At 36.4% G+C, this 72,089-nt stretch overlaps 4 protein-coding genes and 1 pseudogene across 9 annotated transcripts; 3 read left to right on the top strand and 2 right to left on the bottom strand.

Annotated features, from left to right (window-relative positions):
- Positions 1 to 25,364: 25,364 nt before the first annotated feature.
- Positions 25,365 to 26,069, top strand: LOC112184190. The gene has a single exon (XM_024322460.1). It carries the CDS (start codon positions 25,365 to 25,367, stop codon positions 26,067 to 26,069), a length of 705 nt encoding a protein of 234 aa, XP_024178228.1.
- Positions 26,070 to 40,178: 14,109 nt separating this feature from the next.
- LOC112185507 lies at positions 40,179 to 43,507 on the top strand. Of its 6 annotated transcripts, none has more exons than XR_005807189.1 (4): positions 40,179 to 40,323; positions 40,427 to 40,625; positions 42,837 to 42,940; positions 43,343 to 43,507. XR_005807189.1 is itself a non-coding variant. In XM_040515324.1 (4 exons), coding segments are annotated over exons 1-4 (381 nt in total). In that variant the 5' UTR covers positions 40,179 to 40,411; the 3' UTR covers positions 43,344 to 43,507. The 6 variants fall into 6 exon arrangements, 2 of the variants coding, with proteins under 2 accessions (XP_040371258.1, XP_040371259.1); XR_005807188.1 differs by having other exon boundaries at positions 42,241 to 42,940; XM_040515324.1 differs by adding an exon at positions 43,133 to 43,194 and having other exon boundaries at positions 40,179 to 40,625.
- A 10,777-nt stretch (positions 43,508 to 54,284) lies between these two features.
- LOC112188032 (U-box domain-containing protein 25) lies at positions 54,285 to 56,318 on the top strand. Its single transcript, XM_024327048.2, has one exon. It carries the CDS (start codon positions 54,821 to 54,823, stop codon positions 56,123 to 56,125), a length of 1,305 nt encoding a protein of 434 aa, XP_024182816.1. The 5' UTR covers positions 54,285 to 54,820; the 3' UTR covers positions 56,126 to 56,318.
- Positions 56,319 to 58,057: 1,739 nt separating this feature from the next.
- LOC112190028 lies at positions 58,058 to 62,704 on the bottom strand. Its single transcript, XM_024329443.2, has 3 exons — positions 62,322 to 62,704; positions 58,595 to 58,733; positions 58,058 to 58,506 (listed from the first exon to the last, which is right to left on the bottom strand). Exons 1-3 carry the CDS (start codon positions 62,673 to 62,675, stop codon positions 58,322 to 58,324), a joined length of 678 nt encoding a protein of 225 aa, XP_024185211.1. The 5' UTR covers positions 62,676 to 62,704; the 3' UTR covers positions 58,058 to 58,321.
- Positions 62,705 to 66,352: 3,648 nt separating this feature from the next.
- Positions 66,353 to 71,386, bottom strand: LOC112184189 (annotated as a pseudogene).
- Positions 71,387 to 72,089: the final 703 nt, after the last annotated feature.

Raw genomic sequence — 72,089 nt, 5'->3', positions numbered from 1 at the left:
ATGTGTGGGAAGCTATTGAGAAGACTTTTTATGATGATTCTGATGAAACTAGGATTTTTGAATTAAACAAGAAGTGCTTTGGAGAAAAACAGAATGGCCGGACTCTTCCTACATACTACAATGAATTGGTGGGAATGTTTCAGGAAATTGATCAGCGTATGGCCTCTCAAAATAACATAGTGGCTGCAGTTGTTCAAGAGACCACTGTCATGGCACGAATGCGAGTTCACATGTTTCTTAGTGGACTTGATTCAGAATATGATCAAGTCCGTGGTGAGATTCTACGCAAAGACCCAAAATTCGACTTGGAGCAAAGTTATGCATATGTTCGGAAGGTGCATTCTGAGAGGCAGGCAATGGGACACGCCTCTGAATCCTCTGCCATGGCTGTCCAACGCAAACAGGGTCCTCCCCCAGGCTTCTCAATTCCTCCACAACGCCACCCTTAGAGTAAAACAAATCCATATGCAAATACAAAGTGTCCAGTGTGTGGAGATTTGGGTCATAGCAAGCAACGTACGATGTTATGAAGTGATTAGCTACCCTGATTGGTGGGATTTCACCAAGAAACCGAGAAAAAAACTTTGGAAAATCTGTCGTGGCTACTACAGAGGAAACGCAGCCATCTAATGCCTCCGCTAATATAGCACGGTCAGGCATGAAGGGTAAGATATCTATGAATAGTTCTTGGATAATTGATACAGGTGCATCTGTCCATATGATTAATTATCCTAGTCTGTTACAAAAGATGAAACCCTCCTCTCAAAATATTGTTTCTACTGCTGATGGTACTCCAACTCCGGTTATCAGAGAAGGTTCTGTTGTTCTCTCTAATACATTAACTCTTGATTATGTGTTAGTTGTTCCTTCATTGGCATATAATCTCCTCTCTGTTGGCCAAATTATTCTAGCACTAGCATGTATTGTGACCTTTTATCCCTCTTTCTGTGTGTTTCAGGACATTCTGACTCGGCGGATTCTTGGTTATGGTGTTAGAAGGGGGAAACTCTACTACTTGGATCTGACAGAGAGTGGCGAACAACAGTTGTTAGGACAAGTAAATCAGGTCAATGGAGTAGAGAGCGCTAGGGAAACAGTGTGGCTATGGCTTCGTCGTTTGGGTCATCTATCTTTTAGTTATCTCAGGAAACTACAACCTCATTTGTTCTCGGTTGTCAGTGATTCAGATTTTTGTTGTGATGTATGTGAATTGGCTAAGAGCCATAGAATTTTTTATTCACCTAGTCTTAATAAAAGTCCCATTCCATTTTTGAAGATTCATTCTGATGTCTAGGGTCTTGCCAAGATCCCTTCTCTTTCTGGAGCTAGGTATTCTGTGACTTTTATTGATGATTGCAATCGTATGACTTAGGTATCTCTGTTAAAGAACAAGAGTGATGTATGTCCCATGTTCCAAGATTTTCATAAGATGGTGTCCACACAATACCAACTGTCTATTCGTATTTTCCAGTCTGACAATGGTGGTGAATATGTTAATGGCCTTATGCAGGAGTTTATGCAATCTCATGGAATTCGACATCAAACTTCAAACTCATATACTCCTCAACAGAATGGATTGGCAGAAAGGAAGAATCGACAGTTACTTGAAGTTGTCCGTGCTTCTTTGTTTGGCATGCATGTACCTCGTGAATATTGGGGAGAAGCTGTGAAGTCTGTCGCCTACCTCATTAATCGTACTCCTTCTCGGGTAATTGAATTTCAAAATCCTCAGCAGAAACTTCAGAAACTTCCGTCACTTCTGTCGCTACCCAATCTTGAACCTCGCGTGTTTGGATGCATAGTCTATGTTCATATTCCCAAGCCTCAACGTAGCAAGCTTGATCCCCGTGCCCGTAAGTGTATCTTTGTTGGTTATGCCGAATTCCAAAAGGGTTATTGTTGTTATGATCCTCTTACTAGCACTCTGTATGTTTCTCTTGATGTTGTGTTTCGCGAATCTGAGCCATATTATTCAGGGGGAGTTTCAAAGTCTTCCCTTCAGGGGGAGAGCAACTATGAAGGAAATGCTCGAGATTTATTTGCATTTGAAGAATTCGAAGATTTAGAGGCTTTGGAGTTAAAATTTGGAGTCGGAAACTCTCCAATATCAGTGTAAAATGACATAGATGTTGAGATGGCAACCGAAAAAGAATTGGGAGAATTGGGCACTGAACCAATCGGTGGACCCGTGGAGGTGGAGTACTCAGATGGAGGTGTTGACCAGACCGTGGGGTCCACAGGTGAGGATGGTGGTCTGATGGGATGTAGACATGTCAGTGGACCAGTGGGTCCCTCGGATGGGCAGTTTTTTGAGTCTCCAAGCAGATGTCTTTGCTCCAGTCTTTCAGTGGGCTCCAGTCAACCATGCAACACACTAAAAACTCCCAATGCTGCAAGTCAATTTCATGATTTGTCAGAAAGGGCAGGTCCAACACACCAACCTGTTACTGTGCAGCCCCAAAGTGGGCTTGACTTGTCAAACAGGGACCATGTGCACCAGAAAACCGACACGCAACTTGAAGGTCATGATGATGCATTAATGCATTCTGGGAAATATGGAACATCACAAACTAACGACCTGTTCATTCATCAGCCCGACTATAATGCACCCACTGAACATAATATTCAGAGTCCTCATCTATCAGAGTTCTTCCCCCTCTCTACATCGTCAACTGAAGAATCTGCTGCAAATGTTCCTTCTCAGGTACCTTTAATTTCAAACGAGTCATCTGGGGTAGGTAATATTGAGTCTAGGAGATCACAGAGGGCTACCAAGGGTATTCCTAAGAAACAATATGAACCAGACATCAAAACCAAAGCTAAGTATCCTATAGCTAATTACTTGTCTAACCATAGGTTGTCCGGGTCACATGCACTTGTTGTTGATCAATTATCCACTGTATCTATTCCTAGTAGTGTACAGGATGCTTTGGCAAATCCGAAGTGGACTCAAGCAATGAATGAAGAACTAGAGGCTTTGTAAAAAAACTCGACCTGGGATATTGTGACTATGCCTGCTGGAAAGAAGACTGTTGGATGTCGATGGGTGTTTACAATCTCGTTTTTCTCATTACGCTTCCTTACAAATACCCATTTAAATTCTATGGGTTTAACATGGAGAGGTGTAGGAACAACAGGTCCAAACACCTTTCTCTTTGTCAAAGAATCCAATTTGACCTGGGTTGCTTATTTCCTTGTTAGCCAGTCGTCTTTTCGTTGATATTGATCAACAAAGCAAGGTTCGTGGTCATCGCATATTATAGATTCGGTGGCCACCGCAAATACTAATATATCATCGATGACAATCTCAACTCGATTCCAAATCTCACTAAATTTACCAAGATTTCTCTATTCTCGGGAGTGGGTTCAAATGTTAGAGCGTCTCCCAACGTCGTCTCTTCTAGGACAGACCCATAATCCGGATTTGTCTCATGAGATGGATCGGTTTGAGATTGCGATGTTAAGAGGATTCGTTTGTGCCAAGTTTACCCTCTTCTGGGGATAAGAATCCTTCAAACCTGATGGTCTACCTCGCTTCTGGGCAGGGACATATGACTGGTTAGCCGCCATGGTCGTACCTCATCCATCTGGGACGACACATCCTACAGGGACGTCTATCCTTGCACATTTACAGCAGGTATATATGATCTCGTCACTTTAGCTAGATAAGAGAAACTGTCTGGCATATTGTATTCTATACTCTATAGATCTAGAATTGTCTGCACTTCAGTACTTTCTTGCGGTTCGGGGATCATGATGAAACATAGTGGGGAAATTTCATGTTAGTTCACGCGATTCATCAGGAATGGTGACGTTCTTATCTCCCCCTAACGGCGGGAAGACTGTCTCATCAAAGTGACAATCTGAAAATCTAGCGGTAAAGAGATCGCATGTCAAGGGCTCTAAAGAGCACATAATGGATGGGATTCATAATCGACATACACGCCCATCCTTTGTTTAGGACCCAATTTTGTACGTTGTGACTGCACAATTGGCACGTGGACTGCATACCCAAATGCGCGTAAGTGCGAAACATCAGGTTGGTACCTAGTCACCAGCTGTAATGCGGAGTGAGCTTGGGTAGCAGTGAGCCTCAACGGGACCAATATAGCTACATGAAAGATTGCATAGCCCTATGCAGAAATTAGAAGCTTGGTGCGCATTACCAAGATTCTATTTCCGAGATCATCTTGGGTGTGACCATAGGGAACTATATGTTCAGCATCAATCCCAAGGGATATGCAATAATCATCGAAAGACTTCGATGTAAACTCTCCTGTATTATCAAGTCTTATAGACTTTATGGGATAATCCGAGTGGTGAACCCTCAATTTCATGCTCTGGGTGAGAGTTTAGCAAAAGCAACGTTTTCTTGTGGACAATAGTGTAACATGTGATCACTTTGTCGATACATCAACCAAAACCATTAATATTTAACTGGTCCACATAGTGGTTGGATATATCCACAAATTTCCCTCGCATTCTGTGCGGAAAAATGGTGGTGTATGTACTAGTCTTTGCATATGATGGTCTAGCATTAAATATTCTTAACGAGTATGGCATAGTGTATCATTATATACAAGACCCTTATTCTTAAGGGGATACACCTGCGATGAATTGATGATACGGTGCATCATACTTTCACCTGGGTGTCCCAAACGGTCATGCCATTGCAAGTAGTTGCTTAAATTAGTTAGCTTCTAGCTAACAGATTCCAATTTCTCCAATGTACACTTCTGGCTACACATTTTGGAGGTTATGCAAAGATATTACACTAATTTTTCTCACTGGTTTCAGCATGATAACTGATGGTTTAAATATCCTTAATACTCAATAAAGTTCTTCTCGAACATGGAGATTATAAGGCCTCATTAATGGTAGGTTCAATACCATTGGACAACATATAGTGGGTTTTGCCATAACCCTCTATCAAGTTGGATTGGCCTGATACGGTTGTCACAGAGGTATGAATAGACAGTAAGTTTGAAAAATATCTCCGATCTGGGAGTATGGTATGCGTAATAGCACTTTTAATCAGACAACAAACTTCTCCACAGAATATGTTTATTCATTAATTTAATTCAATGGATCACATGTATGAATAAGTTTATTGAATTAAATATATTCGAAGATAACCACATTTCTATAATCCAAAATAATTGAAAACATAAATCACCAAAATCCAAAGATGTTTCATTCATTAAGATGAAATAGATATGGCACAAGGGGCCAATTATACTCATGTCTTTGAGTTCTAATCCTCGGTATGTTCAGTAATTGCCTGAAAATCCGTGATCTCTAGTGTGGAATCGATAGAAAATGACCCTTTAATAAAGTTGGTATTTCGAGTTTCGCGACCGGCGTAATACTCATCTACTGCTTAGGCTATCGCACAACAGGTGCGGGACCAGCAGTCAATTCCTCCACATCGATAACAAAGATCATGCTGATTCTGGTGGCAGCGGGCCGGACCAGTGTTCCTTTCAACTCGGGCTTGCTAAGTTATGGCATCATGGTTCCTACCACGTGGAGCCTGATTACATGTCCTCTTGGGCTTTGGCCAAGTGGCAGATGGTCATATAGGCTAATTTCATTCTGTCAATCATGTCTTGCTTCAAGCAAGAAAATGGTCATTTGATGGTGAAAGTGCTCTTCTAGGGCGACCGAAAGAGTCTGTGTATCCTCTTCATCGGATACTCAACTTGGAGTGTTTTCTCCATATGTTTTCTTTGAAAATTATGGCACTCATATTAAAAGCCTAAATGATGACATTGTTAGCATTGATTGTTGATCTCATCTTCTTTGCAGTCAGATGAATTTTCACATCTTGAGTTCACTTTAGATAGTTTATTCTGGAAACCTCCAAAGCAACAAAGTCAAACATGTTGAGATTTGACATTTCTTACAGGAGAGGAACAAATAATATTAGTGCTTTGAGTAATATCATCCATAAGCAAGTAATGAGAACTTCAGGTTCTATAACATGATATGAAAAATCGGATTAGACATGTAAAATCTACTGGTTTTATCATGTGTGGTGAATTTATGAAAGAAACTTCAAGTTTCTTAAATGGCATTATCGAAACTACAAGTTCGATTTATGTATGAACTACTGGTTCATTTAGAACTTCTAGTTCATTAGGTACCTGCATTTTCTACATATATATTCTAGTGCGAAAATTTAGACAAGTAACATAAAAATATTGAATAAAGTAAATTGTAATAATATCTCAAAAATTGGATAAATGGAAATCATATATCAATTGAGATATTAATTGCATGCTAGTAATATAACAGATTAATTATCACACAATTATGCAAATAAATGCTTCTGGCAATTAATTACACATATTAGGTATGGTGAATCTATTTACAATATGAAATCATTTTTCCTTTTATTTTGATTCTACTGGACCAAAGAAGGAGTGGGCTTGATAGTGAAGCCTATCGGGCTTAGTCTGCGGGCTCGTGCTGGTCAAAGAGTATGTGAGGCCTGCTGGGCTGCTAGGTCATGTACAGGGAGAGTGGGCCTGCTGGGCTCAAACTGGTCTGTCAAGGAATGAAAAGTTATTACTCAACCCTTTTGGTAGCTCTAATTGAATACGACCAGGTAAGGAAACATGAGGTTTAGGTGGAGCGAGGCTCACTTAAGTACACGACCTCATCTGAACCTTGCCTAGACATCTCATCCAACTGGATAAGCCTAGTTTGAGAAGATTCATAACTTTTGTCATGGCAACATGTGATGAGCTTCTGTTCTAGCCTTGCAACTTGGGCTTGAGCTTCTGGCTTGAATTTTTTGTTGTTGTGACTATGGGCTTGATTTGAGCTTCTGATTTAGCCTCTATTAATATTCACAATTATAACATAAATAAATTAATGCAGCGGTTATGTACCTAAGGAAATGGGTTCAAATCCCATTAATGCTTCTGGCATTACGTACAAGTAATAAATTGGGCAAATGCTTCTGACATAATGTTTATGTAATAATCGCGCAATAATGTTAGCCCATAATGCTTCTAGCATAAGGAATTATAATGGCAAATTCAAATTTGTGTAACTAAAAATTAAGCCCATAATTCGCGTAATATACAATATTAAAACGATTACATTGTGAAATTATTATGGTAACTGTTTTGGATAAATGTCAATCAAAACCAAAACATGAATTGAATCAATTGATCAATCGCCAATTATATGGAGTTGAATATGCTTTTGGCAGTATTAATATTAAATGGTGGTTATAATTACCAATTGGCTATAATGGCACAGTGGACAACATGCTGGGCTAGTACACACTGTGGCTGGGTTCGAATCCCAGAAATAGCAGGCTTTATTTTTGCATGATTGATTGATGCTCTCCAGTTGTGAATTGGTGCTACTGGACCAAGTGCTAGAAATAGCTACAGCCAAAGAATCCTAATTTTTTTTTTCTTTCCAATCAAACAATCTAAAAGACATGAACAAATATATACAGATACGTATACCAAGTAAACAAATCATGTAGGATTTACTAGGGTTCATGCATTATGGTGATTTTTCATATAATCAAGGCTTGAAAAACATGATCTAAAATTAGAATTTAGAAAACATTACTAGATGCAGAATGGATGAATCTTTAGTTTATTTGTGCAGAACTGAGAAAGTTGTCTTCTCAGCCAATCTAAGAGCTTGTTTGTGATTTAGATCCTAAACCAGATTGAACGATGATCCTTGATAGGCGCATTTTAATGTGATATTTTAAATGTTAATTTCTCACATTTTGCTTAGTTATTCCTTAACGAATCGATTTTTAACTTAATTTCTATTTTTAGGTACATTGGAGTAGATGAAGAAGAAATGAGTGTTACGTCCATAATTACCTTGAAATGATGGAGAAGAATGAAAATGCACTAAAAAGTCAACCTTGAATATTTTCTTACTCCGGCTAGGAGAATCAGAGCCAAGCAAGGAAGAAGGAGCGGCCACCTGACCAAATGAACTCGAAATGAGCTGAAACTCTCCAGATCCATTCTAGACACCCAAAGGATCATTTCTTATGAAGAGTGCCAGAGAAAAATATGAGTGGAAGGCCTTCAAACAATCAGCCCAATTTTCTACAGAAGCAAAACCGGAAAACTGGACCTGTAAGAGATCCAGCAGCATTTCCGGCCCAACCACATGGAATAAAGCTCTGAAAATTTGTGAGGATGATATACACTCATAGTGGAACATTTTTTATGAAGAAGTCGAAGGCTCATTCTGAAGTTTTGATGGAGAAATAATTGAAGGAATAAAGGGGAAGAAACTGACCTGAAAACAACTCAACACCACATATTCATGTTTCCCACCCATATGAAGAAAGCATTTCTTTTTCCTTGGATACAATTTTTCTACCCTAAAAGATCATCATCACTTCCACATTTCTTCACCTTCATGCTTTGCTTTCATCATTACCTCATCTTTTACATATTTTACAAACCACTCTCATACTCCACTTTCATTATTTTTCTTCATCTCATCATTTCACTCTTCTTTTTCTTCCCTATTTAAACACCTTCTCCTCTCACTCTCAATCACCAATTCCTTCATCCATCTCATCTTCTTTGTCTCTCCATTTCCTTTCCATTTTCTCTCCATCCTCTAGTGCATTCAACATTTCAAGCAAGGCCAAGGGAGAAGAAGAATTGCCGTGAGCATCATCCTCCATCACCATCCTTGAAGCTTGCTTTCGAGATTCAAGAGACCACATCCTCAATTCGTTCATCTCATCTCCATCTCACGGTGTAATCCGATTCTCCTTTGTAACCTTTGCTTTGATTTCGTTGGTTTTGTTCTAGTTGACATATGTGTTTGAATGAATATTAATTTCTGGAATTTTATGATTAATTGAGAATTTTCAGATTCATATATTGTGATTCGAGAGTTGCTTATGTGAGTTTGTTTAATTAAATTTGCGTTATAGATAACTTTTGTATTTTAATCTTATGTGGTTGCAAACACGTAAGGTTTTGATATGAATGGTGCTAGGTTTAAGAACATGAAATCGACTTTTCGTTTTGTGTAAACTTGAATCAAAATAGTAAAGGTTTTGTGCAAAGACCGAATTTAATTAAAGAGGATTGCAATTAGGTGGACTTTTCCATACTAAGTTGTACACTTGAGTTGATAGCCTTTCTCTATGTGTAATGCGTTAAACATGACATGATTGACTAGCTTTCTAGGGTTTGATTGCATGTTTAATAGGATTAATCTAGGTGCTTTCGCTTAGGTTAATTAGCATTGAAAAGTAAAAAATGGGAATTCATTTGCTTTCGAATGTTTCACATGATCAACTCCTCTCTCATGACTTAGATGAACAATATTAGGGTTTGAATCAATTTTAAATCATATGTTTCGGTTTTTTATCTTTGTTCTCTCACTCCATTTTATTTTTATGTTTTTGCATTTTAATTATTTTGTTAACTTAGTTTTATTTTCGGAAAAACCAAAAACAAAATCCCCCCTTTTTCGTAAATAATGTTTATACTTGTGAATATCTTTGTGAATATTATACTTTGTTTTAATTTTAATTGTTTAATTGTTTGACAATGACAGGTGTACCCTCAATCCCCGGAATAGAACGATCCCTATTTGCTTATACTACTAACGATATTTCAGGGTTAAATTGCGCGCTTGCCACGAGCGACGTCAATCCTCCTTTGGTTGATAAGCAATTTCAGAGCTTTTCGTGCTGATAACATGTTGTAAAACAAACATAAAAGAATTTGAGGGAGAGAGAGATTAGATGCAGAGTTTAGACGTAGAGAGTAGAATGTGTGTCTTATTCATCTCACCATGAGGAGCCTTATATAGGACTACATGGTGTACACAAAAGGGTAATACTTAATTACAATTCAATCACTCCTACAATTACAACCTTCAATCACCAATCTATAGGGATAGGCACCTATTACTCAACATCTATTTACTACATTTCTTTATTTTTATGTGTTTTTAGGGCTAAATGTGGTCACTATAGGCCAAATTCAGTTGCTTAATGGATGGAATTATAAGAAGTGGAGAAATCAAGTTGAATTTTATCTGTCTATGCATCAAAACATGGATCTTTGCTTGATTGATGAACATCCATTAGAGCTAGACACTGAGAGCACAAAAGAAGATAGAAAATATTATAAGGAGTGGTATAGCTGTAACAGGAAGGCTAAGAATGTGATAAGAACCTCTATGTTTGACACTGTCAGGGACTCAATTATTGAGCCAGAGCTTGCCATGGATTTCCTAGAGGCCATAGGAGATAAGTATCAGGAGAGTGACAAAGCTAAGGCTACTAGGCTATCCAAAAGATTTAATGAGCTGGAGTTTTCAGGAAAAGGAAGTGTGAGGGATCACATTATGGAGCTGATTGACCTTAACTCGAGGCTGAGGGATTTAGACATGGGAGTTAAAGACTCTCAGGTTGTGCATGTGGCACTTCAGTCACTGCCTAACACCTACAGTAACTTGAGAACCTCATACCATGCCCAAGAGTCTAACTGGGACCTGAACAAGTTGATTTCTATATGTGTAGTAGAGGAAGAGAGAATCAGAAAAGAAGGCAAACCAGCTACTGCAGTCAACCTAGTTGAAAAGCCTAAGTGGAAGAAACAAAAAAAACTTAAGGCCAAGAAGACTGCCACCACTAAAGTACCTGGCAAACCTGCAGAACATAAAGCTAAGAAACCTTTTAAGTTTAAGTGCTATTTTTACAAGAAAATAGGGCACATGAAGAGAGATTGCAGTGGTTTCAAGGCTTGGATGATAAAGATATGGGTGAGTCTTTTCCCTAGAAGTTAATTTTGTTAATATAGCATCTCACTCTTACTGGTTAATTAGACTCAAGCTCACCTATACAAATTACAAATTCCTTGCAGGGTTTAACAAACAAGAGGACACCAAAGAAAAGTGAGATCCATGTCTGTGTGGGAAAAGGTTCGAGAGTAGCAGTTAAGGCCATTGGGACCCTGAAGATTGATTTAGGCTTAGAATTTTTTTTTTTCTAGATAGTGTTTATTATATTCCTTCCTTGAAAAGGAATTTGATTTCAGTAGGTCTTTTAGTTAAGATTGGTTGCAAACTCATTATTGATTTCAGTGGAATAAAGTTGTTTCAGGATTCAAATTATCTTGGTTGTGGTGTGTTCATGCATGATTATTTTGAATTTAAATTGTTCTGTTGCTCAACAGGAGATTATGTTGATTGAAAATAATCAAAACACCATAAAGAATAACATTGTCACAAGTACAAAAAGAACATTGTTCAATAATAAGTCTGCAAATATATGGCATAGAAGATTAGGCCATATATCCAAAGAAAGACTGAAAACACTCGAGAAAAATAATATTTTACCTGCATTGGATTATACAGATTTGAATGACTGCATTGAGTGTTTTAAAGGGAAATTGACAAACTTCAGAAAGAAAAAGGCCTTCAGAAGTCAAAACCTATTAGAACTAATACATACAGACATATGTGGTCCATTTAAACACAAAACTATATGTGGAAATTTTTACTTCATCACATTTATAGACGATTTTTCTAGGTACTGTTATATCTATTTACTGTTAGAAAAATCACAAGCTCTAGATGTATTCAAAATTTATAAAACTGAAGTTGAATTGCAACTAGAAAAGAAAATAAAGTTAGTGAGATCTTATAGGGGAGGAGAGTTCTATGGTAAACACACTCAAGCATGCCAGCAAAAGGGTCATTTTGCACTTTATTTACGAGAAAATGGCATTAAAGCCGAGTACACAACTCCCTATAATCCTACCCAAAATGGAGTAGCAGAAAGGAAAAATAGGACTTTGTTAAACATGGTGAGAAGTATGACGTGCACGACATGTCTACCTATATTTTATGGGGTAAAGCTCTTAAGACTACAAATTATATTTGCAATAGATCACCTACTAAATCAGTAGAGACACCATTTGAGTTGTGGTGTGGAAGGCAACCTAGCTTGCATCACTGCCATATGTGGGAATGCAAGGCTGAGGCAAAGTTGCCAAATGCACTGACACAGAAGCTTGAATCCAAAATAGTCAGTTGCCATTTTATTGGCTACTGTGAGAAATCTAAAGGCTGCAGGTTCTATGTAGCTCAAAATTTTACCAGAACTTTTGAAACTCATCAAGCAAAATTTTTGGAAGAAGGTTACAGTAATACAAATTTTGAAGACTTGTCTTTAGAGTTAGAAGAAATTACTGAAAACAAAAATTTACAGAATATCTTGCCTTTAATTCAGTCAAATAATGCAGATACAGAAACTCAAAGCCAAAATCAAGTTTTAGAAGAACCAGTAGCCCTAGAACCTCATATAGATGAACCTATGAATGATGTCCATTTAGAGAATAACCCTGCAAAAGAACAAATTCCACCTCAGCCTAGGAGATCACAAAGGGAAAGAAGACCAGTATATGGGGAAGAGAGTGATTTTATAGTATACCTGCAAGAAACTGATATCCTAGGTGAAGATAATGATCCTTCAAGCTTCAAGCAAGCTGTTGAGAGCCATGAAGTTGAAGAGTACGTGGTAGGAGGATATGAAGGCTGAAATCGAGTCACTGAAGCAAAACTCTGTATGGGAATTGGTTAAACCAAACCCAAACCAAAAACCAATAGGCTGCAAGTGGGTGTTTAAGACAAAGAGAGATGCAAATGGTAATATAGAAAGGCATAAAGCAGGCTAGTAGCTAAGGGTTTCACACAAAGAGAAGGCATAGACTATACAGAAACTTTCTCTCCAGTTTCAACTAAAGACTCGTTTAGGATTATAATGGCTCTAGTAGCTCATTATAGTATGGAGCTACATCAAATGGATGTGAAAACAGCTTTTTTGAATGGAGAGTTAGATGAGGTCATATATATGAAACAACCACTACTACAAAAAGGTCATCAGACGACGGTGGATTTGTGTTGTGTGATGACCAAGCTCACCGTCGTCTAAGTGAGTGTTGTGTGATTGAAACATCAGACAACGGTGATTTCACCGTTGTGTGATAGTAGTTTGCTAAATAAAATACTAGTTTTTGTTGTGTGAATTATGCGCAGGCATGTGCCTTGCATGGCATGCGCGGGGATGCGGCGGCACAGTTGACGCGCTCAAAGCAAGCGCATAATTTAACCCTGAAATATCGTTAGTAGTAAAAGCAAATAGGGATCGTTCTATCCGGGGATTGAGGGTACACTTGTAATTGTGAAACAAATAAAGAAAATTATTATTTACAAAAATAAAATAAAGAATAAAAATATATACAATTGTATAAACAAATAAAGAATTAAAATAATAAAGTATTATTTACAAAAATAAAATAAAGAATAAATATATACAAGTGAACAAAAATAAGGGGGGATTTTGTTTTTGGATTTTCGAAAATAAAACTAAGTTAACAAAATAATTAAAATGCAAAAACATAAAAATAAAATAGAGTGAGAGAACAAAGATCAAAAACCGAAACATATGATTAAAATTGATTCAAACCCTAATATTGTTCATCTAAGTCATGAGAGAGGAGTTGATCATGTGAAACATTCGAAAGCAAATGATTTCCCATATTTTACTTTTCAATGCTAATTAACCTAAGCGAAAGCACCTAGATTAATCCTATCAAACATGCAATCAAGCCCTAGAAAGCTAGTCAATCATGACATGTTTAATGCATTAGACATAGAGAAAGGCTATCAACTCAAGTGTACAACTTAGTTATGGAAAAGTCCACCTAATTGCAATCCTCTTCAATTAAATTCGATTCTTGTCCAGAACCTTTACTACTTTTGATTCAAGTTACACAAAACGAAAAGTCGATTTCATGTTCTTAAACCTAGCACCAATTACATGCAAATCTTATAAGTGTCGACCCAAATAAGATAAACATATAAAAGTTTTCTGTAAAGCAAATTTAATCGAACAAACTCACATAAGCAACTTAGAATCACAATTATATGAATCTAAAAATTCTCAATTAATCATAAAATTCCAGAAATTAATATTCATTCAAACACATATGTCAACTAGAACAAAACCAACGAAATCAAAGCAAAGGTTACAAAGGAGAATCGGATTACACCGTGAGATGGAGATGAGATGAACGAATTGAGGATGTGGTCTCTTGAATCTCGAAAGCAAGCTTCAAGGATGGTGATGGAGGATGATGCTCACGGCAATTCTTCTTCTCCCTTGGCCTTGCTTGAAATGTTGAATGCACTAGAGGATGGAGAGAAAATGGAAAGGAAATGGAGAGACAAAGAAGATGGAATGGATGAAGGAATTTGTGGGAAAATGGAGAGGAAATGGAGAGATAAAGAAGATGGAATGGATGAAGGAATTCATGGGAAAATGAAAACTAAGGAAAATGGAGAGGAAATGGTGAGACAAGGAGATGAAATGGATGAAGGAATGTAGAGAGAAAATGGAAAGGAAATGGAGAGACAAAGAAGATGGAATGGATGAAGGAATTGGTGACTAAGGAAAATGGAGAGAAAATGGTGAGACAAGAAGATGAAATGGATGAAGGAATGTGTTTTGAGAGTGAGAGGAGAAGTGTATTTATAGCCCAAAAAATGATGAATGGAGGGTGGAGATGAACATAAATGAAGGGCTAGATATGTTAGACAAATTTGTAAAAAATATCTTCCCACATGTTTATCACTTGTTCAACTTGAATTGATTTTCCTCCTCAAGTTTTTCCACTTGGTTGCAACTTTGATTTTCCTCCTCAAGATTTTCCACTTCCTTGCAACTTTGATTTTCCTCCTCAAGATTTTCCACTTGGTTGCAACTTTGATTTTCCTCCTCAAGATTTTCCACTTGGTTGCAACTTTGATTTTCCTCCTCAAGATTTTCCACTTGCTTGGAGGTCCTAAAAAAATAGAAACAAATAAGAAAAATAGAAACTTTCCTAAAATGAAAAATGGCAACTTACTAAAAATGATAAATAGAAACTACAAAAATATAAACTTTCTACAAATAGGAACTTTCCCAATCAAAGAATGGAAACTTTCCTAAACAGGATTTTAATAAGGAAATAACGTAAGAAATGTAGGGAAATGCAGTTAAAACGTCGCATTAAAATGCTCCTATCAACAGTCAAACAACAGAAAAGAAAATTTTCCGTTGTTTGAGATTCATAACACACAACGGATATAGCTCATTATTTGTTGTATGAGATTCATAACACATAACGGATATAACTCATTCTTTGTTGTCTGATATTCATAACAGACAACGGATATAACTCATTCTTTGTTGTCTGAGACTAATAACAGACAACAGATATAGCTTAATATTTGTTGTCTGAGGTAAGTAACACACAACTGAAGTAAAATTATCTCTTTTGTCTGTTGATTACTCAGACAACAGTGATCATTTTATTTCTGTTGTGTGTTATGAATCTCACACAACAGAATTTTGTTTTCTTTTGTTGTTGGTTGTTAGTTCACACAACAACTATATTTGGTTATCCGTTGTGTGAATATTGTAATCAAATTAGGTACCAACCAGTGACTGTTGTAGGGGAAGCCTTAATTTTGAACTCTTTTATCATCATACAACAGATGGTTTTGTCTTGTGTTGTATGACTTAACCTTGGACAACTTGGATTGCCTTAACAAATTGTGTGAGAAGAACTCAGACAACATATTATTTTGGGCTAAATACTGATTACTACCCTATAGTTTGGGTCCAAAATCAATTCAGTCCCTGAACTTCTAATTTCATCAAAAACACCCCTGCACTTTCAATTTTGATATAATAGGTCCAATTTGTTAGTTTTCCAATAATTGAAATTATTTAACTTGTTAACGTGGCTCATATATGGCCTATGTTTTATGATGTGGTGTCGGGGTGGCCTGCATAGTCAATTTAGGAGTGAGTCCTACTATAAAATAAATAGTTTTTTAACAAATAATCCAACGATAACTTGAACTCATAACAAAATATTAATGAATTGGACCTATTAGATCAAAATTGAAAGTGCAGGGGTGTTTTTGATGAAATTAGAAGTCTAGGGACTGAATTGATTTTGGACTTAAACCATAGGGTAGTAACCAATATTTAGCCCTATTATTTTTATTAACCATTGTGTGAGCATTATAAACCATTCAGAAAACATAGAAAATTGAGTATGTACTTGTAAAATGTTCTAGATAGGAAGACCTAAAATACATAGATTACTAGCGCTTTCCTTTAATGCACCTTCATTTGTTCTTGCCGAAGCTCTCTTGTAGGCAAAGATGATAAGTACCCTCTCGATCTCTTACGTCATCGATCCTACACATGATGGAGAAGGACCTTGCAGAAGCTCTAGTATTGACTCCAGTTCTGCTCACCCAAAGACCTTACCCTTTGAACACATTGAAGACTTTCTAGCTGATTGAAACATTCTTCAACAAGTCCTAAATGCTCTGCCCATAGTGCCACTCTACCTATATATCTGCATGTCTGGAACCATGCAGGTTATAATAATTTTTTACATTAGTTTCTTGTGGCCATGCATTTAAACTGCCATTAATTGCTTGCTGCTATTGAACACAAGTTCTGAGTGAGTACCTAGCAGGTTACCAAAGAAATTAACAACTGAAATATATTGGAAAACATAGCTACTGAAAAAGAGACCAACTAAATATGCTCAAAAGAAATGTAAGGGAACTTACTTCAGGAGTGTTCGCTGCATTTGATAATATACAAGCACATATTCCGAGTAGATTGACGAGTTTATTGAAGAAAAAGAAATTATTGAAGCCTAATATAATTAACAAACATGAGAAAGAAAGTAAAGCATTGAGTGGGAGTTCAGAAAACACCCCTCAGCAATTTTCAATTAGCTCACCTGCACAGTGGTTCTCCCAAATGTGTGTCTTCAGAAAAATCATCAACTCACAATCACAGAATTATTCACCCGCACCAGTTCACTGCATGAAAGGAAACACACAAGAAAATGCCTCAGCCTTAGGAGTCTGTCATATGTGCGTTGTGTTTGCATTTCATAGATTTTAAGCACAAAACAATAAAATAAAGGCTCACAATCATCAGATCACTTCACTACATTGTTTCTTTACCGTCACTTTAGACCACATACAATCCGACAGTAATGAAATGAAGGAAACTAAATGATTCAATTGGAGAGGTAATGCTGCCATTTCACTGCATAAATTCAGTAACTATTTCACTGCCTTAACTACACTACTTCAATCAAAATTTTAGTTTCATTCTGCGCAAGAAGAAAGAGAACTATATAAAGCACTTGCAGAGTAAACAATCAAATGAAGAGGAGTGGCAACTGCATCCATTGGGAAAAAAAATTAAAAATAAAGGGTTGATATTCAAATTCAGTTAGAATTACCTCACATGCCACACAATAATAGGCCATAAACATCCGATTGACTGATTCCCACAATATGCTTTAAAAAGCCAATTAATACATACTGTCTTTCACATCTTTGTGACTAGACTTGCCCGCCTAATAGGAAAGTAGTCAAAGAAACATATTAAAGCAACATAATATAATTTGTTGAGAATTCAATAACCAAAATCATCCACTCAATTAAAGGAAGAGAATAATGGAAATTAACTTGTACATTGCATCCAGTGGCTGCCAATATCTAACGCAAGCAATGAGAGGAAAATTTAGCCAAGCCTACAGTGAAAGTTCACTAGAAACTAAAATAAAGATGCATATATAGTCATAGCAACTTATAAATAAAAAGTCTTACCGAGAGAGAGAGAGAGAGAGAGAGAGAGAGAGAGATCACCTCTGTTACCATGTCCTAGACCGCTCCAACGGTTGAAACTGCACAAGGAAAGGGAAACATGTCAACAAAATATAACTTTTAAGTGGGAAAAGAGAAATCCTACCAATCAAAGAGGAAACTAGCTTTAGAAATCTTAAACTTTCCATCATGAACAAGCAGACACAATAAGTGGGAACATGGAACTCACCATCCTTTTAATGATGTAAGGCTATATCTTGATTGACATCTCAGATTGACTTTCAACCTTAACTAAATTATGTTTCTCCAACTCGAATTCTTTTCTAGTCTCTTTCCCACTAATTTTGGGTTTAATTTATTGGACTTCCCTGACTTGTTTGACAGATGAAGGGTACTAGAAACTGGTTGTAGTGGAATACTAAGCTGACTTTCTTCATCTGCTGCAAACCGAGGAGGAAGTGTTCTAGTATGCACATTTTCACCAGTCTCTTGCACACCCTTGGATGGAATTTGAGGAGATTCTGAACGCTTGGAAAGGGAAAAAAAAAACTTAAATGAGCATGCTTTACCTATATCAGATCAAATACAACTCTACCTATATCAGACCATTGGAGTTGGTTCATTGTTCAAAGATGTACACAACTGGGCATTAACTTACTTAGAGTTCTGTGGATACAAGTTATTCAATATTACTAGCAGCATTGATATTCAAGATGGGGCCATCTGATATCCTGTTTTTACTATAAAACTACCATACATAAAGTTCATGGATTGAAACTATATATAGTAAAGGGAGAAGAAAAAGGAAAAGAAAGTTACCTCACATAAGCATAAAACGCCCAAGAGTTTAGCAATTTTTACAATCCAGCAGTCCTAACAGCTTTGTATCGCAACTTCCTATTGTGATCTTCCTACAGAGCATTCAAAACAAAAAATAGAATTGACACATTCAAACCCAGCACTGCATAAATTCAAATTCAGTAACTATTTCACTGCCTTAACTAAACCCCATCCAATTTTACACACATCTTCCAAAAAATAACTACACTCTCATGATCATCATCTTCTTTTAGTAATGCTTATATGCGCAAATCCAATAACTTAACGAATCATGGCATACAAATCCGACATTGAACAAATTCAGTAACTATTTGACTAGCTCAACTAAACCCCATATTCATTTTACACACTATCCTATCCTCCAAAAAAAGTTGCTAAATTCACAATCATGATCATTCAAGTTTAAACTTTACCTCCTCTCAAATCTTCGCAGCGCTGTTCTCAACTTGGTTGGCCATTGGCCAAGCTCTTAATCTTCACAAGCATCTTCTCATACAACTCCTCCACTCCACACAAGTGTAATTCACAGCCTTCGAACCCATCAGTCTACTCAGGCTATTCATCTCTAACCCCTCGGCGCACATATCCAACTCACTCTGGGCCTTCAACCCCTGATTTTTTCATTGATCTGTTAATTAGGAAACATGTTGCAGATTATATGTATCCATAGAATGAAGTGCATAACCAAACTTACCCTTTCATTATTGAAATATCTGTCAGCTGAGCCTTTTCTACGATTAGAAATAACAGAACCCTGGCTACTAACTGAGGTCACAAAAGTAAGCATACAGCAGATAACAAAACATAAGCATAGTTCATTGTACGAGAGGAACCTCTGAGACAATTGCTTCAATTAAGATCACACAAAAACATAGGGAAAACATCAAAAACAGCACCCAAACTCATTTCATCAAAATCATGGTATTAAACCCAAACCCAAATTTCTCATCAGCATTTCAAACTAGAATCAGAAACAACCAATCCAATACCCCAATTCATACCAATTACCCTAATTTCCCAAAAATCCAAGTCACCAACGAAACCAAAATCATCAGAAAGAAAAGCAACTCAGTGGAGGACAAAATGGGAAACTGACGAGATGTTCATTTGGCGGAAGAGGAGGCCGAGGATGATGAGAGAGCGGAGGAGGACGATGAAGACATCGGAGACGAGAGAAGAGGTCGTCGAGAGCTTGGCCATCGCTGATCTCAACTCAGACGGAACGATGGCCATGGAGATAGATTCAACTATAGGAGATTTTGTGGATTCTTGCTTGATGGCTGAAACGATGAAGGCCATGGTTTTATGCGATGGATTGAGATGAAGGCCATGGTTGCAGATCGAGATTGAGAGAGCTTTCACGAGAGATAGGGGTTTCACGCAGAGATAGAGAGAGAGGATAGTGAGAGAGATCCAAATAGGCCGCTTTAGGGTTTGTGAGAGAGGATAGAGAGGAGACTGAGATTTAGGGTGTGTGTAAGAGGATTGACTGGGAGTTTCATTTCGTTTTATCGAGAGAGTGTCAAGAGTGTGGGAGGCATAATTAAACTTCAAATAAATTCTAAAGTGACTCACACAACACAAACCTAACAAACTATTGTAAGAGTGCACTACCAAAATCAAAATGCCAAAACATGGAGGGAAATATACCGCGCCCATGGCATTTTGGCTCAAAATGTTGCTGCCTATATTCCAACTATTCATACAACAGAAAAGTATAACTTCTGTTGTCTAATTTCTACAACTTGCACTAGGTTTACCTTGTGGAAGACATTCAAGAAAGCTTCCTCAAAATTTGGCATCCAGTTTTCAATCACACAACGGAAACCTCAAGCACCGTTGTATCAAGTAGTCCAAATTTTTCAGATTTCAAGAGGCAACCAAGACTCGAGAGTGGAGGGAAATCTGCCGCTCAATTTTTAAGGCTCAGACGACGGACCATGCTTAATTCCGTTGTGCAATGTAGTTCCGATAAAAAAGTTATCACTTTGTTGGCATTCACACACATAATATAACCAGCACCGTTGTATAATAAAACTGACATCAACACACAACAGATGATTTGTGTTCCGTTGTGTGATTAGTGTTGTGTGATTAACTTTTTGTACAAGTGAACCTGAAGGTTTTGTGACAACAGGAAAAGAAGATCATGTATGCAAACTAAAAAGATCAATTTATGGGCTTAAGCAAACTTCTAGACAATGGTATAAGAAGTTTGATTCAATGATTTCATCTTTTGGCTTTTCAGAAAATGTTGTAGATGGATGTGTATACATTAAGACAGTTGGGAATAATTTTATTTTTCTTATACTGTATGTGGATGATATTCTTTTAGCTAGCACTGACATTAAATTGCTTAAAGATACTAAATCTTTTCTATCTAAAAATTTTGACATGAAAGATTTGGGTGAGGCATCCTATGTTTTAGGAATTGAAATTAAGAGAGACAGGTTACAAGGCTTATTAGGATTATCTCAACACAATTACATCACAAAAGTGTTGAAGAGATTTGGTATAGAGTCTTGTGCATCAGGTGATGCACCCATGTCAAAGGGTGACAAACTGTCCAAAAACAAAAATTTTAAAAATGGGGGGAAGATGTCTGATATGGAAAGCAAGCCTTATGCTAGGTTGATTGGTAGCCTAATGTATGCACAGGTCTGCACTAAACCTGATTTATCATTTGCAGTTGGAATTTTATCTAGGTTTTAGTCTAATCCTAGTCATGAACACTGGGTTGGAGGAAAGAAAGTACTTAGATATTTGCAGAAAACTAAATCTCACATGTTGGTTTACAAACAAGTTAAGAAGCTTGAACTAGTTGGCTATACTAATTCAGATTTTGTAGGTCATTATCCATATTCTAAAAAGTCTACATCTGGTTATGTCTTCATGCTTGCAGGAAGGGCTGTTGCATGGAAAACCATGAAACATCATTGATTTCAACCTCTACCATGCAGGCTGAATTCATAGCTATTTATGAACGAGTTTGTGAAGGCTTGTGGATCAAAAAAAATTAATTCATACTAAAGTGTTAAGTTCAATTGTTTCAGATCCATTGAAAATATATTGTGATAATGAGGCTACAGTATTTTTTGGTAAAAACAATAAAAGGTCCAACAGCTCTAAACACAGACTTAAAATTCTATAGTATTAGACAAAGAGTGAAGCATGGTGAGATAAATGTTTTGAACATCAATACCGAGTCACAGCTTGCAGAGCCTTTCACTAAAGCATTGTCAATTACAAGTTTTCAGAAGCATACCAAGAACATGGGAATTCTATCTAATTTGGAGGCTTGAGTTCAGTGGGAGCCAATTTTAATTTTTAGAATTTATTTTGTATAATAGGATTCTTGTTTAAGTCATTATCGTTTTTGTTTTTTGCTTGTAATTTTTGATACTGTATTTTCGAATAAAATGAGGTATTTCATATATGTATTCTTATGGTTTTAGCATTATTCTAATTTCCGCAGTCTTGAAAATTGCAGTTTTTGAATTTTAAAATATAAGTGTGTGTTATCAAGTGAAATTTTCTGCATTGTAGAATGTTACAGATACAATTTCAGTTTTTCAGTTAAGCAAATACCAGTTCACTTGTGTTTCAGTTTTTGCTGTCAAGATTTTCAATTGTCAAAATCATTATGTTGGACTGTGAGCATTGGATTTTGCAGGTAGATATACTTATCCAAATTTTTGCTCATATTATCATTTTGAGCTTATGTGATTGCAGTGTTTGATGTTAGTGATCTTTAATCAATCTGGTTATTTAATCAAAATTGGTTTGAGGTTTTGCATTATTTTCTGAAAATTGACCAAGCTGAATGAGCTATGAGTTTTTGTGTATTTCAGTGCACACTTTGGTTTGTTGTCTATGTGGGGTTATTAGTTTAGTTGTGTTGTGTGCAAACAATGTTAGTCCAAGTGGGAGAATGTTAGAATATGTGGACTTAACATTATTTAAATCACATTGAGATAAAACCAATTGATATAATCCTATGTAAATAACAAGAAGTACATGAATATAACTCTAATTCTAGTTATCTATTGAGGAGTATGTCTCTTAATAGAAGTAGGAAGCTCATTAGTAATTAACCTGAATTACATCGAGTATTTGTGATAAACAACAAGTCTCCTATTAAGATAAACATGAAGCGAGTATTGGAATCCTTATGGGATGAGTCCGTCTTGGGTTTATTAGCCAATATAAATAGGGAGCAAAGTCCCTGTATTCACCACAGGTTTATAGCATATAGTTCAGCCCCATTTTGAAGCTTTTGGTGTTGACATACAGAAGGCACTTGCTCCAGTTTGCTGCTATTCAATCCTCGATCCAGTTGCTCAAGATGTCCAACCTAGGCCAAGCTATTTCTGCAGGGATCCAGAGCATCATTGATCCAGGTTGAGTCCTAGTACTACTACGAAAACTATTATGAAGTTTGGTGTGGATGTTGTGTAACTGGTTTTAATTGTTATTGATATGTTGTTGTGTGAATTGATCTTGTGGTTGATGCGAATTGTTATTGCATCATGTAGATTAACACTATCAAGTCCTCCATTTCATGAACATGATGCTTAAAGAAATACCCTGAGCTCCAACCAAGCCATTCACACCATCCTTGAGGCTCACGTTTTGCTCCGCCCTATTGGCCCTTTGCTCCATTCTCACGGCCCTCTGCTCCGCCATCTCCGTCTTATGCTCTGCCTTCTCAGCCCTCTGCTCACACTGGAGTAGAAGCTTGTCAATGCGAACAGAGTCTACACGGAACTTCAATGCAGAGCCCGGTTAAACTCGCAGCACTTACTCTGCAAATCCCTCATATGTGTTGCCAGCCTTAGTAATCGCCGCCTTTGAGTACCTTACTCAGGGCCGTCCCAATGGTAAGTGAGGCCTAAGGCAAAAATCATAACCTGTTTTTTATTTTTCTGTATTTTTAGCATATTCTTGCTACTTTACAAACAAAGTATTTGGTACAAGAATTTTGGGTCTCTACTATGAATATAAGAATAACATAACCGATAAATGGAGCCTAATTTCAATTAGTTAACTACTTAAGTTCAAACAAACCGAGTATATATGCATTAGTTAAAGATAGACAAGTACAAAATATACAAGAAAGTTTGTAGTAGAAAGAGAGAAAAAAATTGACGCAAAGGTACGAGGCCTAATTCTACAAGATCTAGATAAGTTCAAATGACTTGGTAATATGTTGGGTAATTTAGAAGTTGTATTCAATTTTTGTTGGGCTTTAGATAGTATAAAGTACAAAAAATTGTTTCAAGGTGAGGCCTTCACCCAAGTGAGGCCTAAGGCAGTTGGCTTGTCTGCCTTGGGCTAGGACCAGCCCTGACCTCACTCGTGGCACAATAGAAAGAGTAGTGTTATTAAAAATGATACTCAACTTCGACGTTCTTAATAATAAAACACTGACTCGTTAGGGATGCAATCAATCCAAGAACTATACTAAGTTATTAACATTTATCCGAATAAATGTAATTGATTCAATGGGCATTTTGATTCATGCTCTGGGAACATAACGGGGAAAAAAGACGACTATATATGCATTCAAAATAATTTCACCTAAATAATTTTGCATTAGGAAGACCTTGAATTGGGTTTGCAATCAACTAATAGTTTTGCAAATGAAATCAAAACTCATGGAGGTTAAACTAAAATGGAGGAACGACAAAAAAAAAAAAACGACGAAGGAATGTTTGTAAAGAAAAATAGTTATAGTGAGTAATTCACCTTAAAATTCTTTATTTTTTTATATATCTTATATGAATAAGTTTACTTTAGTAATTTAAGAGAGGTATTTTCTTGCTTTTAGTACCGCTTTAGTAATTATTAAGAATGTTTGAAAGTAATTTTTAAATTTTCAAGGAAGTGAAATCTGGAATTTGAGAACTCGATATTAAAATACGCATCATGACAGTATCATGGTAATTTTAGTGGAATTTTTAGGACGTCAGAGCTAATTATTCTGAATTTTGAAAGTTTGGAAATTCATTTTTAAATAGAAAGGAAAAGAATTTGGTAAGGAGATCTGAGCCCTAGATTTTAATACATCATTAAATCGTTACCGTTGGAGCAGTGCCGGCCCTGAGGCTAGGCGAAGCAGGCCCAAGCCTAGGGCCTCATATTTTAGGGGCCTCAAAAAAATTTATTATGTAGGCCTGCAGATAAAAAAAAAAAAGAATCAATCTAAACCACTTTGTGTCTTCTTACACGCAACATGGCCCTCTGTTTTCAATACTTCCATTGTTCCATCAGATTGAGACGCAAAGCAGCAGAGAGGAGATGATTTTCCTCTTTCTAAGTTCAAGTTTTTGAAGCTCTTTCTCAATCCAAGACAAAAATCCAATTGTGATTGAACATCTCAGAAGATTTCCTCGGCGGCTATCGAAAATCCAATTGTGATTGAGAGGATCAAATGAAAAAGTAAATTCAAGAGATTGAAGAGTTGATTTTATCTTCCAAAAACGCAAAAAGGTAAGATCTTTGAAGGTTTTTATTTTCAATTTTGAAGAAATTTTGGTTTTTTTGTTCTCTATTTGTGTTTTTGATGCTCTTGGCCTCTTGTATTCCATTCCTTTTCAATTTTGGTTTGAAACATGTAATTATGAAATCATGATTTATAACATTTATTGAAAATTTAAGACTTGTGAACATTTAATATATTGCAAAACAATGAACAATGATTTTGTTTCATCTTTGTTTTTAGGGATTTTAGAGTTATCAGTTATGCATGTTTCAACTTTCGTCTCTGTTTCATTCATTCTCTGTTGAAAATTTGCTATATGCCTGAGGCTTTCTATATGATATTCTTTAGGGGTTCAAATCATTCAATTGTTGAATTTGTTGGATTGTTGGTTGGATTTGAAGTTGTTATCATGGCTCCTACTAGAAAGTGGCAGGTTTTTACAGAGCATGTGACAGGTCTTACCATTAAGCCATTATCAGAAACTCGTTGGGAAAGTCGTGTGGAGAGTGTTAAAGCAATAAGGTATCAAGCTCCAGAAATAAGAAAAGCTTGGATTCACTTGGTGAATGGTAAAGAAGATGTCAAGACAAAAAGTGATGCTGAGACTTTAGCAACATATAATCTTCGGAATTTTGAGTTCTTGTTCGGTATGATTATATGGTATGAATTGTTACATGCTGTTAACAATGTCAGCAAAGTTATGCAAACTGAAGATATGCATGTTGATACTGCGATCAAAGAATTGGAAAGTCTTCTTTCCTTTCTTCAAAAGTTTAGAGAAACTGGATTTGAGGAGTCCTTGATTGAAGCTAAAGAGATTGCAAGTGAGATGGGGATTGAATCGGTATTCATGGAAAAACGGACAATTCAAAAAAAGAGACAATTTGGTGAAAGCTCTAGCAAAGCAGTGACACAATCAGCTGCAGAATCCTTTAAAGTCAACTATTTTCTCTACATAGTTGATCAAGCTATTTCTTCATTCAAAACCAGGTTAGCACAATTTCATTCAAATTTAATATAATCAGTTAATGAGCATGATGTTTTGAGCAAGCTGATGATCATGTAACTGGTCACGTAACTGACCATGTAACTGACCATGTCACTGTAACTGGTCACGTAACTGACCAAGTAACTGTGAGCACACTCTTGTATTACAAGATCATAGCTGTGAGTTTCTTCAAATTGAACAACTCTGTACCTACCACTTGATTTATCCAACTTAATGATATCTAAGCAGATTATAGCAAAAAGAATCCAAGCAGAGAAGCCGTTGTTTTGGGTGTGACATGTTTATATAGTTTATTGAACTTCATCTTCTTCTTTTTTTCTAAACCAGGTTTGAGCAATTTAAGACTTTTGAAGAGATTTTGGGCTTTTGTTTGATTTGGACAAGTTAAGGTCTGCAGATAGAGATAGTTTGAAGAGTTTTTGTGCTAACCTTACAAATTTATTGAAGCATGGTGAGATTTCTGATCTTAATGAAGATTATCTATATCATGACTTACGAATGTTGAGTGAAGATTTACCCAATGAAACAAAAAGAGCTATTGATGTGTTGAATTATATAAAAGAAGTTGATGACTGTTATCCAAATTCTTGGATTGCTTATAGGATTTTGCTAACTATACCAATCACAGTTGCCTCTGCAGAAAGAAGTTTTTCAAAGTTGAAATTGATCAAATCTTACCTTCGGTCTACTATGTCACAAGAGAGATTGAGTGGTTTGGCTATGATATCTATTGAAAAAGATATTGTTGGAAAACTTGATTATGTAAATTTGATTAATACCTTTGCATCTAAAAATGCAAGACGAGTCATATTTGAGTGATACTTTGAAATTGAGATATTGTTTTCCTTTGTAATGTTTGAGCATTTATTTTGGGGCCTCAAATTTTTTCCCGCCTTGAGCCTCTAAACTCACAGGGCCGGCCCTGCGTTGGAGATGTGTATATATATATGCCCAAGTTTGATTGGAGAACCTAGAACACTCCAGTCCCTCGACCCATTTTCTCCACCCGTCAACCCGCGCAGGCGAGCCAACCCTACCACCACACTCTACTCGATTCACAGCATCTTACCGACAGTGTTCTCTTCATCTCGATGGCGCGAAGCAGACCATGGACTTGGATTGTTCAACCAAATTTCTTAATAGCAAATTGAAGCCCGAAAGCTACAACAGTTTCGATCCAGCAACTTTGGTCACCGACGATTGCAACTGAGGCCACGTCGGAGCTACAATCCACAGCAGCTGTTTTTGGGTCCTTGGCTCTATTTTTGATATCGATTTTTATTCCAGAAGAATACTTGGTGCTGGTCATGCTTGATTCCATAACTTGGGAAGTGGGACACAAACCTGGGTGTGATCAAAGAGTAGTAAAGTTAGTGACTTCGAGAATAGAGTGTTCTTGCTTAGAAATTTAGTCGAACTGAGACAAAACTCAAATTGGGTTCATAGGATTGTCAAGCAACTTGGGATTAAAAGATGGAAAATAACTAGTTGTTGAAGGAAACTTACTGTAAAACTAGAAATGGAGAAAGAGTCTGTTTCTTCTAGTCGAACACAGCAGCAGGAAGAATAATAATCACTCACTTGATAGAAAGTGTTACAAAAGGAGAATTGGCTTCAATTAAGGATTCTTGGGACTCTAGTTACCCGAAATGTGGAAGGTGCTGATGTTGGCCTAAGAAACAAAAGGAGAATTGGCTTTAATTAAGAATTCTTGGGACTCCAGTTACCCGGATTGTGAAAGGTGGTGATGTTGGCCTAAGAAAACGAGTGGAGTCAAAGCTGCTATATTCCAATTTTGGATGCAGATATTGTGCATGTAAACAGGACAATACTGGAGTGAGCTGGGTGTACTGATGAAATGATTTTATGTATCACTGATTTTTTTATTTCAGGTCTCGGTTCCTTACTCTTTTAAATGTATTTCTAACAGTCTACTTCAGTTTGCTTGAAATTGTCTTTGATACAATTTTGTTGAAAGGTTTTGATCAGCCAAAAATGGCAGTCAACTTAAAACCCTGCAAAAGATTGCAGAATAGAGTAAGTAGAGCATCGTTACAAGCCGGCGATTGAGGGTATTCCAAACAATGCACACAACAAAACAAACTAAAACAAAGAAAGAAAGAGATAAGAAAGGTGGCGAGAAGACTAGGGATGGTAGTGGATTGTAGACGCAAAACAAAGTACAATAAAAGGGGGGGGTTTAGTGTTACGTCCCATACCTTAGTTTACCGTTTACTGGTCATTTGGATAGTAAACAAATAAAATCTTTACTTTCACCTGCATTTTGATCATTTAGTGGCTCTAAAAGTAAACTTTTTGTTCGGCTTAGTTTTTGAGGAAATTTCCTGCATGAAAATTGTAGAGAACGTTAAACCGAGTTTGTGACACGTGGCACGCTAAAATCGGAGTTGTAATGAAGAAGTTATAAGGGTTTCAAGTCAGTGGCAGTTTTGTAATTATATTGAATTTGTGTCTATAAATAGCGAGTTGACTTTCTATTTCGGGAAAGTCCCGAAAATTTCCAGATTTTTTTTCCTCTCTCGCCAGCGTCGCTTCTTGGCCTCACCGCCGCTTCGTTCAGCCACCTACAGCCATGAAATTGGTATCAATCTCTTCGTCTTGAAACAAGGTTTCCATCCACACATGCCTTGGATCCAATCATTCACCATAGACAACAAATTGTAACCAATAAGGTTACTGTAGCAGATTGGGTTTTCTGGCTATTTTTTTTATTTCCGGCCACGCCACCACCCATATCATGGAGCCCTCTTTTTCATGGTTCGATTCATACTTGCGGGTAGCTTCAATTTTGTCGGAGTACCATGAATCGACGGCGGGAACAACCTTACGTTTTTGAGGTAATTAAATTTGATACTTAGACTCGAAACTGAGCTTGGTCACAGTTATAAAAGTTGTTTGGTGACCGGAATCGAAGTTGGCCGGCGGCACGTATGGCTACTTTTGAAGTCCTATTTTTGGCTAGATAATTTAATTGTGAGTTGTATAACATGTAGATATGATTTTTGGTGTAAATTGGAGAAGTTTAATATTGATTTTGAATTTTTGATGTTCGATATTTTGATTGTCGATTTACGAGAATCCCACCGTCGGATTTCTCTCAGTTCTGCCATAGAACCTTGAAATTAATGAATTGGTGTTAATGGTGAAGTTTGGGTGGAAGCCGTGAAAAAATGGAGATGTTATTTTACGAGGATTGATTTTAGAATCGTATTTATTTTGTGAATAATTGTGTACAGGGTGATGTACTAAACTACTGCTCAACAAAGAGAACCGTATGCGTGGTCGCCTAAATAGGACAGTGAGTGGATATTTGTTTTAAGTTAATTGTGCATGCAGTATATTATTAATTTCTGATTTGGATTTAATTTATGATTTGAATTATTGAGTTTTATGATTTTATGATTTTATGAGCTTTGATTTCTTGAGATTTACTTATGCTCTATGAATTACGAGATTCTTAGTGGATTTCCTTCCCGAGGCTTTTAGTAGATTTTCGAGCTATTTATTAAGAAGTTAATGAGTTCAGAAGTGATTTTCGGGAAGTGATTGATTAAGAAAATATTATGAGAATTATTGATTTCGAATGTCGATTTATATGATAATATACGAGTACGAATGATTTATCAAGTATTTGAGCATGATTGTATTATTGAGATTTCTTTCCAAAAGCATTTATTGATTTATCGAGTATTTGATTTATGCTTTCAAGGATTTATTGAGATATTGAGTTTTATGAGTTTTGAGTTATCGAGATGTTTTTAAGTTATGATTTTGGTGATTTATTGAATTAATATCGGGTTTCTTTCCGAAAGCAATTATTTTAAAGAGATTGGTTCCAGTTTATTGAGGAGGTAAATTAGTCAACGCATGCATGCTTTACCTGGTTGGCAGTTCCCTCTAGGTAATAGTTTGGTCGGCAGTCCTCTCCAGACAATATTCTGGTTGACAGTCCCCACCAGAATATTCCGGTCGGGAGTCCCCTCTGATGCGTCATCTGGTCGACAGTCCCCTCCAGGTGGCATGAGATAGTTAGTTGGCAGTCTCCTCTAACCATCACCTCCTCGTTTGGTCGGCTGTCCCTCCGATGTGTCCTTGGTCGGTAGTCCTCTCCAGGTGGCATGGGATGACTAATTGGTAGTTCCCTCTAGTCAACGCCTATTTTTGAGATATGAGGTTTTAAAGAGATTTTGAGATGGCTTTTGAAAGGTTTAACAATACGTGTTTAAGATTTCAGTAAAGAGAGGGATTAAGAGTGTTTTTAAGATTTTACTGCATGCGACGTTTTTAAGAGAATAAATTGGGAAAGCGTCAAGTTTCACTTGTTTATTTGAAATTACTTATTTTTTTTGTCCACTCACTCTAACGTTTTTTCAAATGCTTTTCCCCTTAGCCCTTCAGTTTCAAATGTTCATTTTGCAGACTAGATTAGCTTGAGGTCGGACGTACAGGGAGTTGAGGCATAGCTGTCATAGCTTCCGCATTGTAAAATAAATCGATCCTTTATCATTATTTTCCATCTTCTGGTACACCTTGTGCATTAGAGTGCTCTGATAATCCATGTGATTAATATTCTTAAGTTTGAGAATTGTTTTGCGAAATGGGAGATGTTGTGATGTAGGGAGCAGGGTGGCTATAGAAGAATATGGGTGGATTGTTCGGAAGTGTATTGTCTTTCTACAGGTTTTGGATAGTCCATTTTTAGGGGAAGTTCCACTAAATTTTAATGAATTTCTTCTAAAATGGGCCCCACAGGGCCACTTCAGATTTCAGGGTGAAATCCGGGGCGAGTCCTGTCATTTAGGGTTGAAAACGCAATACATAAAATAGAAGAAAATCGATGGAATAAGATAGTCAAGGCCATGTAAATCCACCACCAATCATATGCAATTCCGATTATTAACTCCTAATTCCTTTACTATGCTTGTGAAAGACAACAATCAAGAACAAACCATGAACGCATGCGTAAGTTCTTTATTAGTTTCCTTAGATAATCTAACTTAGTGAATGCACTCAAGTTGAAAACATTCTAAGCGTGCAATCTCAAAACACTTACTGAATGCACATAAGCAAGTCTATTTGATGGATGCATAAATCATTAAGAATAATGGAAGTTTGATTATGGATTAAGCTCATCCTAGTACAAAAAGCATGTCTAGTCAATAACTTAAACGCATATTGATTTACTATTGTCCTATAGTAGTCGGTACTTGTGAAATAAGATGCAGAAAGATTCTCTAGCTCTTATGTCTAGCTATAGATACATGCAAACATTCTAAGCATGCACTCAAAGAACATAAAGCATGTAAGAGTTTTCTATAAAACAAATCAATAAGGTCAATCACATAGCATAACATCGAATAAAGGAGAAAAATATTTATATATTGCACATAATTGGGGCTTCAAAACAGCCCCCAACTATAAAGAAAGTTAGTTACTCATGTTTATGAAATCCATAATAAAAAACATAAAGAATTCAATTATAAAGGATAAAAAAAACCAAAAGTTTAATAAAGTGTGGATGAAAAACAGCCACGACAGCAGGTCTTCAAAGCTCCAAGGATGCAAGGAGGATTCTAGGGAAGCTTATGGTGGTGGAAGGAGGATGGCACGGTTATTCTTCCCTTGCTCTGATTTGAAAATGTAGACACAAGTATCTAGGGATTTTTGGACGAATTTTGATGTGTAGAGGGATGAAGACTTGGTTGAGCAAATGTATTATTGCAGAGGGCTTTATGTATAGTAGACGTTCAACCCTTGTTTCCTTCTCAAACTATGCTAGCAAACCTTCCCTAGTTGCTTGAGGTTTCCTTTGATTGGTGCACAAATTAATTACTTTCAAGCCTTTGTAATGTAACACCATGTACCCGGAAATCCTATCATTTAACCTATTTGCATTGCATATAGATATTTCAAGTCATCATATCATTAAATTAGCCTTCCTAACAGGAAATTATTTTTATGGAGTTTCGAAAATTATTTTCTTAGCATGGAATAATAGAGTACGACAATACGAGAGCGTAGGGGCAAACGGTTTGTTAAACAGAGTTGTAACAAGAAAGTTATGAGTATTTTCGTGTGAGGGGCATTTTGGTCATTTTGTCTTTCCCTTAATTAGATCAGATTCTCCCCTCCCCCGCCCAAAATCCATTTTTCACATGAAAAACAGATCAAGGAGAGAGAGAGAGAGAAACGGGTAGCCTTACCACCCACCTTTTTCCGTCGCCCACGCCGAATCCGGCCACAATTCTTACACCATTCTCTTCCTCTCTTCATGGGCTTTCTATTGATATATGTTTCAAGACCTATTATCAAGTGTGCATGATGAATCGAAGGAGAGAAGATTGAGTGATTTTTCGACTATTTTTCAAATACCGGCCAAACCATCGAGAATTTGGAGAAACCCCAAGGTATAAAGTTGTTCCTTACCTCATGGGCTTTCTTTTGAGTATAGTATTGCATATATATTTGAGGATTTTGGAAATTGAAATTCCGGCCACCATGAGCCACCACGGCCTCCGGCAGTCTTTCATGGCCATTTTGAGTGTTTTTGGGCATTATTATGTTTCCTAGGATGTGTTAGTACTAGCCCAAGTATAATTGTTGAATTTTGGATGAGGAATTAGAATTTGTTGCTGGGAATAAATTGGGAATAATTTGGTGCTGGGAATAAATTTGGGCTAAGCCTTGCAGGCTTTATTTACAAATAAATCTTTAAAGATAATATTTTTTATAAACTTATATTTATATATCATACACTCCAAAGAGAAACCTCTATCAACTTAAACAAAATGGAAAAACCGACAGTTGGATGAGATTATTATAATAAATTATGAGTGTGGTAAAAAATTTAGCCAATTTCACCATATTTTCGAATCCGATCGAATTGGTCAACCATCGTTACATGTATGTTTTCTTGGTTGACCGATGGCATGACGACTGCGAAATGTGCTTATTTTTTCACATCATGTCTGTAAATATTCCATCGATGGATGTGCGTGGACATAAGATAAAAATTTCAATTTTAATTGCAAAGATGTTGGCCTATATCAATTTGCCTCCTAAAGTCGTATGACTTGTACATTGTATTTAAATTGTTGAGGTTCATTCTAAAGTAACCATGAAGTGGAAAATGAATTTAGAGAAATCAACCACTCGATTGAGAGATTGTAATGTTTTATGGTGATTGTAAAAAATTCAGCTAATTTGATTCTCGTTTCGAATTCGATCAATTAGGTCAAATTTAGTTACTCTTATAAACCTATATCTATATATCATACACTCCAAAGAGCAACCCCTATCAATTCAAAGAAAATGAAGAAATGGACCGTTGAATGAGATTATTACAATAAATTATGAGTGTGGTAAAAATTTTAGGCAATTTCACCATATTTTCGAATCCGATCGAATTGGTCAACCGTTGTCACTGGTATGTTTTCTTGGTTGACCGATGGCATGACGACCGCGAAACGTGCTTATTTTTTCACATCACGTCTGTAAATATTTCATCGCTGGATGTGCGTGGACATAAGATAAAAATTTCAATTTTAATTACAAAGATGTTGGCCTATATTAATTTGCCTCCTAAAGTTGTATGACTTGTATATATATTGCATTTAAATTGTTGAGGTTCATTCTAAAGCAACCATGAAGTGGAAAATGAATTTAGAGAAATCAACCGCTCGATTGAGAGATTGTAATGTTTTATGGTGATTGTAAAAAATTCAGCTAATTTGATTCTCGTTTCGAATTCGATCAACTAGGTCAAAAATTGTTACTCTTATAAACCTATATCTATATATCATACACTCCAAAGAGCAACCCCTATCAATTTAAAGAAAATGGGAAAATGGACCTTTGGATGACATTATTACAATAAATTATGAGTGTGGTAAAAAATTTAGCCAATTTCACCATATTTTCGAATCCGATCGAAACGTGCTTATTTTTTCACATCACGTTTGTAAATATTCCATCGATGGATGTGTGTGGACATGAGATAAAAAAAATTAATTTTAATTAAAACACATTGGCCTATACCAATTTTCCTCCTAAAGTTGTATGACTTATACATTACATTTAAATTGTTGAGGTTCATTCTAAAGCAACTATGAAGTGGAAAATGAATTCAGAGAAACCAACCACTCGATGGAGAGATTGTAATGTTTTATGGTGGTTGTAGAAAATTCAGCCAATTTGGTTCTCGTTTCGAATTCGATCCACTAGGTCAAACTTAGTTACTCTTATAAACTTATATTTATATATCATACACTCTAAAGAGAAACCCCTATCAATTCAAAGAAAATGGAAAAACCGACCGTTTGATGAGTTTATTACAATAAATTATGAGTGTGGTAAAAAATTTAGCCAATTTCACCATATTTTCGAATCCGATCGAATTGGTTGACCGATATGTAGAATATATATATATATGCACTAATGCACATATTCTATATAGAAGTATAAGAACTTCCTCACACACACACACACACACACACACACACACACACACACATATATATATATATATAAACACACACACAAATATCTACATATATATATATGGACAAAATACTATTTACTCCCTATACTTATAGGGAGTCTATGTTTCAGTCCCTGACGTTTCAATTTCACCTAAAAAGTTCCTAAACTCTTCAATTTCACCCAATTAGTCCTTACCGTCAATTATCCGTCAAAATCTCTGTTAAATCAGTGACGTGGCATTTTTAGACTGTGAAATGTCTATTATACCCTCACTCTTTTTTTCTTTTATATTTATTTTTTCCTATCTTTCTTTTTTCTTTTTCCTCCTCTTCTCATTCTGAATCGATTAGCAGAGCTCTCAATCTCATCTCCTATAATCTTCTCGGCCATTTTCTTGACACCATCTTGCGGTTTGCATTATGGTAGACTATAGTAGCTGAAGGGAAGCTCAGTCTCAATAGAAGTCGAGGAATTAACTTTGGTAAAGATTGGTTCCCCTTGGGAATACGTGTGCATGTAGCTTCCAGGAAGATAAAACCCATCACAAGCAAACACAAACAGAACCAAAACCAGCATTGCCCATTGGATCGCGGGCATTCTCAATTTCGATACAGCCATCTGAATCGAAACAAGAAGAACACCTACCACTGTATCTAACCTACTCTTGAAGACGCATCCAACAATATATCTACATCAAAATTCAAACAAACTGACATCAGCCAAATGAAAAAGAATAACAAATTAAGCTGGAATACACCAAGACAACCACTTTCTTGAAACAAATTACAACACAAGAGTATTAACTCCTAAGCGGTAATAACAAGGACGTAAAGGATTGAGAAAACGAACCGTGATAATATGAGAAGGTGAAGCGGAGATTGAATCAGAGGTGGATGGTTTCGGCGTCGAGGTCGCCATGAGCTCGTATGGGTTAATGACTTTCGGGTTGGACAGGAGTGGCTTCGGGTCGGACAAGATCGATCTGGGCTAGGACAGGGAGCTGGGAAAAATGGAAGACTACCTCGCCTTCAATTACTCCAAGCGGAAAGCCCAGAACCTTGAAACATCTAAACCCTCAAGCAGCTCCGCTCCGACTTGGAGCGCCACCCAGATCGTCCCTCCGGGCCCGCCGTGACCTCCTCCAAACTTAGTACAAAGCCCTCTGCCTCGTAGAGACGCGCTTCCCAGTCTAGCTGGACAAGGACCACATCAACACCGTCACCTTCTTCTGGCATAACACCCTCAAGAACAAGCAGAAGGCCTCGCAGCAGAACATCCATCTTCAGAAGACCGCCGTTCTCTTCAATTTGGGCACAGTCTACAGTAAGATTGGGCTTTCCTACGATCGTCGGTAGTCGTCAGGCCTCTTACACGTTCATCGCCGTCGCCGGAGATCCATGATGGTGGGGCAGAAGTGATGGTGGTGGTAGGTGGTTGTTCACAATGATTAAAGGAAAGAGGGAGGGAGAGCTGGAAGAAAAGGTTAAAAAAAAAATGCTCTGCTTACCGATTCAGAATGAGAAGAGGAGGAAAAAGAAAAAACAAAGATAGGAAAAAATAAATATAAAAGAAAAAAAGAGTGAGGGTATAATAGACATTTCACAGTGCAAAAAATGCCACGTCACCGATTTAACAGAGATTTTGACGGATAATTGACGGCAAGGACTAATTGGGTGAAATTGGAGAGTTTAGGGACTTTTTAGGTGAAATTGAAATGTCAGGGACTGAAACGTCGACTCCTTATGGCCGTGTTTGTTAGGGGGGATTGTGTTACCCCGGCTTAATTTCTTTTAGAGTCCTCCACTCTTCAAGCCAGGTTATACTATGGAGTGCCTTGACCCATGTTTGGTGCCAGCGGGATTAAATATAGAACCAACCTGCAAAACCACCAACTTGCAAAACCTTCAACACCAGCAAAGCTCCAAAACCAGTAAAGCTTCAACACCACCAACCTGCAAAACCTTCAACACCCAAACACAAACCCCATTGCATTGTATTCTATACACTCTCTCTTCTGTCTCTGTCAATGCAAACAACAAAAATAATTGCCAGAAGAAAACACACAACGCAGTTGAGCACACACCTTCCAACCCCCAACATATATTCTCTCAAAGAAAAACCAAACAACCCTCACAGCATTTAATGAGAGAGAGAGAGAGAGAGAGTGAGAGATCTCAGGGCAACTCAAGAACCCACCTTTTGCTTTTAATTGCTCTCTTTTCTTTTTTTTTCTTTTCTTTTTTTCCTTCCCTGAAAATCGCGCTCTCTTTTTCTTCTCCTTACACCCCACACTGCACCAGAGTGAGTGGTATTATGGGTCTGAGATGGCTGTACTCAAAATGGCTCTGCCCAGAAACAATGCCAGTACCCAAAAGCAGCAGAAGCCGAAGCAGGAAGAAGAATACCAATTAGTGAAGCCAATGTTTCATGACTTTCTGGGTATGAAGCCTTCAACACCAACAAAGCTTCAACACCACCAACCTGCAAAACCAGCATAGCTCCGAACGGTGACCTGATCAGAAGGGAAGAGTAGATCGAGTGCGAGTGGCTTCCACAATCCCATAGTTTTTGGTGGGTTTGTGGTAGACGGTGTGGGGGTGGTTTTTGGGACTGTGGAGTCTCATTAAAAATAGTCCCCTTGCTGCCAAACATGGGATAACTGGAATTGGACTATATAAGAATGTCCAATCCAGTCCAATCCCGTGTAACAAACATCACCTATAAGTATAGGGAGTAAACAGTATTTTGTCCTATATATATATATATATATATATATATAAACACACTCACACACACACACACACACACAGATATATATATATAATATTTTACGGGCTTTTATGGGCCGGGCCGGGTTTTTGCTGGCTTTTGGCAGGCCGGCCCACTACCTACCGAGGCGGGCTTTTTAACGGGCCGGGCCTGGCTTTTAGCCCTCAGGGCCGGCGGGCCTCCATCGGCCCACTTGATCCGCGGGCTTTTTGATGAGGCATAATGGGGGGTAGCGGGGAGCTATCTGATGCTCATGAGTACGTGTTTTTAAAAGGGAGTTTCGGGGATTCTTTCTTTTAAATGTCCTAGGAGGACTTGTGCATCATATTTAATTGTCAGAGTTTCAATTATTATGATTTTGTCACGGGGTGACTTGTGTTGATTTGTTAATGTGTTTTAAAAGGGAGTTTCGGGGATGCTTTCTTTTAAATTTCCAGGGAGGACTTGTGTATTATAATTAATTGTCAGAGTTTCAATTATTATGATTTTGTCACGGGGTGACTTGTGTTGATTTGTTAATGTGTTTTAAAAGGGAGTTTCGGGGATTCTTTCTTTTAAATTTCCAGGGAGGACTTGTGTATTATAATTAATTGTCAGAGTTTCAATTATTATGATTTTGTCACGGGGTGATTTGTGTTGATTTGAGAATGTGTTTTTAAAAGGGAGTTTTGGGGATTCTTTCTTTTAAATGTCTTGGGAGGACTTGTGTATCATATTTAATTGTCAGAGTTTCAATTAATATGACTTTGTCACGGGGTGACTTGTATTTGTTTCTTTTGGGAAAAGAATGTGTTGTTTTGGAAAAACATGGTGTGTGTCCCTTTTCACGAGTTGATGGGTTTCCTCGTTGGGCGAGTTGTGCATGTGTGGTTTTGAGTTACTCATACGGGCTTGCAAAAGCTTACCGGGTTTGTTGTGTGGCAAACCAATGCACCATTCAAACGGTGTAGGGGTTAATCCTGCAGGTTAGGATAATCGTGGCTGATGCTGAGGTAGCGCCTTTGCAGCTTAACTGTAGGAAGCCAGTTTTGTGACTTTACCATTATTTGGACTTCCGTTGTAGCAAGCTCTGAGGAGCATTTACGTTTTATTTTGTTGTTGGCAATTTAATTTGTAAGCTTATGTAATATATGACCCTGTGGGCGGGTCAATTGACATAGTGGGTTCAGGGCATCAATATGTATGTTGTATAAAAGGAAAAAGATTTCAGGTATATATTTTGTATTGATGACTGAACGTTCACGCATATATAATTATGGGGTTATATATATCGATTTTTATTTATGTTTAAAAATCAGGGGCGTGACAGTTTGGTGCCTTAGAGTAGCATTTTTATTTGTTTTGTTTTTCTTTTTCTTTTGTTTGATAAGTGTCTTTATTTCCGATTACCCAAGGATTGTGGGTTAGCCACTAATTCCCGTGGGACGATAACTTTGGGCATAATACTTCCCTATCTTTATAATGATACTTACGCTTACGTAAATGTGTATCAAGTCAACTCCGGTCAGCTATACCCTCCAGAATATTCTTGTCGGCAGTACCCTCCAGAATATTCTAGTCAGGCAGTACCCTCTAACTATCTATGGTTAGGCGGCAATACCCTCTAACCATCACCTCCTCGTTCGGTCGGCAATACCCTCCGATGCGTCGTCCCTTGTCGGCAGTACCCTTCATGTGGAATGAGATGACTAGTCGGCAGTTCCCTCTAGTCATTGCCTATTTTACGATATGAGTATTTTTAATAAGAGTATTTTAAATGAGATTTTTGAAATGATTTCAAGATGATTTATAGTATGTTTGGAGATATCTTTATCAGAGGTTTTAAACGGATTTTAAGATGATTTACAGAGAATTTGACCTTATGTTGAGATTTCAGTATCAGAGATTAGTTAAGAGTATTCCTACAAGATCTTAATATCATGCATAGTTTTTAAGAGAATAAATTTAGGAAAGCATTAAATATTCATTTTATTTTGTTTATAATTATTTATTTTCAGTCCACTCAATCTAACGGTTTCGAAAATGCTTTTCCCTGGGCTTTTCGGTTTCTCGTGTCCAATCTGCAGAGTAGTTGAGGTCGAGCTTCCGTAGAAGTTGAGGCATAGTGACCACCGATTTCATCTTCCTTGTATGTTACATGTTAATCTACGTGTATTTAATTTTCAGTTCATTTGTCTAGATTGCTCTGATGATCAGCTTTCAGTTGTATTAGTAGAAAGTTTATTCATATTGGAGATTTGAGTTTCAGTGTTGTATTACATTATCTGTTGGAGAGTTGGTTATGAATTGCGGGGAGCAGGTAAGCTCCAGGAGTTGAGGATGGATATGTTCATTTGAGGAGTGTTAGAATGTTTTTACAAGTTTTGGGTAGTCCACTTTCAGAGGAAGTTCCGCCAAAATTTTAGTAGAATTTCTTCTAAAATGGGCCTAGCAGGGCCTATTTCGGGTTTCAGAGTGAAATCTAGTTCAGGTCCTGTTACACTGCCACCGCAGCCCAAGAGAACAACATAAATTGAGAGACCTCCCGAGCAATCACTATGCCAATAATGCCTTCAGACGACACATTTCAGACGACAGAATTGTTGTTTTCTGTTGTCTGAATTTTTTAAACTTCTTCAGACAACATATAAATTAATTATGTTGTCTGAATAGCATGAGAATCCATACTATTTTGGTTTTTTCATCTTTTTTGTAAGTTAGAAAATTAAGACGACAGTTATCTGTCGTCTTAAAAGACTGAGGATTTCTCATTAAAATGTTGAAAATTAGGACGACATTTATATGTTGTCTGACTAATAAATAGAAAAAAAAGTACATACCCGTGTTGCCCGCTCAATATTTGTTGCCAAACTTAAACTTCCCACCTTTTTTTTCCTTTTGTTTTCTGAAAGGAAATAAAGGTGCTCATTGAAAACTGAACCTCTCTCTCCTCTCACATGGCCAAAAACACCAGTTGATGTCGAACCAATAGCCTATCCTCCAGCATTTGCAGTGGGTAAATTTCTCTATCATGTCTCCCTCATCTGCATACCAAATTGCTATTCCAATTCTGTTTTTGGGCTTTTGATTTTCATAACTTTCTGATGGTTTTTGAGCAGCTCAGGTCTAAGTTTTCAAATACTCTCGAACATCCCCACATGTCCAACCAGTTCAAAAAAATGCACAAGAACAAGGGAGGCGACAGAGGGAGACAAATGGGTAGGAAGAACCAGAAGCCGGAAACCAAGGACCAAGAATTGGACTCCAACGACCTAAGAATGGACATGAGGGAGATTTCCAAGCGTATTGAGCTCTTGGGTATGTCTAATTCACTCTTTCTTTTCACATTCCATGAAATTCTTTTGTTTCTACCATAGAAAGAAGAAAAAAGAGTGGTAGAATCTGTTACCCTGATGCTGATTCCTTGTGATAAGTTAATAAAAGCGCTCTACATATATCAGTTGTGTTACAATTGGGATTAATTTCGGGCATGGGTGTCAAGAGTACTTTGCTCAAGTTTTAGAATCTCAGTAGTATCTTAAGATGAACTACTTAAACTTTTCGAATAACTTATGGCCTCCATAGTGGAGTCATAGTCCTGTGCTTATTTTAGGTCATTAGCACTAACACCTAACAGATTGGGTATATGTTGGTACATGAGCCAATTCACACATAAGTTTGTGAATATTTGTAAGCTACCAGGCTTAAACTAGTCGTGTGGCATGACCAAGGTTGGATTTCTGTTTTCAGGTTATATCCTGGCATTTGGTGAACTTATGAGGTTCAATTGAATAGCTATGAATCCAAGTCACTAACAACTAGAGTGGAGACAATCTAGTTGGATTTTAGCTAAGATGTTTAATAATGACTTTGTCTCTCAAGAAGTTGAGACTTCAACCATGGTTTGATGCAGTTGAATTCACAACTATAGAGGAATCTTCATGAATTGAACCATCATTTGTCTAGTTAGGGTCATGAACAGCTCAATTTTTGTCTTTTTTCCCCCTTTATGTCCAGAGGTCTAAGATATAAAAATACCAAAGAAAATTAAAATTGGGGTCTCATTGGTATCCAGGGTTGTGGAGGATATTAAATTGGGTCATGCTTCTCTTGTTGTGAATGGTTAATTGAGAAAACAAAATTTCTGTAATTTTTGGGTCAAGTATCCAATAATATGGATGCAATGTTCTTATCGTTGAAATATTTACAAAGATGCTTCTCTGTGCAGAGTCCTTTTTACTCGTTCATCTGTTACTATGTCCATTTCTCAATTTCTTATATGCTACTTGCTGCTATATATTCACAATCAGGAATGCAAATATTGTTTTGTAATCTTTGTGCAACCTTATCTTTGTATGGTAGGAAATGGTATTACAATAACAGATCCATGATGGGATGACAATTGTATGTCCTAAACCTATGACCTGATCCACTTCGCTTAATTATCTCTTACTGTTGTAGTTGTGCCTCAGTCATTTTCTGAGCCAAGAAATAACAATCAGATTGAATGACCCATATATTCTTAATTGTAAAATACTACATGGATAAGAGATTATATATGTTACCACTATTGGGAAACTAATGCTCGCCTGCATTGGCACATAACCTAGTAACTGAGCCTCACAATCTTAATTATCAATATTAAAATTGAGTTTCTTTGAACAATTTCAAAGTAAGGTTTCCATATTACACTTTCAAAGTATATCTCAAGGAATAATAAAATGAAAAATCAGTAGCTTGTAGGAGAATATGATTAATGTGATTGTTCAGTTGCAATTTTTTAGGACTGAGGAGGATAATAGCCAACTAGGTGGGATCTGATATCATCATTTGTGCTCATGTAATATTTTGTTTATATTGTTCTTACAGAACTATGTATGCTTCCATAATGCCTTTTAGTTGTGTATAATAAGCTATTATGTTTGGTATGCAGGGAGGAGCTCATATTGAGTGTAATTCTAAAATGAAACACTTAAAGTGAATGAAGGAAGCCCATATAAATTCTTTATCAGTAATCTCTTATTTAGATTCCATGCCTTTGTTGTTTAAGTTTACAACTTTGCCATTAATGTTGTGGATTTTAGTTTCCAAACGAAATCCCAGATCCATGTTAGTCAAAGTTCTAGGGTATTTGAGTTTGAGTGATGGAAACCTGGTGGTACTTTGCATTTCATTCTGAATTTGAGTGATTAAAAGCTAGTACTTTGAATTTCATTGCTGGCTTGAAGCTTACATGACGATGGCATGCTATATGTAGCCAAATATACCTCAAAATAAATTCTCTTTAAATGGAAATTTCTGATCAAAATTTCAGAAGAACTTTTCCCAGAATTTGGGTGCTGACTTGTAAGTGATTATGTTTCTTTTAATCTCTTATAAAATTGTAGTCTAAGCAGTCATGGATAGGTGCTAACTTTTTTTGGACTTCTGCAGAAACTGCCCTGCAACACAGCTCTCTTTGGTATTTGTTTTACCCTACTTACTGATCTTCAAATATACTGAAATTTTGACATGTTTCTGTTTTGTTAGTTAACAAAGGATCTGGAAAGTTTCATCTTATTCCGAAGCAAAGTGAATTTTCAGTGATTCGTCCAAATTCGGTCTGCATTTGGGAAAGTTCCAGCATTTTTAATGTATCCTCTGATTTTCTGTTGAGATTTGAACTCCTATTTGAATCATTTAACTTATGGTTTTTATGTATATTGAGTTATGCATTTCAAATAGTTGTTTCAAAACTGATTTCATGTCAATTGGACTTACAATGAATTTTTGGTGAATTTTCTAAGTTGACCATGCTGTTGAGATTTTTTTTTATACTCCTGCAGTTCAGTCAGATTGTGTTCATCTTTTTCCTTGCTGTCCTAAATCCGAATTCCATGAAAATTTAGTATGTTCTACCTTAACATGTTTACTATGAGTCTGCAAAAGTTCAAGTCCATGGCTGTACAAATGGACTTTAATAAATTCCCAAAGCTAAGTTGTTCATGCCTTAACATTCCCGTTCACTTATGTCTCCCTTTTGATGTGTGATGCAGATTGTTTTGACTCTTTCGTGTCGATTTTACTGGGAGAGGAGAGCTTACAGATCGCCATGTCATATATATATATATATATATATATATATATATATATATGGTAGATTGCTTTGGAGTAATATTACTCTAATTATTTGTTTTTGGGTTAGAATTAGTCTAGTTTTGCTTGGTGTTCTCTTAAATTATGTTCTGAATTGGCTTCAAGCCTTTTGAATTTGATGATATAACAAGCCTTTTGTATTGTTCCAAAATGAATGATGTCCATATGGTTAACAATCAACACAAGATTACAACATATGTTGTCTCAACATGAAAATGAACAACTAAATCGTACCAAAATCTGTTGTTTCTTGTTATATCAAACAACAGAAGCAACAATTTATTTATATTTCAAATGTCCTTCAAACAACAGAAGAGTAAGTTTCTGACCTCAATCAAACTACACATGATTACATATAGTTATATTGTCTATCAGACAACATAAATACTTAAAACTGTGGTTGGAATACAAAACAAACGACATGAAAATAAATTCTTAAAACTATTTAGACGACAAATGAGTTATAATTTACCCAATTTTAAGTGAATTTCAAACAACAATCAAATGTCTTTGAAAATGCATTCAGACAACAGATTGTTAAACAAGCCTTTATTTTGGTAACTTCAGACAACATATAAATGTGTTCTTATTACATGTCAGACAACAACAGTTTTATTAAAACTGTAGTTTGTAGTTCATTTGAACAACATTAATCTGTCGTTGTATGTGATTATTAACGACAGAAAGTCCCAAATCCTTCAGTGTTGGGTTGTTCAGACGACAAAGCCTTGTGAAATTTCTGTTGTCTGAGTGAGAAGAGACGACGGAGGATATCTGTCGTCTGATGCCTTAAGAGACGGCAGCTGGATAGACAACATATAATTTACATATCAGACGACAGATCTCTCTTAAGGCAGCTGGATAGACAACATATAATTTACATATCAGACGACAGATGAGATCTGTCGTCTGAAGGCTTTATTGGCATAGTGAATCTCGTCGTCATCTTTGATGTTTAGACGAGAAAGAGATGAAGCAACATCCTTCTTGGTCACAGTTATAGTGCCACCGCTCGTCGAGACTAGCCACCGTCGCAACACCTCTCTTAAGAGAGTCGGAGAAAACATCACTTTTCAGTTTTCTATTGTAAAGGAGAAATTCATATACTTAAAGAGAGTTTCTATTGGAACCTCCAAGTCTGCTCACTTGACCTCACTCTATTATGAATTATTAAATGACATATATAACCTACTATAAAATGACTATTAAGGACAATAATTATACCAAAAAAAAAATTATATTTATTTTATGTAGACTTTTCAATTCAATAATATTATATTGTATTCCTTATTATTTTCCTTATCTATTTTCATTTTCCAATTTCACTACATACTCATTAAAGCATTCATATATATTTAATAAGAATTAAAAATATGATTAAGATCATGTGACATAAAAATATATGATATATATGTTGAACACATATTGGTGAGGGAAAACAAAATAAATCCTTTTATGATTTATGACCAAAATCTAAAACAATCCATTATATTTGCAAAAAAAAAAAAAAGATTTAAACAATTAATCATGTGGTACAAAAAATACAGGAAAAAAAAAACATTAAAAAACGAATGAATTTTTTTTTAAAGAATAAAAACAGATGATTTTTTTTTTGCACAGCTAAAATAGAAAAATAAAATTTTAAAACTAATAGTTCATGGCATTTTCTTATTGATTAGACATTAATTTTTGAAACTCAAGTTTGATTAAGAAATGTATATTTAGTTAAAATTTATAGAATGATTAAATCATTGAAATGACTAAATTTTTTATTTTAAAGATAATAATTTGTTTACAAATTATATGAGTAAGGTTATTTAAGGAAGTTTAGTGAGGTTTAGTGAGTAAATTTAGTATTTGGAAATTTGATAAGAGATGTAAAAAGCAAAGAGGTCAAGTGAGTAAATTTGGAGGTTCCAATAGAAAAACTCATACTTAAACTCTATAATTATGGGGAATCATCATTTAGAAAGTTTTTACTCTTTTCTCTCATCTCTCTTGGAGGAAATAAATTAATTTAATTACATTTATGAAATTTTAAAAATGTTTCCATATTTAATCATACATAATAAATTATAGAGAAATATGATTGAGAATCTGTTGAAATTGTGGAAGAATTTTTTCAGAGATTTTAATGTGTGGTTCTATTCGTACCTCTCTATTTGCTATATGGACCTCCTTTAATATTTTTACACATCCAACTTCCCATATTGCCCATATTTTTTTTTTATTCTGCTCTACCTTCTCTTTCCTGTCTCAACTATTATCTTTGCGACCTAAACTTTGCAACTCTCTCTCTCCACCAAAACTCTTAACATAATTGTTGTGAAGCAAGATGGATGACTTCATCACCAAACTCCTAACTTGATCAAACTCTTTCTCTCTCCTCCTTTTGTTTTCTTCCATCGATGTTGATGGAGGATGGGAATTGAAATAGCTTTCATCAAGCTCTCACCTTGAATTATGATTAATATACCTTAACAAAAATTTATACAGAAAATCAAGACCAATTAAAGTAGCAATAGTAGTTGAGAACTGAGAATGATTCACAATCAAAGGTATTATTGAATAACGCTTTACCCAGATTTCAAGAGGAAAATCAATTCTAATAATTGCAAAAGACAAAATAAAGCATTAAAAAAATATGGGATTTTTATTCATTATGCTTTAGTTGTTAATTGTAATCCAATCATGTCGTTAGCAGACTGAAGGAATAAACTTTGATCTCATAAGAGCAACTCCAACAGCTTCCTTATAATTTCTGTATAATATAGAAGTAAAAGTCAAAGCTTTAACATCTTTTTTTTCTCTAACTCCAACAAATTCTCTATTTTGCAGGAATCTCTAAAATCTCCATATTCTTCCTTAAAATTTTAGAGATTGCTGTAAATATAGGGAATTTGGTTTTCTCTTTCCTCACTTTTCCTAAAATAGGGATAGTTATAGGAAATCTGTTGGAGCAAAAAAGACTGATTTTTCCCTAAAGTAGATAAAAATCAAAATATGGGGAAGATGTTGAAGTTGCTCTAAGCTAGAAATCACTCTCCTACGTCCAGGAGCACAGTGACAGCGACGATCATGAAGATCACAAATTTTTTGTTTCAGGGGTAGATTTGGATTTTAAAATTTTAAAAAAATTAGAGAGATCCAAATATTAAATTTAAAGATCCAACTAGAATTTCCCATATTTAAATCCACACAAAAATAGATTTTATTTCGCTATTATTGGAGATGCTCTAAGGAGTGAATGAGTTAGGGTTTAAGGAAGAGACAAAAGAGTAATCATAAAGACTCGGCATACTATAATTTACTATAACAAACAATTTTTCAAAAATCATCATTCTTTACTAAAACAATTTTTCCAAAAGAAGCTGCAACAAGCGAGCTCCCTCGACCAAAATCATTTTCAATTAGATTAATCATTTGATGATGAAATTATAGAAAGAAAAATTCAGAACACTGCTATCCCTTTCAAAAATTGAAAATATGGCCACCCGATCGAATCAAACAACATTGTCTCAGGGGCTATAGACTCCTCTCAGCTGTACATCAAGCCATAAGTTGGTTTCTTTTCAATGGTTGAAAGCTAATGAGACCACTAAATAGTTTTTTTTTTTTTTTCTTTTTCTTTAGAAGATGATCAAAGGGTTTCACTCATGCCCTCATGGTGACAAATAGTTCTCCATATAGAAGAATCTAATTAGTTGGAATCATTCTTGATCTAACTATTTTAAATTGAGAAAATCGTGCAAACAGTACCTGATATTTGGCTCATTATAAACTTTTGTACCCTAAGTTTAAAAAACATATCACATTGGTACCTGAGGTTTTGCCTTCGACCCAACATTAGTACCCGGAGCCATTAACTCTGTTACGGAGTTAGCCAACTAACACGTATTGAAGGGTATATGGGTAATCCCAATCTCTAATGTTATCTTCTTCTTTTCTTCTTCTTCTTTTTCCCTTAGTTTTTTTTATTCCTCGTATTCATCCCTTCTCGATCTCTCTTTGACTAATCTGGAGAGTTGAATCACATTATCACTTTGCAAAAATTTCATGTTGGTTTTTTCCGACCTTATCCCTCTACTTTCTCTTATCTAGGGAAAAGAGCTTCCTTTTTAAATACTATAATTATGTATATGAACTCATAAAGAATAACATTGACAAACACCAACACTGTCTCAACCCACAATCACACAATGGAACTCAGATTGCTTGAATAAATTTTACCCTCTACATTGTTTTGTTTCACCAGCACGTTCAAATGGAACTCATTTGACCAAAAGAAATGACAAAAAAAAAAAAAACTATGTGTCAACGTGTAGATTGATTATCCAAAGCAAGAATCGAGAAAATTATATATCGTAAAGTTGCATCCTTTGTCCACCTTCCATTCTCTTATCCAAGTTCATCCCAATGGTAATGAATCCTTCTTTATAGGCGGCAAACCCCAAGCGTCTCTCTCTTCGCTCATCTCAATTCTCGAAAAATATCTAATGAATTCATCTTCCTTTCTTCTCTGCAAAAATACCGATATCCTTATTTTTAGGGTATAGATTAAACACCTCTCTATGCGAGTCATATTACTTACATGTATGAATGAGAGACAGGAGTCGATGGTGGAAAAGGAGATGATTTTAGATTGAATTTAGGTGTTAGGAGATGAAAAAGATCACAAACCAACTTCATTGCATAATTTGCAGAGACATATGTAATTTTATTCAATGGTTATGAAGGAACTAAGGACTCACATCTTATGAATCCAGATGGGTAAAATCCTCATATAATATCTAAATTATCACGAAATGCACTTTTTAGTACCTACAAATTTTCAGGGAGTCCAGTGGCATCTATACTATCCCTCAATTAGCCTTTTTAGTACCTCCATCCATATTCTGTTAAAAATGCCTATGTGGCGGTCATATGACACTCATGTGAGTAAAATAGTAAGGGTAAAATAGTATTTCATTCATATTTAGAAATTATAGAATTTAATATATTGAATATCTATAATTAAAAAAAATTTGACACATAAAAAATGATAATAATAATACCCAATTTATTCTTCACTGTTCTCCGGATACTTGGGGCAATTAATTTAAGTACTTTTGGTTTTGTTTAGTTTCTTTTTTTATGAAAATTTAATATATATTAATTTGGGTCAACTAATGAGTTAACTTTTTTCTCGAACAATTAATATGATTAATCAATGAAGATGGTGGGTAAATCTAGATATTCACTAAATTCAATTCTAGGTCTTTTTTTTAACCTAGTTTAATCAAAAATTTGTAAAAGAAATACAAAAAATAGGTGTTTTAGGACTTTACCCATACTTTAACGGAATAATTGACGGAAGTACTAAAATGGCTAATAGAGGGATAGTACAGGTACTATTAGACTTCCTAAAAATTTGTAGGTATCAAAAAGTGCATTTCGTGATAGTTTAGGGCCTGTTCAGTATCATTTTGGGATACTGTTGTTTCGTTTTACAAATTCAAAACCATATGTAATTTACGTTCGATGCATTAAATTTGAAAAACAAGGAAAACAAATTTTAGGAAACAATTCAAGAACTATGAATAAATATGGGAAATGACTTTTTGATGTTTTCATTGTTTCCTGAAAACAACCTGCCCTGCAATTTAGAGAAAGAGATATATATATATATATATATATATATTTTTTTTTTTTTTTGTTTTAAGCACATATATCCACAAACTTTTCTCCTCTCTTTTGATCTTTCTCTCTTTCTTTCCCACAATTTCCACTGAGACTTATCCTCTCTTCTCATGATCTCATCTACTTTATCTGCTGTTTGAACTCGTCTTTTTCAATCAATTAAAACTTATAGAATCATGCAGTAGAGAAGAATGAAGGATTTAGAAAATCCCTCTTTCACGTGTCAGATCTAATTTATACGGATGATTTAGGAAGAAAGCTTCATTGGATTATCTCATGGGCAAGAGGAATTAACAACTAAGGTTGAAACATTTGATTGAATTATCTTTTTGAACTAAAGATTCAAGAGCTTGCAACTTCATATGATATATTTTATAAACAAGATTGAGGGATTTGATTCTTCTTGTTCAATCTCCTTCACAATACTCTGTTTCTTTTCTCATAACAACCAATAAAGGATTCATAATCAATACAAACAAAATAGTCAATCTTTCATGATTACTAAGGAAAAACTAAACTAAGTGTTATATATATATATATATATATATATATATTTAATGATTGATATGTTTTTAACATTTCAAGTTTTGAAATACTTGTACCGAACATGTATTTACATCTTAAAAACTTATAGTTTAATTCCCGTTTTCATTCTACAATCCAGTATTACAAAAATAGTTTCATAAAATGTTACAGGACACACCCTTAGGTACCATATAAAGATTTTACCCAACCTAAATTCAACATAAACTAAGATTTTATAGAACCCCATTAGAAAAATCAAATCAAAGTGACCAGAAATGTAAAAACATATTGACCCACCTCTAGAACAATCCGTGCTCTCTCTCTCTCTCTCTCTCTCTCTCTTGAGGGATGTAGAGAAATAGAATAGCAAAAAGATGAAAATACCCTTTAAAATATGCCACTAATAACCTCCGTAATAGAGGTAACGACTTTAGGTACTTGTGTTGGGTCAGGAGTAAAATCTCATGTACCAATGTGATATTTTTGCAACTTACAGTACCAAAATTTATAATGAGCCAAAAGTCATGTACTATTTGCATGATTTTCCCTTTCAAATTAAATTTGATGGTGCTGCATCTTCAAATATAGAAGCTTCTATTATATTTATCATATTAGGGACCATAATGGTATTGCACTCGCAGGAGATGCTGTTCCTATTGGTTTTGCCTAGGGCTGCCACTTGGTTTGGTAATTACCAAACCGACCGAATACCAACCAATGTTTTAAGTTTGGTAAACCGATTTTTTGGTAACCAAGACCGATAAAACCGAAATCGAAAATTACCGAAAAAGTTGGTTTGGTTTTGGTAAATAGCGAATCTACAGATTATCTAAATATTAGCTTTATACACAATGGTTTTCAATACACATACATGTATATTAAGAAATAAACATAAAATTTTTCATAATAGTATGAACATTACTACATTAATAGTACATGTATTTTAAGTAATTGAGTCAAAAATGGTTAAATAACCTAGTTTTATTGAAAATGACTCAAACTTGGTGTCATATATACAAAAGAAAGCTATAATTAGAAGATGAGTACAAAGTTTACGACTATAAAATTGAAAAATATAGTTTTATTCATTCTAATTTTAATTATAAAGAATTAGTTGTTCTAAAGTTGGTAATACCGAAAACTGAAATACTGAATTTGGTAGTTATGATTAAAAACCGAAAATTTTGGTTGGTAATTGGTAGCTTAATTTTGAAACCGAAAGCTTTGGTTTTGAAGTTGGTAATACCTATAACCGATTCGAACCGATCGAGTGACAACTCTAATTTTACCTCAATTTTGCGAGGCTCTTGGTTTGAGAGTTTGTCTTGTTTGGAAGTCATTAGTTCAAATTTTATCCACATCATGAGATAAGTGGAGTGGAAAAAAAAAGTTTATACTTAAAAAAGAAAAAGAAAAAAGAAGAACGTTAAGAACGTAGGTTTACGTGCGCCCCTCACCTGCTTGCTAATATAATATTATTTTTATCCACACATTACATATGGTGATGATTGACCAAAATTTGATCATATATTCATATATGCAACCAAAACCATCATAGATAAAGTTTACCAAATAAATAACCACCATTGATAATCTATTATTAGTGGAATTTGAATTGTTCCAATGGCAGACAAGATAGTATTCAAAGACCAAATTTTCTTTTCATTTGCGGGGCTGGCTTTACTTTGTCTCTTTGTTGTTTGGCTCTTTCTCTTTCTCTAGAAGCTCTAATGTGAATCTCCCCGATCTTACTCATTGTTGGGGAGACACCAGAGTTCGTTTTCTCAAGGTGTCTTTTCTATCAAATTTGGCATGTTGGGGCTTTATTGAAACACTTTATCTATATCATTTGCTGTCCAAGGTGACACAATCCACCTTCGATGCTTAAAAATGTTCATAATCAATCAAATCAATTTTCAATTTATTGATTAGAGAACATTTACCATCACTTCTCCTAATTTCTTTTTCCATGAGTTAATTATTAAAAATGAAATTACAGATACTTTTTATGGTGTTCGGCTATAATAATAAAAACCATTGCTCAATTAGAGAAATACTTTTCCAAGCTTTTTGCAAACAGATTTTGCTTTGTGTATATTTTATTCAAAGAATTGATATCTACAAGGTGAAGTCGTACTAACGTGTGATTTAAAATTCCATTAATTTTATTTCAAGAGAAACACAACTTCTTTCTACCTAAAAATTATATAATACGCTATTATGAGACTCATGTGTTGGAAATATATGCTCAATTTGAGAAGAATTACTTATAGTTGTTGTTTCTCTCTAGTGTGCTTAGGAAACCTTTCTTCCCCCACAAAGACTAAGGGAACAAATATTTTGACCCACTTCTTCTTTTTTACCCAAAAAAATTGTATCAAATGTTGTCTTTAAGTTCCGGTGTAAATCATAGCATGTTTAAGAACCATTTTCTCACAAAGATTTGGAAAACCAAATTTTTTTTGATATGTCTTACACTTTTTTTTTCTTTTTTTTTATCAAGAAAAAATTTCATTCATAATGAACTTCATACAATGATTTTAAAGGCCCTGACTCCATACAAAGTAACGATTAATACCTCTTTTGCCGTTTGGCGAGCAATCTTGTTGCCTTCCCGTCTCTCAAAATGGCTACTACAAATTGGTTATTTTTTTTTCATGAAAAAGTAAATTTTAGAGAAACAAAAAAATCAAAGTTTTTATTTTATTTTTATTTTATATATATATATATATATATATTTTTTTTTAACATAATGTTTGGCCTTGATTAATATGGTATGAAAGTTTGGCCAGTCAAACGTCCAAGAATAGAGCCAATACCTAAGTGGTATGACTAGGTGGATTGGATTATATTCCTAATTGTTGTTTGAGTAGAAGAAAGTCATGTTTACAAAGGTGTCCGTGCATGCATTCAACTTTGACTACCACTTAGAGCTAGCCCTGTAACTTAAGGTCATAATCATATTGGACCGTAGTTATGGTAATTTCATAGGAATTCTCTCTACTAAAATGGTCTTTCGTTCGAATCCAACTCTCTTCTTTCTTCTTCAATCAAAGAAGGAAATATATATATACAGATCTCATCTAGAGCGGAGCTCCGCTTTGAAATTAACTTGTGAAGTTTGAGTTTTTAGTCACTTTTCGGTCGCATATCCACATCTTGACCGTTCAGTTTTTAGGCATTAGTGTATAGATCATCTCTGTAAATTTTCAACCAAATTGATGAACTTAAGGTATCTAACTCGCTTAAACCAATGGACGGACTGAATCTGTCAACCTGAACCGTACTAGCTTTAAGGTAGTTATCATTGCCTTAACGATCATCATTTTGGCTGAAAATTTGCAGAGATGATCTATACACTAGTGCCTAAAAACTGAACGGTCGAGATGTGGATCTGCGACAGAAAAGTGACCAAAAACTCGAACTTCACAAGTTAATTTTCAAAGCGGAGCTTCGCTCTGAATATGATATGTGTATATATATATATATATATATATATATATATATATATAAGAAAAAAGAACTATATAGTCCATCAACAAACAAATTTCAAATGGTATATATACTCCTCGTAATTATTCTAATCTTAAACGTACTTTGTTGAATTTGATCATTCAAATTTCGTTCGAATTTGGTTTGTTTGATTGATTAACTGGGTGTATCATATATTGTTGATGATGATGATAAACTCAATATCTATTATTCTATCAACATTAACGGTTTATTATTACGAAATGGGTAAACTCATTCATTAGATTCAGCAAGCAGTATAAAAATGAAATACCCCTACGGGGTCGACAGAAACTCATAAAGAATTATTTCTTAGAGCATCCTAACATCCTATCCTAGAAAAGCATAGGAACCCAACATACCCCCAGTACATCCAACTTTTAGGAAATCCATGCACCATTATTCTAACAAAAACCTAGAAACCTTGAAGTAGACATAAAATGGCTTTAACTACGGCTTTGGTTTTTGCAAGACGGCCTCGATCCAGGATCCAGACTCGTCGATCCCCCACAAACCAATACAATTCCATGCCCTTGGAGCTTGACCTCAGATTAGCCATGTCTCAAACAGCACCCGCAAGCATCCTTGTCCAAGGCGGTACACCAAGCGCCAGATTGAAAGCAGCAAAAAGAAATAGAGAGTTAGCCATATGGCTAGCTATGGCCATGACCATTGAGGTTTGGAAATTTTGAGAATTTTGTTGAAGGAGGAAGGCCAACGACAAACCCTAGCAGACCACTAGGTCAAGGTATTGGCTTATTATTACTAGAAGAACAACAACAAAAAACTTCGATGTTGGAGTTTTTTTTCATTTCCTCCTAATTTATTTCCCTTCCTTTTAATCATTTATTACACCGGTTAGCATTTTATTTCTCCACTTTCATGACTAGAAATAATGCTAACTAGTTGTCCAAAAAATGCTAACTATCAAGAATCCACCTTTTATTAATTACAATTCTTATTATGAGAATTCTAGTCATAAAAGTAGTTATAAATGCTTCATGCATCATAGTTGTTATCTTTCTTTTTTTAATATTGACTAACTAGTTCACAAAAGGTTGATTCTTGATTTTTATACCAATATGGTGGAATCCACTCTCTTCAACCCTGTGACCAGTCTACTATTTACACTGCCTCATATGTCAATGTCACAATTCTCTCTCTCTGTTTCTGTCACTGCCATGATTTATTACTTTCAAAGTCTTATTGGTGGGATTCAAACTTCAACAACATTAACAATTCTCTCTGGTATTTGATGGGTCAGTTTGACTGTGTTCAATACAATTGCAAAATGAGAGAGACATGGAGGGACCATATTTTGGCAATCATTCTATATTCTTGGTTACAGTCTCCAACTCTTTCACTAGGATAAGGTCTATTTTCTGACCAACCGATCCTGCCTCTTCTGTTTGGTTCTTGGTGTTCTCATCTGATTCCTCCAACTAATACTGCATTAGTCTCATTTCCCTTGTCTTTCAGTTCTCTGTGCTCTTTAGCAGACTGAGCTTTTCACTCTTTCCTCATTACAGCTTTCTGCCTCCACTTACATTTCAATCTCTAAGCTCCGGAAAAATGACATTTTGAGCATACCCAATTGTTATTTTTGGGTAAATAATATAACCCAGTTCTTATTTTCCTGTATCAGTAGGTTAATTTGATTTGAAATGATGTGCATACCTGAGCTGTTTATATGCCCAATTAGTCTGGAGCTGTTCAAAGATCCAGTGACTCTATGCACAGGCCTAACCTATGACAGGTCGAGCATTCAACAATGGCTAGCTGCTGGTAATCTGACATGTCCAGTCACAATGCAGAAGCTTGATGATCCAATCACCATGGTTCCGAATCACACTCTGCGCCATTTGATCACTCAGTGGCTGCAAATGGGTAGTCAAACTCAAAACTCGAATCATTCTGATGATCATTGTCTCTTGGAAACCACAACTACTGATTCTTTAGCTTCACTCAAACACGTACTAGAGTCTCGTGAATTTGCCTTCGAGAACAAGGTCCAAGCACTCGAAAAGATTTCATCTTCACCGTCCACACATTACTTGCTACTGCAGCTCGGGTACTTGCCTTTGCTACTGGAACTAGTCTTTGGACTAGTTCCAGAAGCCAGAGTACTACTCATCAGTGAAGAGTACTACTACATCAAGTTTGTTGAGCTTGCGCTGTCTCGTGTTCTGATACTGCTGCCTCTAGGGGGTGGGTTCGAGCCTCTAGATATTTTGAAAGAAGAGAGTAAATTGTCATCTTTCGAAGCCTTGTTGGCGGGCGGCTCTGCATTCATCAGAATCAACTTGTGCCGCCTTATAGAAGCAGTTTCAGCATCAGAGAGTAGCAGCAGCAGCACAAAAGGGCTGCGTGTTGTTCTTGGAAAGAACCAGGGGATCTTGACTCAGCTGGTTCAGCTAATTCTTCACCAGAGTGATTTGGAGGAGGAGGCTGCAGATGCTGCAATCAGAGCCGTGTCAGCATTGTCTTCCTTTGAAGATAACATAGAGTCTTTGGTCAGAAATGGCATGTTAAATGGACTAGTGACATACATTACTAGGACCGAAAAGCGCGAAAGAAGCTTGGCGCCATTGGCAACGGCGATAATTGAGAGGCTTTTAGGAGTAGAGAGTGGAAAAGAGGAATTGCTTAATAGTAATAACAATAATGGCACCGGTGGCAATGGCATTCATGCTCTTGTTAAGATGGTTTTCAGGGTATCGTGGTCCAATGTTGATGATGACCATGAACACCACCGAGGGAGTGAGAGTGCCGTTACCTCACTTTTGATTGTGTGCAATGATTCTTTATCGGCACGAGAGGAAGCCATTAGCGCCGGAGTGTTGACTCAGTTACTATTGCTTATGCAGAGCCAGTGCGGCAATAGCACCAAAGCAAAGGCGAGAATGTTACTCAAACTCCTTAGAACCAAGTGGTCTCAGGACTCCAAGCAATTAATCTCAATGGTCTAGCTTTCAAAGTCGTCTTTGAATATTTAATTATTGCCTATGGTTGGCCTCTTGGCTTCTGTAGAGGTACCGCAAACTATCAATGTGCATCTCATTTCACATTTGCTTATTTCTATCATCTACTCAAACCACATTAGCTGATTTAATGCTGCAATTTGTGTACTTTTACTTCTACTAGGATTTGATGCAACGCAGGACAACATTCCAATATACCCAAACCCAATAATACAAATCTGACGTTGGACTAAATTCACCCTAAACTTATTGACAAAATTCTTCAATTTCGCCTTATCTCGTAGACAACTTCATTCAACTTGTTGGCAAATCTCATGCACGATTCCTCCCTCAGCACTAAACTTCTGTATATCCAGCATTTGAGTAAAGCAGTGATCAGTTGTAACTTGTTGGCAAATCTGATGCACGATTCCTCCCTCAGCACTAGGATTTTGTATATCCAGTATTTGAGTAAAGCAGTGATCAGTTGCAACATATTTCTTGTTTTTAGTTGTTTTCCAAACAACATTTTCCTCTACTTTCTAGCCCCCATCCTAGTGAGCAAACCGGCTACCTGACCGGTTGATCGATGGGGCGGCCGGCATAGAAACAATTCACGAGCTCGGTCTGCCTTCTTTTCTTTGTTAGACATGTAGTTAGGCTTGCTAGAACACAAATAGTTCTTTTGTTTTATGGATAAGAATCTAGCTAAGAGCCTAAGACAGCGATCTTTACTTTTCAAAATTGACAAATGATAAAAGCATTGAGCGACACTGCTCTCTACAAACGAGAGGGATGTGTGGATAGGTGATGTGAAACATCATCATTGACAATATCATTTTCTGAAAAAGGGTAGAACAAAGATCATGGGCACAGCATCAGTATCATTAGAATGGGCCTTGACATTTGAAAGGCGGGAGTGCAATACTCAAAAGGTCCACAATTTCGGCCACCAAAGGTTGTTTACTTGTTTTGGCACGAAAGCAAAGCAAGGTGAAGAGGGGAAAATTCTTGCAGCTTCACAGTGGCAATGCTACATTACCAAACTAGCACATGCCTTTGGCATAGTCAAAAGTGGAGCACCTCCTCCATTAAAAGAACACTAATCTAACAATGGTAGATATAATTGATGATGGAGTTGAATTTAACCAAGCTGATCCAGCAACCCCCATACAAAATAACACCTATAGCAACAACGTGATTAACAAGAACTTGCCTAACTACACAAAAAACACGTGAATTATGGACCGTCTGGAGATTATTCTCAAAGAAACTGAGATGCCTAAGTTAGAGGAAAGAGGATGAGATACCTAAAGACCCTTGGGTGCCACCTTTCTATTTTCCAGCAGATCATCTATGTGGTTCGATTACCGCGTCACGTGAACGGTCCTTTATGAGGCATATCAACACTCAGTAGTGTATAATGTCTCCAAAATTGTAAATCTACAGAGAGGTCACTTCAAAGGAATGCTGGAAATGAACTCCAACATAGTTTCAATAACAGTGAGTCATATAACTCGTAATGCCAAACAAAACTGAGTGTGAATAGATTTAGCATGCTTCACTATTTTTGACTTTTGCCAGGGCAATTTAAAAGCTCATGTATTTATCATATCAAACATTACCAAGACAGTACAGCAACTCAGCACAACCATGGGCAGTGGAGAGACTAGTGGGGAAAAAAATTGATTATGTGAGACATCTTCAACGGTAATGAAATAACACCCACTAACGTTTCACCTCCTTCCAACTCCTTCAAGTTTTTATTCTTAGCATAAGTGCCTAACCAAGGAGAACTCTTTTACATTTGGACTCATAATTCTTAGCACTATCTCCAGTACCAAAGATGTATCAACAAGCATTAGTACAGAAGGAGGCATTAAGCTTATGAGTTTCTGATATGATACAAAAGGAAATAAAACAGAACATTGTCTCTAATCATTAAGATAGCAAAGATATCAGCATCCTGCATCCACCAATACCATTTCCAAAGAATTAATGACTGGCACGATAAGATAGTAGCACAGTATTTGTATAAGCAACATGAATGTATTCCCGTATATCATCTATATATTCATTTTTGGTATTACAACGAAAGGATTATCTTACTATAAATATTTGCAAGTGACCAATAGATACCAAACACGCCTTCGGTGTTTGGTTTTGTAAGAGAATACATCAACTTCAACTCGGCTATACAAGCGTCTAGGAAAGTGTGATAAAGTGTTGCAATGAACTAACCAAACTCGGAGGCCAGTGTTTTGTGTCTTTTACATATGAGAGGTCTGTATAGTGAGGATCAAGAAGAGTTGCAATTGTGAACTGGTTTTCTGCGAGCAGTGGAGCATGTTTGTCTACATACAACGCTGCGGCCAGAGCTGCATGCACTTCTGCAGAAAAACCCCAACAAAACATGATTTCATTAAATAGTTAAGGATTTTCTCTGCTTAGGCCAGGAATAAAATATCTATGCAGTACCTGGATATCCCTTCAAAGACATGGAAACATCCTCCATCTCTGCAATTGCATCATCTCTGTTGCCAACTTCATACAAAGTCAGTGCTCTGCCTACTCTTGCATAGTCTGAAAATGCAAATTCCTTGTACTTCTCAATCACCTGAAATGAGATGCGGGCATTTCAAATGCAAATCTTGTTTTATTCTATCTAGTGTACAATGGCCAATCTTTTTGGGGGCAATAGTGCAAAGTATAAAATAGACATAGACTTGACATGTGTAATTAGAAGAAATGGTCTGAAACTCTAGGTATTCTGGTCGATGCAAAAAGCCCCATAACTGACCCTGTAATCCTAAACCTGCAATGATCAAAATTTCAAGGCTAGTAATTTTATTGGACTTTTCTGTTGACTATGTATGCTACCTTACCTTTTTTGTTTAGCCTGTTATAACTCATGTACACTAAAATGATGCACAAAAGATACCAAGAATGAATTGGACTCAATTCTCTTTACTATTATTGATGAAGAATACAAGTATTTTAAGTCAAGATTTGGAAAGTAGTCAAAATAAATCTAGGCTTTTATTATTAGGATTCTTATAATTATTACGATTATTTCTTTAGGATTCTTTAAGGATATTCCTAGTTATTCTAGAATTATCTTAGCCTCCCTATATATAGAGGCCTTTGTAGTCGTTTATTGGCAGAATTGAGTTAATAAAAATTGAAAGCTTTTGCTTCTCTCCAGGTTTGTGTGATGCAACCTAACCTTAGGTGTGATGCCTAAGTTCTCTGGGTGTGATGCCTAGAAACCCTACTGGTGTGATGCTAGTGGTTCTATCCCTTCTCTTCTTCAGTTTCTTATTCTAAATCCCCTTTCTTTCTAACAATCGAGACTGCTGCAAATAAACCCCAGTTCTGCAGTTCTTTTGCCTCTTGTCCTGCATCAATTATCACTGTCAAACCACAACAGGAGTCGGTTTTCACGTAGTACCAATTGCAACAACAAAAAATCACAAAAGCAACGAGAAACACAGAGAAGGACTGAAGGAGGAATAGAGATAGAGAGAATAAATACAGATGTCAAGATCATTTTAAGATACACCATCCAAAGCTAGTATTACTTATCGGGGAGTAGATAAAGGTGATATGGTCATGCCAGCTATTGTGCAACCCCATGCCTAAAGGCAAGTAGTCTGTTTGCTTTTTAAAGTTGCAAAACCAACTAGCTCAACTTAACCTTGAAATGTATTGCCATATATGACCAATATAATAAGCCTCGAGGTTGAAACCTCAATTTAGTTAAACAGCTGCCCACAGATGGCCACCGGCCAAGTATTTCAGAGCTGGTTGTGATTTTTGAACCGCATTTACATCTTCTGTTTTTTCTTTTTCTTTTGGTTGGAACCTTGGAGGTGCACTTAAGTTATTTATCTAGCTAAAAACTATTTTTCTCCTGTTTTCTTTTATACAAGAAAAAAGTATAAATCATAGAAAAAAAGGATAAAAATGGTCATCCCCACGAAGTCATAACACCAAAGCACAGTTGCAGTTATTAATTTTCAACAAATGTAACCTATAAAGAGAGATGATCAATCTCTTTCTTAATCATAATGTTATATTTATGAATGTGAAAATATGGAATTGGACTTCATTGAGACTACTCAATTCATAGGACCTTTATTAGGTTACCTTCTGGGTCTAGATGTAGTGCAAGTAGTGGAAAACAATATACATAAACTGTAATTTTTTTTCTTTTTGCTTTTTTTTTTTCCTTCTTTTTGGAAGAGAAAGAAACAGTATTGAAACAAACCGAAAGAATTTAAAGACTGTGAACCAGAAGTCCACACAAGAGAAAAAATTTACAAGAGAAGCAAACAAAACAGAAAACTTAGAAGATGACTAACTAATGGCTTCCTTCCAATTCCACATTATGGAAGACATGCTTACACCCCTAAAAGGCACAGAAACAGAAGCCCAAAAAGATGAGCAATAAATTATCTTCTCCCACAATTTTTACGCCCCCAAGCCTTTATAATCCTCAAATATACACTTTTTCGTCTCCAGCCAATTTACTCGAATACTGCAATTTCACAAAGCTTTTTCTCTTTTCATTTCTCAAAAAAAAAAAAAAAAACACCTTGTTGCTGTGCTTAACAGAGAGTACTACCCTGCCACAGGATTCCATGTCATTTCAGCTTCACTAAATAGACTACCAAAGCTTCTGAGCTACTTCATAGTGAATCAAAACATGATCAGAACTTCTACTCTTCTTTTGGCACATGCACCAATTTGGAAATAAACAAGAACCTCTTTATTTGGAGCAAGTCACAAGTATTTTAGCAGGGGCTGCAATCCAACACCAAATCTTTGACTTGGGGTGGAACTTCGGGTTTCCAAATCAAAGCTGCTTGGCTCAAATGTTGGGATACAAGTATCGTCACATGGAAACCTGAAATAGGATTTGCAACAAAAGCCTGCTGTAGATTCCAACTTCCACAGCCCATAACAATGAAATCAATTGCTCCATCTCATGGTCAGACAAATTCCTTCTAAACCCATAATTCCAACTCATTGCAAGTATCTTAACAAGAAATACAAAATTAATCTTTTAGGACCATATTCACCTTCCATTTGCCCTCCCAGAACCTCACCCTCCTTCCATTCCTAACTTTCACTGTGCAGCACTCTAAGAATCCCCCATAACATTGAGAGTATCCTTTCATGGGATTTTATTTAACTATCTACAGCCATATCCGCATCCACCCATTTTCTTGTATCACAAATTTACTTTTTGTCACTTTATGCCATGGTGAACTTTATTCAATTGGGAATCACCATAGCCATCTGACTAACAATGCAATATTCCTAGCAGCCACACTAGCAACTCCTGGACCTCCTCATTCTTTGGGCTGAGAGACTACCTCCCATCTCATTAAATGCCCTCTCCTGCCCCCTCTGCTCCATCATGAGGTCATCTATCCTTCTTGCAACCACTTCCACGATTTAACACAAGGACATGTAATGCACTGGTAAAACTCTCCAAAACTGCCTTGAATTAATGTCAAACATTCCCCTCTCGAAAGAAAAGCTTTCTTCCAACTATCCTAGTGTTTTTCAACCTTTTCCACGACTGGATTCCAAAAGTCTGCAGCTCTATGACTACCTCTTAGACCTAAGTACTTCAAAGGCCACGCAACCTGGGAAGTTGGCGAAACTTTCCAGTTTTCTAACCTTTGTATTAACTCATTCTTATTTTTAATTTTTTAGCCCAGACACTGCACTGAAGCAATCCAGAATTTCTAGCAAATTCTGCCATTTTGTTTCATCTCCAGAAACGAAGAAAATTGTATCATCTGGAAATTGAAGGTGAGAAACTTCTACCCCCTCTCCCCCCACCTTCAACCCCTCAACTAACTGCCTATCACACGAACATAAGCAATGATTGCTAACGAGTTCAAAACACCCATTGGCCTTGTCATCTTCAAGGTTTAGATTTAGGCTGCAACTAAATAACTTCATAAAGGGTAGTCTAGTATTCTACTTGGATTAGGATTAGTTTACGTAGCGTCTATATGTACATAAATGTTAGATTCTCAAAAAGGTTAAATATCAAAACAACCATCAGTTACAAAGTTAGTTAAACAAGATTAACGTTAACATAAACATGATAATTCCTCAATAGTCTAATACCCATGCATGCAAACACTTGAAACTGAAATTGATGCAACAGAGAGAAAGTGGGAACCTGAGTAAAGCTGAGAAGAGCTTGGTCAAAGTCACCGCGGGCCTGAAAGTCCCTTCCTCTCTCCAACAAGTCCAAGGCTTCAGATATTCTGCGGGAAATGGCAGCACTTGCGTCTCTCTCCGCATCACTGATTGGGTTGAAGGTTGTGACAGCAGAAGTGGACTCGATTGCATCAACAGCACTGCTGTTACTTGGAAGCAGAAAGTTAGCTAGAGGGAGAGACAGTAGGACCAACCGCCTCGTAAGTAATGGGGTTCTCGAAATGGGAATTAGGGTTTTTTGGGTTGAGGAAGAAGAAGAAGAAGAAGAAGAGGTGAGGAGAAGATTGGGAATGGGTGCTTTACATGCGCCCATGTTGATTTTGGTGCCAAATTTTGGAATTTCCCTGCATTATATGTATCTCCTCTACTTGAGTTTCCTAAGCTTTGAAGCAGATGATGCCATGTGGCTCTCTTCAATCTAATGGCCTACGTTTGTTCTTCTTCATTCCCCTTCTCTTTTTCCTTCATCTGCTGCTGCAAAGTATGATTGGATAAGTCCTAACTACTGGTCTCCACCTCCTTCCCATTTCTTAGCCGAAAAACTCAGATGAAGGGTCTTCCTTTCATCTTATTTATCTCTCTTTTCCATTTTTTAGTGTTCATTTTATGCACTACAGTTGATACTATATCTCCAATCCAATCCATTACCCGCTTCAATACCTTGGTTTCTTCCGGTGGAAGATTTGAATTAGGACTCATCCACCGGAAACTCTAAAGCATGGTATTCAGAAATTTGGTGCACCAATTTTTCAAATATAGTTGTATAGGTCGCCAACAGAGAAAACCCAATTCCAGGTTCAGATGGAGCCTTGACAGTAACGAAAATGGTACTTTGGTCATTTTTAGACCAGATGAGTAACACTGTATGGTATTCTAATTCTTCCAGAGTACTTGAAGAATGAAGATCCTGTTGCACAGCTTTTGGAGACTGGAAATTTGTTGTCAGAGATACATTGTTAGCGGGGATGGAGATTGGATGGGATTTCAGAACCGGCCTCAACAACTTCTTGATTTCTTGAAAAATGCTAGCGATCCATTTCTTGGTGAGTATACCTATAGGATTGTTAATCTTGCTTTACCTCAGCTTGTTCTTGCTGAGGGATCGGAGAAAGAGTTTCGAAGTGGGCCCTGAATGGGTCTTCAATGTCAGAAATTTAAGAGAGAAAGAGTTCAATCTGTTGATACCCAATTGATAAAATTGGATTGGGGTGATTGCTGGCCGAGGTGACGATTGGCTGGGGTGGTTGATGGTGGCCGGCGATGACCTGGGTTGGGAGGTTGTTGATGAAGGCTGAATGAAGACGAGAAGGAGGGGGCGGGGGCAAGCAGGAGGGAAGAGAGCCTCTCTTGTATTTTCACTATTTTGAGTTTTGATGAAAAATTATACAATTGAGTTCAAGTAATAGGAGCAATTTGATATTGGTTTTATACACGTGGCATCATCTGGTAAAAGGTTTAGGAAGCTCTGCACAAAAATGAGCTCACGAAAGGATCTGCTCCATTTCTCTTTTTAATAGGGCTGGGAATCTGTGACCGAAATACCGACGCCGATACCGACCGAACCGGTACCGATACCGATCGGCTCGGTTTCATTTTTTTTTTTTGGAGTGCCGAACTGAAACCGTACCGAATATATTGGGCTCGGGTCGGGATCGGATTGGGCTTTTTTCATACCGTAAAGTTACCGACCCGGCCCGTTACTTTGCTCCAAATCGATGGATGGCTGCAGCTCGAGTCATTTGATAGTTTTGACATTTCGACATTTCGACATTTCAACCTAACCAAGCCGCCTTCATTCGCAAACCTCCTTCAATCGATGCACCACGATTCCACGATTCCATTCAAATCGAAGACAAGAACTCAAGAAGTCAAACCTCCTTCAATCGATGCACCACGATTCCATTCAAATCGAAGACAAGAACTCAAGAAGTTGAAGCTCCAGCTCCGAAAGCTACATCTGTAGCTTTCACTGAAGGCTCGGATTTGATCATTTGATTATCAATGGGAAAGCTAGGAGTAAGTCTGAGTATTGGGTTTTGATTAATATGAATTTCAAATGGGAAAGCTAGATCTAGATGTTTGTTGCCTTGTTGAGTTGTTGACTGTTGAATATTGGGTCATGCATGATGGTTGACTGGTTGAGAACTTGAGATTGATTTGGGTAATTGCCACTTCAGTACTTTGGCTTATTGACGTATGATAAGAACTAGATATTATGATTATTAGATTATAATGTATCTTAGTACATTATGATGTGCTGAACTGTTGTTTTACTTGTTTATCAGTTTATCAATTTCTGCATAGAATGATTAATTGATTATGATTATCAGTTTATGTGCTATAATGATTATCTGATTAACAATGCATCAGTTTATTTATGTTTGATTACATGAATTGTGTTCAATCTTCATTCTTTAGTTACTATTGTTAATTTTTTTTTTTATGTTCCAGTTTAGAAGAAGTAAGAAGAGGGGTGAAGTAGGCAAAGAAGGAGCAGAGTCAACAGACCGAGCAGTGTTACCTCTCCCTCAGTCCAGCTTGGTTGTTTCGAGCAGTGGGACCTCTCCCTCAGTAGCTGAAGAAGATGTCACTGAATCAGCAGCAAGGGCAACAACTCCAGGTTCTTTTGAAAAGGTACATGACAATCCTCGAGCTGATAGGAAACGTAGTTGGGTTTGGGAGCACTTTGAGGAATACACTGATACGAAAGTGATTAAAGTTAAGGGTAAAGAAGATATTATACAAGAGTTTAGGAGGGCTAAGTGTATATATTGTCCTAAGGGAGCAGTAGGAGACTATGCTTGTGATTCTTACAAAAATGGGACTCAGGGTATGATTAGGCACATAAACAACCCATGCAAGTATTATCCAGGAAGGAGGGTTGTCGATAAGAATCAAAAACTGCTTGTTGGTGATAAAAGTAAGGGTAATTCACTTAAGGCTGTAGCATATAATCCTCATGAAGTGATGCAAGCTTGTGTCGAAATGGTTGTAGTTGATGAGCTTCCTTTTAGCTTTGTTGAAAAGCAAGGGTTTAGGAAGTTTTGTTATGTTATGCAGCCTCTGTTTAGGGTCCCCTGTAGGAAAACTTTGGTGAAAGACTTTTTGAAGTTGTATGATAAGACGAAAAAGAAATTGAAATCTGATTTGGCACATCATAGAGTCTGCCTAACTACTGACACTTGGACAAGTGTTCAGAATTTCAATTACATGGTGCTAACATCACACTTTATAGATGATGAGTGGGTTATGCATAAGAGGATTATCAATTTCTACACTATCCATAACCATAGTGGGAATTCAATAGGGAAATTGATTGAGTCTTGTTTGATTCAGTGGGGGATAAACAAGGTTTTAACCATCACAATGGATAATGCAGCTGCTAATAAGTGTGCTCTTGAGTTTGTTAGGTCCAAACTTAACAAAAGGGAAAACTCAGAATCAATCTTAGAGGGAAAGTTCATGCATGTTAGGTGTACTGCTCATATTTGTAACTTGATTGTTGGAAGTGGGTTGAAGAGGCTGAATAGGGCAGTGCTAGCCATTAGAAATGCTGTAAAGTTTGTTAGGTCTTCGACATCAAGGCTAGATAGTTTTAAGGCATGTGTAGCAAAGGAACAAGTCCCTTGCAAAGGCTTGGTGGTTATGGATGTTCCCACAAGGTGGAATTCAACACTCTTAATGTTGGAAGCTGCCTTGAAGTTCAAAAAAGCCTTTGGAAGGATGCTAGAGGATGATGATAGTGGCTTGCTGCATATTTCAAGGAGCCTGAGGAAGAGTATGATGAGGAAGGGAATGTGGTTCCAGTAAAAGGCAATAGAAATAGAGTTGGGCCACCGACAGATGAAGAATGGGATAACGCAGAGGTGTTTGTGCATTTTCTGAGGGTTTTTTATGAAATTACTTTGAGGGTCAGTGCAAGTAATCATCCGACAATCCATACTACTTTCCATGATGTGTTGTCCATGGAAACTGAGATCAACAAGCTGTTTATTGCACCTGAAATGCAGACAGGGAGTGAAACTGAGAAAGTGTTGACTGATATGGCAGGACACATGAGTTCCAAATTTCTCAAATATTATGGTAGCTTCAAGGATCTAAATCCTTTGGTGTTTATGGGGCTTGTGCTTGATCCGAGATTCAAGCTACTTAATATCACTCAATTGTTGAAAAAAGAGGGGTATGATAATGACATTGTGGAAGCAAAAGGCAAGGAGATAAGGGATGTGTTGATGTCATTGTATGAAGCTTATGCACCAAAGGATGCCCCTGCAAAGAAAAGGGAGGTTTTATCTTCAAGTTCACAAAGCACAGTAACAAGCACCGGTAATAGAGGAAGAGCATCAATCTTGAGTGATTGGAGAAAAGTTGTTTCAGAACTTGATGAGCAAGTGGTTGCACATGAAGTGGACAAGTATCTGCTGGACCCTCTTGAGTATACAAATGATGGAGAATCAGATTTTCCAATTTTGTTATGGTGGAAGCTGAATGGACCTAAGTATCCTGTTCTTGCAGCAATAGCCAAAGATGTAATGGCTGTTCAAGTATCCACAGTTGCATCTGAGGCTGCTTTTAGCACTGGAGGGAGAGTAATCGACAACTTTAGGAGTTCATTAACTCCAAAATCTGTGGAAGCTTTGATATGTTTGCAAAGTTGGTTGAGGGGGAATGATATTAGCTACATAGAGGATGCTCCAAGCATCAAAGAAACAGAATTCTACAAGAAATGTGAGAAAGGTAAAGTATTATGATTTTTGATCAGTTTAGTTTACCATTACATTTTTCTATTTTTCAAGTTCTAATATTTAGCAAATCATTGTGTTTGGTGTGTAGATCATATAACCTCAGCATCTTCAAGTGTAAACTCATGTCCTCCTCCAAAACCAAAGGGAAAGGATGCAACTAATGCAAGTGATGAAGTTGTCGAAGTTGAAGATGAATCTGAAAATTCTGGTTCTGATGACTCAGAAACAAGTTGAACTTTACTCATTGTTGGTTGTTGCTTATTTTTAATTTTTATCATTTCATGAACTGTGCTGACTGCTGAGTCTCATTTTCAGTTTTCATTCTTCAATTTATGACTTTATGGTTTGTTGGTTTCAACCTTTGTGAGTTTGTGCAATGCTTCTATAGTTCTATCTATGAGTTTATTTTTGTTTTCAAATTTCAGTTTGTGACTTCATGGCTTCATGCCTTTGTGTGCTTTTTGCTTTGTGATGAGTTTAGCAGCCTTTGATTAGCAGTTTATGTTTGTGAGTTTAGCAGCCATCAGTTTCCAATTTATATATCAGTATGTGAGTTTGTAAACTTTGTATGTTTGTGAGTTTGCAGCCTTTATTTTCAGTTTATTTGTTTATGTCTTTATGAGTTATGAGTTATGACTTTATGAGTTTAGAAGCCTCTGTCTTTAGTTTAGGACGTTATGGTAAGGGTCAGTTGTGCTTATATTACTTATGCAGGAAAAATCTGCAGTATGATTTGCATTATTGTGAAACTTGACAGATTTTTTAAAAGAGAACTGGTGTACCGAATGGTACCGAATTGGTACCGAACCGATCGGTTTCGGTATGGTTCGGTTTTGAGACTGCTATTGATGAGTGCCGAGCCGGACCGAACTAACTGAAATAATCGGTCTCTGCTTCGGGATGGCTTATTTACCGAGCCGATCCGAGCCGATCCCACCCCTACTTTTTAAGATGAGAAAATTGTACGGATGATATACTAAATAAAGTCCATTCATTAATTTGGTACAGCACGTCTAAAAATTATCACATTGGCCCATTCATTACAGTTAGTAAAATTTTCGCTTCTAAGAAAAATTATAGGGTTTGACAATACTGAGAATAAGAAATGATAATTAAATTAAAAAATTGGATTTTTGATCATTTACTTTAATTCTAGGGACTTCCCACTCACTTTTTTTTTTCACACTTACCCATAGAGACTTTATTAAGATCTTCCCTAATACCTAATTAAATTTTTTATTTTTTTTTATTTTTGAGACTATTTTGCCCTCACCCTTTTGTTTCATAAAGAGAGAGAGAGAGAGAATGGAAGAGAAAGAAGCCATAGGAGACTTAGTCGGAATCCCGTCACTGTTTGACAGAATCTAGCCGCTGGAGTTCCGTCACCTATCGCCGGCCGCCAGACTTCTTTAAAAACCTTACAAAAGGTCTCTAAAGAGGTTGTCAGATATCTCCACTACTACCAAAAAAGCATTTTAGGACGTTCTAAAAACGTCATTAAAAACTTTAGATGACACGCAAAAAAAACGTCATCTATCAAGGAGTCATTGTAAGTCACTTAAAAGGACGTTAAAAAAATGTCCTCTAATGTTTATAAGGACGCCAGAAAAACGTCTTCTAATCTAAAAAAAAAACGTCATCTAATGTCTTTATGGACACTTAAAAAGCATTCTCTAATGTCTTTAAGGACATTAGAAGTGTGTCCTTTAATGTATATTAGGACACTTTTTAGTGTCCTTAAATCCGATAAAAGGGTCATCTAATGTATATTAGGACACTAAAAAAAGGTCCTTATATCTAATATAGAACACACAAAAAAATGTCCTTGAAACAAAAAGAAGACATTTACATACAAACAATCTTTACAATCCCAGAACGTCATTGTATCTATTACTCGTTACAATATACATGACTACAAGCACTTCTAGTAACTAATTCCTAGTTAAACGTACATACTAATCTTATCTAATTCTAGATGACAATAGACATACATACTTGGCTTCATCTTCAATATATATCTTCAGTCACCATCTGATAAATGACAAGCAAAAGTTAGAAAGTACTAACTAGAGGGCATGGCACCATAAATGACAAAAACATAAACTCATTATGAACAAGTGATACTAACCACGAGCCATGAATCTGAACAAATAACTATATTTGAAGCAACTACCAGTATAACTCTGCCCTGCATAAGTCAATAGTTGAACATAAGTAATAGGAAGGGATCAGATAAAATTGAACTTGAGATTAACAATTTATCCCATCAAGTCTCAAGGCTCAGAGGTAACCAGACTTGATGACTTAGTACTTGTAGAGTAAACCAATAAGCCATAATCAAAATACAAACATTCTCAACTTTACTTGTTATAAACTTTAACATTTAAACATGCCAGCCGCTACTAGCAACTTAAGTTAAGCATGTGATCTGCCCAGTAAAAAAAAAAAAGATTAAATAAAGTACAGAAAAGCATATCAAAATATGCAAAGTAAACTTAAAAGAATAAATAAAGATGTATATTAATGAAAGCTACCTTTACTTGGTCTCGAATATTATAGACTATCTTGTTCAGAAACATTAGCGTATCAAGATGGTTTCTTACTTCCAGCGTATAGGATATTACAAATACTATCCACAATAATTTTTTGAGCTAAACAACATATCCTGTAAAGAATGAAGTTAGGTTATAGATTGAAAAATGAGCACTAAAACTTTAAATTATAAGGATACTCAAGATTATACAGTAAAACAAACCTGAGTCTGAAGCCTAATATTAGTACGTAGAATATCTAACAAGTTTCAGCAGCTAGTATTTTAAGTATGGAAACAAGTCACTGAAATAATAAAAAGACGGGTTAACATGAAACATTATGCTTTTCGCATCAAATTTTAGTAGCATGATGGAATCAGACTGCAACTAATTAATAAAAAGACCAATGAAACAGAAACAATCTCGCAACAGAAAACCAACAACTTACTCACTTAGTTAGTTTCGTATAGCACATCTGGTGCAAGTAAAGCCAGTGGTAGTAACCAAGAAGTTAAAACTCAACCCTATGAAGAAAAAACAGTTAGTCACATTATCAACTACACAGTTTAATTTACTCTCTTAACAAAAGAGTCAAAACAAAAAGGGTCAATGGGAAAAAGACTGAAAAAGAAGTTACACCGTATATACACAGACAAAAGATGAACACAAAAATTTACCAGCAAAACAGCTACTCTATGATTCCTTTGAATCAAAACATTATTCAACTCCAAAACATGCAAGATTCCATCACACATTTTTCACAACAACCAAATTTCAAACAATTACAAGTTTCTCATCCCAATTTGATAAAGAAAAGGTCAGACTTATACTCTTGCTGAACAAGTTTAGAGCTTTGACCAAATCAAAAAAAAAATCACACACACAACATAAAATATATCACAATGTTTGATTCATGAGACAATCTACTTTGAATTTGCTTGAATTGTGTGTCAAAATTTTCAAAATTTTCAAAATTTTCAAAATTTTCAAAATTTTCGCAACAAACCAAACACTGCCTAAAAGACATAAACTACTCACCGGTTTTGCTTCCGTCTCCGAACTCTGGCTCTGAGCTTGTTCAATTTAAGCCCTCAATGCTATATCGAATATTCACACAAACCCAAGAAAGCACGCAGAAACGTACCAGTGTATATCAAATATTGATTTGCAGAACTTCAGAGTATCTGAGACCTTGAGAGATGGGAACATAGAGAAAGTCACCATCATCCGATCTGGGTAATCCTCCCTAATTTTGGAAATCATAAGTGTTCCCATTCCAGATCTAGCACCACAACCCAAGAATGGCATACCTGGAACCCTACAACAAACAACCAAGCCCTTGAATCGTCAATCTGTATTAACCAAAACTCTCTAATATACCAAATCCATATAACACAACTTGCTTTACATGTAAACCAAGAAAAATTAGGGTTTAGTTAGACTAGATTCATACCTTGCAAGCAGTCACAGTTCTCCACCTCTATTAGCATCACATCGAGAACTGAATCGATCAAATCAGCCCCCTCGGTGTAGTGACCTTTCGCCCAGTTATTTCTAGCACCAGATTGACTGAAGACAAAGTTATCGGGATGGAAGATCTGTCCAGATCTGACTATGTCCACAGTCCCAGGCTCCAAATCCATGAGGACGGTGCGTGGAACACCCCTCCCGCCGCTGGCTTCGTTGTAGTAGACGACGTTAACCCTCTGAAGCTAGAGCTCAGAGTCACCGTTGTATCGTCCGGTGGGTTAATGTTGTGCTTGCTGCGAGTTCAGAGAGAGAGAGATACTCTGTTTCTGAAGAGTAGAAACTAGAAAGTGTACGTCTTATCTCTTTAAAAGTTTCAGCTATTTTGGGCCCAACGTCATCTAATGGGTTTCATGACACTCAAAGGAAAAGGACGTCCTTAAAAAAAAAATTGGGTGTCCTAGTATGTGGTTTGTGTTGTGCTCATAGATTATCAGAGAGGTTTATTCCCCCATTAAACCTTTATTGGGAGGCAATACAAGTTTACAAAACCTCATCGGAGGTCCCAGCAAAGAGGTCGTCGGAGATATCATAGGTTGCAGGAGAGGTTTATTAATTCCCCCCCCCAAAAAAAAAACTTTAGGTGGTTGGAATGAGAATTAATCTTTCTAAAATTAGACAAATAAAACTTTGACTAAAGAAAAAGATGAGGAGATTACATTAATTCAAAACTTTTATTGGGGGGCCAATAAATGTTGGAAAAATGTTTTTGTTGTTTAAGTAAATATGATTTCCAGAGAGAATTGATGGGAGAATTGTGTTAGTATTATTGATAATAGGAGCCTTATATATAGGGATTTACAGAGTACACAAAAGGTAATAGAATCCGAACATTAGAAAATCTAGAATCTTCTCCTATTACAACTCTAAGACTAAACCCTAGTTTGAAGAGGCACACATGATGTCGACTTCCTTTAACACTCC

This window comes from Rosa chinensis, chromosome 2, assembly GCF_002994745.2.
Source record: "Rosa chinensis cultivar Old Blush chromosome 2, RchiOBHm-V2, whole genome shotgun sequence".
Taxonomy (NCBI): Eukaryota; Viridiplantae; Streptophyta; class Magnoliopsida; order Rosales; family Rosaceae; genus Rosa; species Rosa chinensis.
The sequence above is the reverse complement of the archived record's forward strand: the minus strand, read 5'-3'. Positions and strand labels throughout refer to the sequence as shown.

Coding starts and splice junctions, on each gene's coding strand:
- LOC112188032 (XM_024327048.2), top strand. CDS start 54,821: ATGATGTGCATACCTGAGCTGTTTATATGCCCAATTAGTCTGGAGCTG.
- LOC112190028 (XM_024329443.2), bottom strand. CDS start 62,675: ATGGGCGCATGTAAAGCACCCATTCCCAATCTTCTCCTCACCTCTTCT. Junction 58,734..62,321: donor CTCTTCTCAGCTTTACTCAG/GTTCCCACTTTC, acceptor ATCTCATTTCAG/GTGATTGAGAAGTACAAGGA. Junction 58,507..58,594: donor GTCTTTGAAGGGATATCCAG/GTACTGCATAGA, acceptor GTTTTTCTGCAG/AAGTGCATGCAGCTCTGGCC.
- LOC112185507 (XM_040515324.1), top strand. CDS start 40,412: ATGGTTTTTGAGCAGCTCAGGTCTAAGTTTTCAAATACTCTCGAACAT. Junction 40,626..42,836: donor CAAGCGTATTGAGCTCTTGG/GTATGTCTAATT, acceptor CTGTTTTGTTAG/TTAACAAAGGATCTGGAAAG. Junction 42,941..43,132: donor AAAGTTCCAGCATTTTTAAT/GTATCCTCTGAT, acceptor ATACTCCTGCAG/TTCAGTCAGATTGTGTTCAT.
- LOC112184190 (XM_024322460.1), top strand. CDS start 25,365: ATGCCTGAGGCTTTCTATATGATATTCTTTAGGGGTTCAAATCATTCA.